The 68,248-nt window shown below is 55.2% G+C and overlaps 3 protein-coding genes across 5 annotated transcripts in view; all 3 read left to right on the forward strand.

Moving 5' to 3' along the window:
- Positions 1 to 5,714: 5,714 nt before the first annotated feature.
- On the forward strand, positions 5,715 to 23,806 carry IGSF9 (immunoglobulin superfamily member 9). Of its 3 annotated transcripts, XM_008154258.3 has the most exons (21): positions 5,715 to 5,833; positions 7,962 to 8,252; positions 8,455 to 8,643; positions 13,374 to 13,526; positions 14,368 to 14,522; positions 14,725 to 14,842; positions 16,433 to 16,574; positions 16,674 to 16,819; positions 16,911 to 17,053; positions 18,331 to 18,471; positions 18,910 to 19,026; positions 19,236 to 19,386; positions 19,588 to 19,711; positions 19,899 to 20,074; positions 20,334 to 20,584; positions 20,733 to 20,817; positions 20,911 to 21,093; positions 21,626 to 21,668; positions 21,993 to 22,853; positions 23,029 to 23,156; positions 23,340 to 23,806. In XM_008154258.3, the coding sequence occupies exons 2-21, from the start codon at positions 8,195 to 8,197 to the stop codon at positions 23,519 to 23,521; spliced, it is 3,546 nt and encodes a 1,181-aa protein (XP_008152480.2). In that variant the 5' UTR covers positions 5,715 to 5,833; positions 7,962 to 8,194; the 3' UTR covers positions 23,522 to 23,806. The 3 variants fall into 3 exon arrangements, with proteins under 3 accessions (XP_008152480.2, XP_054567847.1, XP_054567846.1); XM_054711872.1 differs by lacking the exon at positions 20,911 to 21,093; XM_054711871.1 differs by lacking the exon at positions 5,715 to 5,833 and having other exon boundaries at positions 7,773 to 8,252.
- A 2,051-nt stretch (positions 23,807 to 25,857) lies between these two features.
- On the forward strand, positions 25,858 to 33,300 carry TAGLN2 (transgelin 2). The gene is made up of 5 exons (XM_008154261.3): positions 25,858 to 25,940; positions 31,028 to 31,235; positions 31,679 to 31,853; positions 32,259 to 32,361; positions 32,631 to 33,300. The coding sequence occupies exons 2-5, from the start codon at positions 31,056 to 31,058 to the stop codon at positions 32,770 to 32,772; spliced, it is 600 nt and encodes a 199-aa protein (XP_008152483.1). The 5' UTR covers positions 25,858 to 25,940; positions 31,028 to 31,055; the 3' UTR covers positions 32,773 to 33,300.
- Positions 33,301 to 47,391: 14,091 nt separating this feature from the next.
- Positions 47,392 to 68,248, forward strand: part of CFAP45 (cilia and flagella associated protein 45) — a 27,172-nt gene continuing 6,315 nt past the window's right edge. The window contains exons 1-8 of the mRNA XM_028129377.2: positions 47,392 to 47,454; positions 52,868 to 52,993; positions 54,877 to 55,013; positions 56,884 to 57,028; positions 57,387 to 57,557; positions 59,130 to 59,308; positions 61,721 to 61,850; positions 66,087 to 66,233. Of these exons, the coding sequence (XP_027985178.2) occupies positions 47,452 to 47,454; positions 52,868 to 52,993; positions 54,877 to 55,013; positions 56,884 to 57,028; positions 57,387 to 57,557; positions 59,130 to 59,308; positions 61,721 to 61,850; positions 66,087 to 66,233 (1,038 nt within the window). The 5' untranslated portion in view covers positions 47,392 to 47,451. The remainder of the gene's footprint in view (positions 47,455 to 52,867; positions 52,994 to 54,876; positions 55,014 to 56,883; positions 57,029 to 57,386; positions 57,558 to 59,129; positions 59,309 to 61,720; positions 61,851 to 66,086; positions 66,234 to 68,248) is intronic.

Here is a 68,248-nt window from a genome sequence, read left to right on the forward strand (position 1 = left end):
CTCCCTCTTCTCCAAAGGCTCTCCTTGTCCCCGGGGCCGAGGGTGGATGTACAAAGGTCCTTACCCTCCCAGGGACCATTGGAATAAAGTTGAATTAGATGACTGCCATCTGGAGAAGCTTGTTTGGTCCCTCACTGGATGACTTTGGTAAGCCTGCGTCTCTTTCCTTCCACTCCAGGTGGCCCCTTCCAAACCCCCTTCCCTTCCTCTCCAGGTGCTCCCTCCTGCCCCCTTCCCTTCCTCTCCAGGTGCTCCCTCCTGCCCCCTTCCCTTCCTCTCCAGGTGCTCCCTCCAACCCCCTTCCCTTCCACTCCAGGTGCTCCCTCCAGCCCCCTTCCCTTCCACTCCAGGTGCTCCCTCCAATGCCCTTCCCTTCCTCTCCAGGTGCTCCCTCCTGCCCCCTTCCCTTCCTCTCCAGGTGCTCCCTCCAATGCCCCTCCCTTCCATTCCATGTGCTCCCTCCTGCCCCCTTCCCTTCCTCTCCAGGTGCTCCCTCCAATGCCCCTCCCTTCCATTCCATGTGCTCCCTCCTGCCCCCTTCCCTTCCACTCCAGGTGCTCCCTCCAGCCCCCTTCCCTTCCTCTCCAGGTGCTCCCTCCAATGCCCCTCCCTTCCTCTCCAGGTGCTCCCTCCAGCCCCCTTCCCTTCCTCTCCAGGTGCTCCCTCCAATGCCCCTCCCTTCCTCTCCAGGTGCTCCCTCCAGCCCCCTTCCCTTCCTCTTCAGATGCTCCCTCCAGCCCCCTTCCCTTCCATTCCAGGTGCTCCCTCCTGCCCCCTTCCCTTCCTCTCCAGGTGCTCCCTCCAGCCTCCTTCCCTTCTTCTCCAGGTGCTCCCTCCAGGCCCCTTCCCTTCCTCTCCAGGTGCTCCCTCTAGCCCCCTTCCCTTCCTCTCCAGGTGCTCCCTCCAGCCCCCTTCCCTTCCTCTCCAGGTGCTCCCTCCTGCCCCCTTCCCTTCCTCTCCAGGTGCTCCCTCCAGCCCCCTTCCCTTCCACTCCAGGTGCTCCCTCCAACCCCCTTCCCTTCCTCTCCAGGTGCTCCCTCCAGCTCCCTTCCCTTTTACTCCAGGTTTCCCCTCAAATTCCCACTTCCTTCCATTCCAGGTGCCCCCTTTTCAACCCATGTTTTCTCATGTCCGCCTTTGGGGATAGAAGTGAGTCTTCACAATGTGGTGTTGGTGAATTATTCTTCACCACCTATCACCTTCCCCATTAATTTACAGAGTGTTTACATTTAAAGTGAGAGAAGTGAGAGATTTCCTCTAATTTACCTAACCTGTGACTCTTCAATGGGCGCATTGCCGGCACTGAGAACCCTATGAGTAGGGTTGTTCCTGCTAAGATCTGCTCTCACAGCCCTACTTTCACCCTGGCTGCAAGTTCACTTAACTATTCCCATGCACCCCACCCCAGTCCAGAGGCTGGGGTGTCAGTGAGACAGGAACCCCTCCCCTCCCTCAGTGCTGTTCCTCTCTGGGACTTGAGTGAGCCTGGAACCTTCCAGCCATCTCCCTGATGCCAGCTGCTCTGACCCTCTGGTGCCTACCCCACAGGGATAACTGCTGGATCAATAGCTGCGGTCTGGACCCTTTAACCTTTATTTGTGGTTGGTCTTACTGTCCTCTCTCTATAGATTTCCATGTCTCACACCTCTCTGGATTCTTGTCCTGGGTGAATGCCTACCTCTTACACACCACTCCTCGTGGGCAAAGGCCCTTAAATTTGTGTTCCTGTTCTTTCCTGAGGCCAATGACTAGCCCGAATTCCTCATCCAGGCCTGATCAGCCACTGCCAAGCCTTGACCATCCTCCCAAAATCATACCTTGTGAAGCTGCCATGGGTGGGGGAATTGGGGAGAGACTTGGAAGTCCCCCAAGTGACAGGACACGTGTCAGTAATGAGTGAATGGAAGGGGGTGTGGAGTCCAGTGGGGAGAGCACTGGTGAGCTCTCAGGAGATCTGGGCTCTGCCCTGCCACTCACCTCTAGCTTAGCACACTTTGTTCAGGAAACGCCCATTGGGGTACAGTTCCTTCCACAGAGAACACACACTGAAGGAGAGGCGGGCATTGGCACAGCTAACTGGTGCATTTACAGAGATATGGCTAAGAGAGTACCGTGGCTCCCACAGAGGCAGGAGGAGTTAAGCCCCTGGGGAGTTTAGGAGTCTGAGGAGCTGGGAGAAGGCCACGTGGCAGAAGCCATTCCTGACATTTGTCTGGACCTCACCTTCCCCCTCTCTCAGCGAGGGCCAAGATGCTGACCTCCAAAGTGTCTTCCAAGACAAGGGATCTGGGCTGTGAAGGGGCTTTGGAATGCACTGGGAATGGTGGACACCGAGGACACTGCTTCTGGGAAAACTGGACGTGTGGGCCAGGCACCAGGAACCTAGGAGGGTGGCTCTGAGCAGCATGGGAAGAAGCTAAGAGCCAGGCCTCCTGGGCAGGACAGGAAGCGGGGCTAGGAGGTAAGGAGGGGCCTCCTCCCTAGGTTTATGTGCAGGACAGGGAGCCCCGTGGGGCTGGGGAAGGGGGTGGCGAGGGTGGGAAACCAGTCCCCAAAGAGCTCCTACGTCTGGCAACAGGTCCACTCTGCTCCCTGAGGGCCCCAGCCCTGGTTCTGCAGGAAGGCAGTCCCTGGTCTGAGGCTGATTTCCCACGCCTCTCCCCAGGCCTAAGCAGCCCCACTTTCTGCAAGGCCTGAGTTCTACACGCCTACAGCCCCCATGCTCTTCGGTTCCTCTTTACCTTCCTGAGAACTGGGAAAGGACAACTGGTTTCTATCTAGAGCACACACGGGGGCAGCTCCTTCCTCTTGCATCCCAGACACAGCAAGTAAATAAAGGAGTGAAGGGTGCCTGCACGGCTGGCCCCAGGGCAGGGCTCTCCCTGCAATTTGGCAAAGTCCCTTCTTCTCCCACGCAGTCTCTGAACACGGAGAGAAAAGGGTACCTGGAAGAAGAGGGCTGAGACCCTCAAAGGAGCGGAATATAAGCTCAGAGAGGCCACGCCTCTTCCTCTGCGGGAAGCCAGGATAGTCACCGCCTGATAGCCCTTTGCAGCTTGCAGTTTGCTCACTCTTGGAAACGAGTGAAAGCAAACCTTTAAGCACCTCCTGTCAGGCACTGGGCTAGCACCGGAGCGGAAATGCCACTGTCTGCCCTCAAGGAACTGTGTGGGGTGTGTAAAGATATAATCACAGTGAAGGTGACAAGGCTGTGGGTGAAGGCGAGGGCATGGTGGGAGGAGTCAGGCATGGGGTGGCCCTGAGGGAAGAGGGAAACAGAGTTTGACCAGTGATTAGCAGGGAGAGTCCTGGGAAGGGAGAAAGAGGACACTGTAGCCAGACAGCAGATAAGGGAGCAGACACTGCGTGAAAAAGCATAGGGAATTCCAGGGAAGGCAAGGCCATGCACTGGGCCTGATACAAGGGGTAGGTGACAAATGAGTCTGGCGAGGTGGGCAGGGCCCCTCTGAGAGACTAAGGGCTCAAGGATGAACAAGACCGGCTCCACACGCTCACGGGGCCAGAGTCTCATCCGGACAGGAGACAGCACACCAACAGTTACATGACAATCTGGGAGAACCCCCCCTTTTTTTTTTAAATCACGACCAGTGTTCATGGGCACATGATCAACCAAATCCCCGGAAGTGACAACCTTTACTGATCTTCTGTCAACAAGCTGAAAATAAGTTACTTTGGTTAGGCAGAATCCTAGCTGGCTAGATAAACTTTCCCAGAGAGTAATGAGTATTGGTTGAGATCAACCTGAGGGAAATCTTTAATCGTGAGCCTCAGGGACTAGTACGCCCTTCCCCCCCCCCAACCCCCCTTTATTTTGGCATAGGGGGTGAGGGAACGAGTTAGAGGGCTAGGCCCCCTTTCTTACCAAAAAGCCATCAAGATACCCCAGAATCACAGCAAAGTAACCACCACAAGACACAGTGACCGAGGACTCTGCTTTTGGGAAAACTGGACGTGTGGCCAGGCACCAGGAAATAAGCTTCCGGGGGGAAATGGCCATATCATAAACTTTGAAAAATTGGAAATCATTTAAATCCCACGTTTACAAAAAAAGTGATTTTAGTGTTCAAGTGAGATCAGCTTATCCTCAAGAAAACACTGGGGACAGCAGAAAGGCAACCTTTGGACCAGAGGTGGAGCCCATGGCCCTGCGGGGAGGCGCTGTTGGGGAGGGTCAAGAGGAAAAGATGCTTCAGCCATGTTTCCTAGGCACGCGGCCTGGCCGTGCTTTCCTGTGTGTCCGTCCACCAACGCGATTTCATTACGGTCTTGTCACTGTTCGCTCCGTCTGTTACGCTGTGAAGCATGGCCGAAACCTGCCGCTCTGGGAGCGTTTGCTGGAGGGATGGTGGGAGAGAACTCCTGCCTCCCCTCATCCTCCGGGGTCCCCCCCCCCCCCCACATTTCCATCTCAGGCACCCAGACGTTTCCCCCCCGGGGAGGACTTTCCAGCAGTGAGAGTCCCTGCAGAGGGATTGGTGGTGGGCGGTGAGCTTCCCGGCCCATGATGAGGTCAGATGGGCTGGCTGCTCACCTGGAGGAGGAGGCAGGGACACAGGTAAGCACAGAGTTTAGACCCATTGTAGGGTCTCTCCTGACATTGGGGCCACGATTCCATGAATCAATGCCTGTTGCACTAAGTTTGAGTCCCAGGGCTTCAGACTGGGGGGGGTGGTGGTGGTGGTGGTGGTGGTGGATCAGTGTTCTGCTCTCAGGAAAGACTTCCGGGAGGGAGACAGGACTGCTCACACCTGGGGTGGGGGGGAGGCATGGCCACGCAGCATGCACATGGAAGGCGGCACAGAGCTGAGGAGTAGAAGGCCCAGAGGCACAGACATGCACGATAGCTTTGTGCCTGAGGTTGAGATGTCCCGGGGCGGGCTGATGAAGTCAGGTAGGGTCTGGATCCGGCTCTGGCTCTGCCATGTCTTAGATGGGGGGCACTGAGCCTTGGCTTTGCCATTAGTCACGGGAACCAAACCCGCTTCACCGGGCTTCCGCGCGGCTCACAACCGCTACAAACGCGGAGTCCCGAGTCCGGCACCCGCGGGGGCTCAGCCCAAGCTCGCATTCCACCCTTCGCTTCCCATCTCCCGGGTCAGGATGTCTCTCTCCTCTCTCTTCTGGGCCCGTTTCTCTGGGTGGCTGGCGCGGGGCACGGGGCGGAGTGGACCTGGCCACCTCCGCGGGGAGCCGCCTCCGCTCCGCGCGGCGGGCAGAGCCGGGCGGGACCTGGGAGCTCGCCAGGGGCGGACAGGTATTTCCAGTTGGGCCAGCGGCGAAGTGGGCGGAGGCGGGATGGGAGGAGGGAGGAGATCACAGGAGCCCGGGAGCTAGGTGGATCCCCTGGGAGGAGCGGGGGAGTCCTGCTCCCCGCCGGGTGCTCCAGCCCCAGGCTCAGATTTCAACTCCGGCTGCCGGGTAGCGGAGGGAGGGGCCGGAGGGAGCGCACCCCGGAAGGAGGGCGCGCGGAGCCAGCCGAGGGCAGCTCCCGCGACTCCCGGAGCCCGGAGCCCCGGAGCCCGGAGCCCCGGAGCCCGGCCCCGACCCGCCGCCCTCCGGCCGCTCCGCCCGGCCGCCCCGCTCTCCGCCAGGGGGCGGCCTGCCCACGTGCGCGCCCTGCTCCCGCAAAACTACAAGTCCCAGGCCGCCCGGGGTCGCGCCCACCGCCTCGCCCTCCGCTGTCGGCTCCGGCCGCCGCGGGCGGGGATTGGCGGTCTCCAGGGCAACGGGAGGCTCTCGGGGCCTCGGAGGCGGGAGGCGGGTCCGCCCCCTATTGTGTCGCGGGTGGAGTGGAGCGGAGCGCGAGGAGCAGGTGAGGGCGTGGGCGTGCTGGAGGGGATGGGGCGGGAGTGTCTCGGGGGGCCGAGGAAGGTGCGGGAGTCGGGGGGACGGGAGAAAGCGGGAGTCCTTTGGCGAGAAGCGGAATTTTCTGGGGCGCGGAACTAGGGGAGTGTTGGGGAGCGAAGTGGCATTCTTGGTGGGTGGGTTCCCTGGGCACTGGAGGAGTTCTGGAGGCAATGCGTGTGTGTGCGTGTGTGCGTGTGTGTGTGTGTGTGTGTAGAGGGATGGTTCTGGTGGGTCCCAAAAGCAAGGAGTTCCAGGGGTCCAGAGAAGGCGAGGACGGAGGAAATTGGGGGTGAGGCATCAGAAGTGTGTAGTGGCCCCTGCTGGGAGCTCAGGTGGCTGGAGCATTGTGGGGACACACCAAGGTTGGTCTGATCCCGGGTCTGGGCACATAAGAATCAACCAATGAATGCATAAATAAGTGGAACAAGTCCATGTCTCTCTTCTCTTTCTCTCCTCCTCCTTACCTCCCCCTTTCTCTTTTTCTCCCTTTATCTCTTAAAAAAATCAATAAAAAACTTAAAGAAGTGTATTGGAAGCAGAGGCAGGGAAATTCCAGGGAGAAAGATTCCAGGGGAGTAGGTGGGAGAAGCCCCCGTGGGTGTGGACGTGGGTGTGGAGGCTGGAAGAGGCTGGAAGAGTTCCTGGAAGTGCAGAGGACCTGATGCAATTGGAGATCAGGTTCCAAAAATGGGCATTTGTGTGTGTGTGGGTGGGGGGTGGGAGGGCTGAGGGTGCTGTGAGAAGTAGAGATGACTGGAATGGGGATACTGGGAGAATGGAGTGCTGGGTGCTGGAGACCAGACAGGTGAGGACATGCTGGGGGCAGAGGAGTTGATACAGTTTTAGGAAAAGCGGAGGAATTCTGGAGAAACCTGGGTTACTAAGGTCCTCAGAAAGCTGAGCCAGGAGGTAATTGAGGGTTCTTATACACTTGGAAAAAAATTGTTGGGGAAGTATGGGAGAGCTGGTTAGAAGCAGTGGGGAGCAAGGGGAATGCTTCCCATGAGGTGCAGGACACACGGGGCCATGGAGGAGAGGCAGGGGTCAGGCTGAGAGACGGGGGATGCTTTATAGCCAGTGGGAAACCGTGAAGCCAAGAGTGGGGTGGGGACCTAGAGCAGAGTCCACTTGGATTTGCCAGGCCCAAGGCAGGCAGCACCCCACCCATCCCCAGGCCTCGCCCTATGGACTCATGGCTTTTTTGGCTTTTCATGGATCATGCCCCTAGGGGTGGGGAAAGGAGAGCCTGCAAACTCTGGGGAGTGGATATTGGAGGGGAGTGAGTGGCAGGAATTGGGGTGAGGCACTTGGGTCAGGGTGTCTGGTGGAGGGAGGCTGCCTGGCAGCATCATGAAGAGGAAGTGGGGCCAGATGCCAGCCCAGGGACCTGCCTAGACCTGGAGGGTGCTGCCCGGGCCCCCCATGCCAGCCTGGGGGAGAGGCAGTCCCCCTTCCGCAAGTCCCTGACTCACTCACTGCTGAAGCAGTGTTGGGAGGCTGAGTGGAGAAGGAGGGACTGGTCCCAGCTTCTAGGGTTTTCCGAGGCTGGGGAAACAGGACAAGGAATTGTGTGGGGTCCCCTGGGGGCCACTTTCTGGGGGTTCTTATCCATGCTTTGCCCCTGACGGGCTCTGTGCCCCTCTGAGTGAGGCTCTGAGTCTCAAGTTCCTTATCTGTCACTCGGGGAGTGACCTCCTATCAGCCAACTTTTTGTTCACATCAGAACTAAGGAAAGAGAAGGAAGAGGCTGGCCTGTGAGGGCTCATTTTCCGTACTCCCCCGAAAACAGTTTTCTGAGTGTGTATAGGAACCCCCAGTCTCCTCCCGCTTTAGTTTTCCGAGAACCTCAGCAACCCGGGTTTCCCAAGAAGCCCTCGGCGTTTTCTAAGACGTGCCCCCTCACGTGTCCCGACCTGCCTGGCCTCCCTCTGCCCGCACCCCCTGATCCTCCCGTGCTCTCTCTCAGGTCCTTTCCCCAGGGCCCGGTGCAAGATCTCTGGTCGCCTGTGTCCCTTCCTCCCACTTCTCTCCTTTCCCGTCCTTTGCTCTCCTCCTGGCTTGTCTCTAACCGTGGGGATTCTCCTCGTTTCCAGTACTGGCCACCTCTGGACGCCGCCTTGCATTTGGCATTTGGATCTGCCGTGCTCCAGAGAACAGCTTCTTCAGGTGTCTCCTGAGCCGCGTCCTCACTGTCCAGCGGAGTGGGAGCCGAAACCCGTCGCCTGATCAGAAGGACTGACCGGGCTTGCTGGGCGGTGGACATCCCAGGCCCCTCCCCCCGGGCCCCTGTGGACAGGGCGGGGCCGGGTGAGCAGGCAGCCAGGCTATGGTTTGGTGCCTCAGTCTGGCCATCCTCAGCCTGATCATCAGCCAGGGGGCTGACGGTGAGCTCGACTCCGGCACTCCCTGCTAGCTCTGGGGTGGGGGCGTTCCCCAGGGGTTCTCGGTGAGCATGTGAGGGTTCTGGAGAAGTTGAGGGTTCCCTCGACGACTCAGAGTCCTAGGGAGCCCCCCGAGATGCTGATGGGACCTCCCCTCTCAGCCCTGACCTGGGCCCCGCTCTCTCTCATGCCACCCGCCATGCAGGTCACGGGAAGCCTGAGGTGGTGTCGGTGGTGGGCCGGGCTGGGGAGAGCGCCGTGCTGGGCTGTGACTTGCTGCCCGCGGCTGGCCAGCCCCCGCTGCACGTCATTGAGTGGCTGCGCTTTGGGTTCCTGCTCCCCATCTTCATCCAGTTCGGCCTCTACTCTCCCCGCGTGGACCCAGATTACGTGGGTAAGACTCAGCCACCGGTCAGAGGGATCGCCAACAGAGAAGGGCTGGGTCGGGCGGGGAGGGGCTGTCTCCTTACTTGCTCTGTCCCTGCCTCAGCTCCACCGCTTCCAGTTGGCTTCATAAGCATGTGCTCCAAGCTGCATTTACACATGTGCGCGTGCGTGTGAACACACACACACACGCACACACATACACACGCACATGCTGTTTAGAACTCCATGTGGTCTGTTCCCAGGGAGATCCTGCAGCCCTGTGTCAAGTATCCAACTTCATTCTCTAATCGCTTTTCTAGATCTCATCACACAGCTCCCCAGACTCCATCCTGATCTCCCCTGGTCTCCCCATGTGGCCCTGTCCTGGTCCCCTGCCCTCTCCCTCCTCCACTGTCTTCAATGCTAGTTTGGGGCTCTTAGGCCCATAGGGCCTGGACTGATGGGCAGCAGGTGGGTGGGTCTACAGCCCGTCAGCTTGTCCGGTGGGAGCTCAGCCTGTGTGCAGAGGTGAGCTGGGGAGGGCCAGGCTCCCCAAGGACCAGCGAATGGAAGGGGCTGGGCTGGCTGCTGCTCCAAGGGGCTCCCGCCCGGACTGTAGAAGCGTGTGGAGGCCTCCCTGGGCCCCTCAGAGGGCTCAGCGTGCTCCTAATCCTGGCTGGAGCCTTGGCCTGAGAGGTTCAGTGCAGGTCTCAGAGGGCAGGGTGTGGGGGGGCCCAAGGTGGGGTCCCCTGTGAACTAAGGAGGAAGCCCAGGAAAGGCCTCCTGGGAGGTCCTTGCTGGCTGGAGGGGCTCTCCCTTTCCCGTTTTAGTTTGAATCCCGGAGAGGCCCTAGGATTGGCTGAGCTCTCTCCGAGGGGCTGGCCGACAAAGGGGAGGCGGCTGGGGCAGGTGCTGCCCCAGGGGAGAGTTTATTTTCAAACTGGGGGCAGTTGTTGGCAAACAGCCGAGTGGGAGCATATGTGTCTCCACAAGCCCCCTGGGAAGTGATGAAAGTGGGCTCTGGTTAGGACAAGCGGAGAGAGCGCGGCAGTGCCCACCCACCCTCCTCCCTGCCTCTGCCCGCCGGCTGGGAGGGGTGTGGGCTGCCTGGCTGAGGCCGGCAGGTGCAGAGGATGCCTGACTGAGGCAGAGGGAGGACAAGAGGGAGAAGGGCTTTTCCTGAGACCCCACCAGGCAGATGTGCAACTATCTTCCCTCTGTCCCCCGCTTCCCTCCACTAACCCCCACCCCCAGCACCATCCTGCTTTGGGGTCTGACCAGCAACTGGGCTACCTGCGGGGTTTCTGTCTGTCGGGCCGTCACCCATGGGGCTTTCTTCCTACCCCTCCCCTTTGTGTCCACCCTGCCCAGTCTGGAGCCCCTGGCTGGGCCAGGGCTAGTCCTCTGAGTCTGGTCCCAGGCTGGAGGTTGGGGGATGGTCCCTGGGCCCATTAACTCCTTACTGCCTCCCAGTGTGGAAGGGGCCTCTCACCCTTTGTGTAGGGGACTCTGAACTGCCGTTGCTAGGCAATGGGAGGTAGAGGTTGCTAATGACTCTTCTGCCCTGTCATAAACCCTCCCGGCAAGTGAAGGGGCCATGGCCTGGGACTGTGTGAGGCTGGTGCCTAGAATGTGGGAGGGACCGTGAAAGAGACAGGAGCTTTAGGGCCTGGACCGAAGGGAAAGCTTCCAGCCATGGAGGATTCCAGAACCAATCTAGCGGAGGAGGCTGGATTTATAGACTAGGTTGGAAGTAGTAAAAGGCCGTATAAAGCCAGCTAGTGCTAACTACCAGGATTAAGTCCGACACAGTGTGAAGTGCCGGCATGGAGCGCGCCTGCGTGGTGTGACCGTGGCCGGGCACCAGGGGACAGAGGCGTGCTTCACCTTTCCTGGGGTGGGTCTTAGGCCAGTCCCTCTATTCCATGGGACCTGCTTTTGGTTTTTTGACTTTTGTGCTGTATTTCTTGGTAGTTTCAAGGTGCACCAAACAGCAGGAGGGACATGAGTTTTTTTCTCTGTCCTGACTTACAATCAGTTATCTTATTCTGCTTTAGAATGCCCCCGATCCCTCCAGTCATCTCCCCTTACTGCCTTTTGTCCTCCCAAACCCTCTGCGTGGTCACAGCTTCCTGGAGACCTTCTGTACTCCTCTCGCTTCAGAGTCTCTTGGAATATCTGGGCGCAGTTAGCGCCATTGTTTGGAACTGCGTGTACGTGAACTTGCACGTGAACGTGAGTGTGGGTCCCCTGCCTGCTGAGAGCTTGCGAGAGGGGGGATGCATCTCCTGTTCCTTTATCCCTGCAGGCAGGGAGGCCTCAAGTCCTTCAGGCTCTGGCCCCACGGGTGGAGGGTGCGCCTCCAGGAGGTGGACCAAGGACTCAGGTGGACTCAGGACTGCCCGCCCTGGCCATCTTCCTGTTCTGCGATGGGTCTAGTGGCCCGCATCGCACGGAAAAGTTAGGACAGGCAGTGCCTTCGCTGATGTTCTGGTCAGCACACTAGGAACGGTTACCACGGGCTTCTCACACCCGGAGCGAGCACGCTGAGAGTGCTCCGTGCTGGTGCCTTGCGCGTTGCATGCTCCTGACAGCAGCGTGCGGCGAAAGCATGACCGTCTGAGAAAGAAGGCCTGGCTTTGGCACTAACTAGTCGTGTGATTTCGGAAGGAAGCTTACTATCAGTTCCTTCCTGTGTAATGGGATTTTGGGGAGGATGAAATACGGTGACAGTGCACAGCCCATATTCAACATTCAGTTTCCCTTCCTCTTCTGCCTTCTCTGTAGAGATGAAGATCACCACAATGAAAAGTTACTGTCACATGGCAGTCAGAGGAGGTCGCAGCCTGCCGTCTGTGGGGTGCGGGCGGGTAGATGAGGGTTCCTGAGGAATGTTATGGTGGGTGGAGAGGTGTGATTATGTTAAATATTTACCTGCAGGTCCTAGGCTTATCTCCTAGGTGGAGATTTAAACACCCAGCCCTTTAAACAGGCCCACCCTTCCTAGGGAATCCACACCCCCGGACTTCATTCCTGGGGGGAAAAGTCCCCGCGCATGATCACAGAGCCGGCCTCCACTTAGTCATTCCCTTCCCAGACGGCAGTGGGGCGCCATGGGGTCAGACTGTAGTTCAGAAAGGTCACCTCTCTAGGGGGGAGAGGTTAGAATGGAAGCAGATGGGGTGGGGTGAGTGCACAGACAGCTTTAGGGTTTCTAGTATTAGGAGGGCTAATTTGGGGCACAGTCTGGTCAGAGTGGGCACAGTGTGGTCACCACATGGGAAGTGCAGGTGGGGTGGGCAGCGGATGGATGCAGAGGGCTCAGCGGGCGGAGGGAGACCTCGCAGTAGGCTGTCAGAGTCATGCAGGTGACAGAGACCCAGGACTAAACTAAGGTGAGGGAGGGAGAGGAGGAACGGCTGTGTGGGCAGAATATGAGAGATTTCCTGGACAGGCAGAGGGGGAGGTGACGGCGAGAGGAACAGGCGATGCTGGGTTTCTGGGCGCGGGGCTCGGTGCACGGCGGTGCTGTTCCCCGCTACAGGGTAAGGAAAGGGAGGGGTGTGTTATGAGGCGTGGGCCGGGGCCGGGATTGAATGCAGGTTGCTGATTTCAAATCTTGAGCTCATTTATTTGCTCACCAATCTTTATCTGAGCACCCGCTGCTGCCGGGCGCCATGCTGCCTACCTTCCCTACATGATCTCTCCCCTCCACTCCACCCCGAGTTCTCTCTCATTTCACAGATGAGGACACTGAAGTTGAGAGAGATTAGGGTGCATAGCAGAGCTGCCATTCTTTCTTTTTTTTAAAAAAAATGTATATTTTATTGATTTTTTACAGAGAGGAAGGGAGAGGGATAGAGAGTTAGAAACATCGATGGGAGAGAAACATCGATCAGCTGCCTCCTGCACACCCCCTACTGGGGATGTGCCCGCAACCAAGGTACATGCCCTTGACTGGAATCGAACCCGGGACCCTTCAGTCCGCAGGCTGACGCTCTATACACTGAGCCAAACCGGTTAGGGCAGAGCTGCCATTCTTTCTGCATTGCACTGCCAGGGACCCATGAAGCTGTATGGGATGCAGCGCTGTCGGGAGTTGCTGAGGGATTTGGGGGCACCCTCCGTCCCTGGTGGGGTGGTGTAGATGCCAAGGGAGGTGGGGGTGCAGTGTCTGCCTGTGCTGGGCTGTGTGGCCCTGTGGAGCTCTATGTCATCAGCTGGGGCCTGGGTTCCCTGGGGTGTGAGGGGGTGGGGTGAGGAGGCTGCTGACCTTGCTGCCTGGCTGGGCTGGACGCCGGCCACCCAAAGGCGCTTAGGCCGCTGATAATAGCCCCGAGGGATTAGGGCCTTTGAGAGAGTAGGTCTGGGTCTCTGCTTAGGCCCCCGACACTGCTGAGCGCCCGGGACAGAGTCCTGTGGCAGGAGGAGTACTCATGGGATGGGCAGGTCCTGAAGAATCCAAGGATACGCCGTGTTGGCTCTTCAACTGCTCCCCGCACTGCCCCGGAAGCTGTCCACCTCTTTAGTTCTGGGTTTCCCTTTGTCTGGACTGGTCCCGTCCGCTGATGCAGGAGCAATGAGAGGGGCTGACGAGGGACCTGCCCTCCGTGGCCCTCGGTGCCTCTCTAGACCCACTCCATCAGGGTAACTGGGAGAGACTGGGCCCAGTGATGACGTCTGAGAATGACGGGTGTGACTAGGGCTTGGGGCTCCCTTGGGTCCCTGCAGCACCCTGATTCAGGGCTCCTCCTCCAGGGCGAGTCCGCCTGCAGAAGGGGGCGTCTCTCCAGATCGAGAGGCTCCGGGTGGAAGACCAGGGCTGGTACGAATGCCGCGTGCTCTTCCTGGACAAGCACAGCCCCGAAGACGATTCCGCTAACGGCTCCTGGGTGCACCTCACAGTCAATTGTATGGAGCTGGGAGCAGGGTGATGGGGCCCCTGGTGGTGGTGGTGGCGGTGGTGGTGGTGGTGGTGGTGGCGGTGGTGGTAGGGGGTGATGGGGCCCCTGGTGGTGGTGGTGGCGGTGGTGGTGGTGGTGGTGGTGGCGGTGGTGGTAGGGGGTGATGGGGCCCCTGGTGGTGGTGGTGGCGGTGGTAGGGGGTGATGGGGCGGAGGAGTATGGCAGATTCTCGCCCCACCCTTGCTGACACCCTTATTTGCTCTCATTGTTTGCATTCTGCCCCTCCCACCCCACTCCTGCCCTTTCCGGTCTTCGAAATCCAGTCTTTCTCTTCCCCTCTCTTCCCTGCTCCTGCCTCCCTGGCCAGGAGGGAGTCATGGGTAAGGGGTGGGGGCTCTTGGGCCCTGAGTGAAACACAGATCACATATATACAGCATATTTTTACAAAAATAGCTTTTAACCCAATACCACGTGAATTCTCTCTCAACCCTGAGAAGGAAGGAGGTCATATGTATTCCCATTTTGTAGATGAGTGGACAGGGGCACAGGGAGGCTGGGTCATGCCACTGATTGGGGGCAGAGTGGAGTCTAGAACCCTGGCCTGATGCCCAGAACAGTGCTCTTCTAGGGGGCACCTGGCTCTGAGCACCCTGCCCGTGCTAAGACCCCACTACCAACTCTGCAGACCAGCTTCAGGCTGGGCTGGTGCAGTCCTCATTCAGCCCTGAGAGCAGCAGACAGGGTGGCCCTGGGCTGGGGGTGCCTGTGAAGCTGGGCAGCCCTGGTCTGTCTCCCTGCCTGCAGGCGGGGAGCTCCTCTGGCAGCCCCTGATGCCGCTCTCTTTGCAGCACCCCCTCAATTCCTGGAGACGCCTCCTCAGGTGCTGGAGGTGAAGGAACTGGAGCCCTTGACCTTGCGCTGTGTGGCCCACGGCAGCCCCCAGCCTCATGTGACTTGGAAGCTCCGAGGACGGGACCTCAGCCAGGGCCAGGGCCTGATGCAGGTGAATCCTGCTGCTGGCTGGCATGAGGGGCAGGTGGAGGTGTGGGAGCGGGGCTGTAGGACAGAGCTGGCAAAGGCCAGAGGAGGGGGGCTTTCCTTTGGTTTCCTGAGCCTGGGGTGCTGCCTCCCTCTGCTGGCCAACCTTGGAAATGCAGAGCCTGAGGCCTGCTGGAGGGGGCCTCCCCCCTCCACTCCTACCCTAGGTGCAGAACGGGACGCTGTGGATCCGGCGGGTGGAGCGAGGCAGCTCGGGGATCTACACCTGCCAGGCCTCCAATTCTGAGGGCAGCACCACCCACGCCACGCAGCTGCTTGTGCTAGGTGCGCTGTGGGGAGGGCCGGGAGCAGGGACACCTATGTGGAAGGCCTGAAAGGATCAGTAAACAGACAAATAGACATTTAGTGCAAAGTGATGCAGACTAGAGGCCAAAGCATGGGTGCTGGTGTTGGTTCATGAGCCATGTGGCCCCCGGTTCCCCCATCTGTATAAAGAGGTTCATATCAACTACCACACATTCCAGGGCGGTGACAAGAATTGAATTACTGATCAGCACATAGTGATTCCTGGCCAAGACCTTCCCCTTCCCTTTATTTTATTTTTTTATTTTTTATATATTTTATTGACTTTTTACAGAGAGGAAGAGAGAGAGGGATAGAGAGTTAGAAACATCGATGAGAGAGAAACATCGACCAGCTGCCTCTTGTACACCCCCTACTGGGGATGTGCCCGCAACCAAGGTACATGCCCTGGACCGGAATCGAACCCGGGACCCTTGAGTCCGCAGGCCGACGCTCTATCCACTGAGCCAAACCAGTTTCGGCAAGACCTTCCCTTTAGAATGAGAGCTGAGCAATAGAAGGCCTGGACTCTGCCTCCCTCGAGCCCCTGAAAGGCCGTGTTGGGAATGGTTGAGGGTGAGGTCTTTGGTGTTGGGAAGCCTGGCTGTGCCTCTCACCTTCCCTGCTGACCTCGGGAAGCCACCTCACAGCCTCTCCGCCTCTGAGCCTTCGTTTCTTCACGGGTCCCGACCACACAGGCTCTGCTGAGGGTGAAAGGCGATGATGAGCATGCGTGGCAGAGCCCCTGGGAGCAGAGAGGGGCGCGGGCAGCGCAGCGGCAGCTGCTGGAGCGGTGGCTCTGTGGCTTGGCCAGGCTCTCAGGAAGCGCTCCCGGGATGGGGGTTCAGGAAGCAAAGGCCTGGGACAGGAGTGAGCCTGGCACAAGGCGCGGCGAGCTGCCGGCACGTACCTGACAGGGCTGTCCGCAGGCGCTGACATGTGAAACGATGGCTGGCCAGGCGGGGAGGGATGGGATCGGCAGGGCGGAGTCAGGGAGTCGGAGCTGCCCATGGTAGGAGACATCGGTGCATGGATGGCCATCCGAGGGGGAGAGGTGAGGGCCTGGGCTCAGGATCCCTGTAGCATCTGGGGGTAAGGTACTCGGTACCTGGATTAGGGGAGGAGACACAGATGATTTAAGGCAGGTGTCCTCAAACTACGGCCCACGGGCCAAATGCGGGTGTTTTTGCCATTTTGTTTTTTTACTTCAAAATAAGATATGTTCAGTGTGCATAGGAATTTGTTCATAGTTTTTTTTTTTAAACTATAGTCTGGCCCTCCAACCGTCTGAGGGACAGGGAACTGGCCCCCTGTTTAAAAAGTTTGAGGACCCCTGATTTAAGGGGTGGCAGATGAGGGGTATAGAAGGTGACTGAGAGAGTTAAACCTGGTACACCCTTCGCTAACACACACACACACACACACACACACACACACACACACACACACACACACGGTTTCAGGCAGGAGGAGCCGGGTGCAGGAGTGTTCTAGAGTAAGAACGGTAAAAGTGAACTCCGGTGTCTGGGAAGACTGTGGCTGAGGCCCCTCCCTCCCCTTGTGCTCCCACAGGACCCCCAGTCATCGCGGCACCCCCCAAGAACAGCACGGTCAATGCCTCCCAGGATGTTTCCTTGGCCTGCCGGGCCGAGGCGTACCCTGCCAACCTCACCTATAGCTGGTTCCAGGACAGCGTCAATGTCTTCCACATTAGGTGGGGCTCTGAGGGATGGGGCGGGGACTGGTGGGCAGGTTTTGGGGAGCCTCTTGGCTGAGCCAGGCCTGGACTCCTCCCCTCCATGCCACGTTGCAGCCGCCTGCAGTCGCGCGTGCGGATCCTGGTGGACGGGAGCCTGTGGCTGCAGGCGGCCCAGCCTGATGATGCCGGCCGCTACACCTGCGTGCCCAGCAACGGCCTCCCGCACCCGCCTTCAGCCTCAGCCTACCTCACTGTGCTCTGTAAGCCTGGCCCCTGCTCCCCTCAGAGCCTGCTCCCGCCCCTGGGCCAGGCCAAGCGCCTCCTGCATAATTTGCCACCGTTTCCCCTCAGACCCAGCCCAGGTGACAGCGATGCCTCCTGAGACGCCCCTGCCCATAGGCATGCGAGGGGTGATCCGGTGCCCAGCTCGTGCCAATCCCCCGCTGCTCTTCGTCAGCTGGACCAAGGATGGGCAGGCCCTGCAGCTGGACAAGGTACAGGCGTACAGGCTTGGGGCGGGGAGGAAAGCCTCAGCTTTTCTAGTCGGGACAGCTGGGGCGGAGTTCGTTCAGTCTGATTTAATTCACCGACTGGAACATACACAGTTGCCGGGCACTGTGCAGGGTGCTGCGTGGGGAGCCGAGCAGAGAGACCTCCGTGCTTCAGGAGGGCACAGCCTAGACGCGGCAGGGACAGCCACAGGGACACTGCTGGAAGGCCAGGATGGCACTGGTCGGGGATAGAGCAGCTTCCGTCTGGGACTTCTGTGGTGGGCCTTGGAGGGTGGACCGACATTCCATGCAGAAACCAGGGCCCAGAGGCAAAAGGCACCCCAGTGCGTCTAGGACACAATGAGCCACCCAGCGTTGGGGGGAGTGCCTGGGTGGATGCGCATGTGCACAGGAAGCTGGGAAGGCAGGCTGGTGCCGAAAGGAAGAGCTCTGGATGCAAGGTAATATGACCTCATCCCAAGGAGATTGGGATCTTTTGTTTGTCTGCAAAGACTATAAATTCCTTGTGGGCTAGGACTGCATCTTTTAGTCCGAGTGTCCCCAGGGTTTGGGCAGTGATCGTTCTCAGTATGTCTTTGTTGAATGTTGGGAGGAAAAGTCTAAAGGCAGTTGGAGGCAGTGAAGCTGCTTGAGCGACGGTGTGGCAGCAGGAGTTGCGCTTGTTGGCTGGAACGGAGGGGGAGGGGGGGGGCAGGGAGAGGGGCTCAGGGGCTGTCGAAGTGGTCCAGGCGGAGGCTGTGTAGCTTGAGTTAGCGAGGAGGACATGAAGATGGATGGGCCTCACGTCTAGACAAGAGGCCTTCCCAGGAGGACAGACCTGGTGAGTATGTGCACGGGGAGCGAGGGCGAATGAGGACTTCGAGGTCAGCAAGGACAGTGCGGCCGTTAACAGAAATAGGGAGGCCAGGGACAGGATCTGGTTTGGGGTGGAAGGCGCTGAATTAAGTCATGGAGTGCTGGGAAGACAAACAGACGATGAGGTCCCAGCAGGCTGGGCGCGCCCACGCCGCTCACCTGCAGGGGGCGCCATCCACACTGTACTCCCCGGAGTTGTGCAGTGCTGGCCTTCATGCCCGTGGGAGTGGCCCCTCTCGGGGAGAGGGAGATAGAGGACTGGGCTGCGGAGAGGTCAGGCCTGGAGGCTGAGCTGCGGTGTCCTCTGCAGAGCCGTGGGCTTCCTCCGCCCTGGCGTGGCCTCTCGCCACCTCGGTTTTGCCTCTGCTGACTTCTTTCTCATTGTCATCTCCTCTTCCCTCCAGTTCCCCGGCTGGTCCCAGGGCGCAGAAGGCTCGCTGGTCATTGCCCTGGGGAATGAGGATGCTCTGGGGGAATACGCCTGCACCCCTTACAACAGCCTTGGCACGGCAGGGCCCTCCCCAGTGACCCGAGTGCTGCTCAAGGTGAGGCCCCGGGTTGGCCGCAGCGGTGGGGCAGGCGGCCGAGATGCACCCTGCGTGGACACCGGGCTGGAAGCGAGGTGTGTGGGTGTGTGTGTTGGGGGGCGGGCTTCCAAGTCTCTGTTTCTTGTGTGGTCACGGCAGCAGCGGTCAGATGCCGCCCCAGAGTCCTTTTGCAGAGGTGGGTGCTGAGGAGATGGGCCGTCAGTCACACGGCGCATCCACAGTCAGATACTCGTTCCACCCCCACCCTCACTGACCTTGACCTGTACACCTCCAGGGAGGCCTCCCAGCGCCCCAGTCTGCCCTGTCCCACCAAGGGAACAGAGACCCAGTTAGAGAGAGAGGGAGAGATGAGCCTGAGGCGCGCTGGGACGGGGAGCCCCAGAACGGGGACACAGAGTGAGAGAGGCCCTTCCCAATGCCGGCTCTGGCTTGCAGGCCCCCCCAGCTTTTCTAGAACGGCCCAAAGAAGAATATTTCCAAGAAGTAGGGCGGGATCTACTCATCCCCTGCTCTGCGCGAGGAGACCCTCCTCCGACGGTCTCTTGGGCCAAGGTAAGGCTCCGGAGCTGCGTGGCTATCCTCTGCCGGCGCATCCCTGCTCTCCATGCCCCCGGCCAGCCATCGTGTGGGAAGGAGGGCGGGGGAAGGGAAGGGCTCTCAGACGCAGGGCGGGGAGGAAGCTGGAGCTGCCGGAGAGAGAAGGGGTGCCCGTGGTGAGGGGTGGCTGCGTGTGTCCTCAGGGCTGACCAGTGGTTCCGCAGGTGGGCCGGGGGCTGCAGGGCCAGGCCCAGGTGGACAGCAACAGCAGCCTCCTCCTGCGACCACTGACCAAGGAGGCCCATGGGCGCTGGGAGTGCACCGCCAGCAATGCCGTCGCCCGCGTGGCCACCTCCACGAACGTCTACGTGCTGGGTCAGTGGCCGCACAGCCGGCTGGGGCTGCAAGAAACCCTGTGGGGCAGGAGACGGGGAATCGGTCTTGAAGGCTCAGATAGGATGGTGGGTGGGGAACCCCTGGGACGATGGGTGGAGGGCAGAGGCCCCGGGTTCCCCTTCGTTCTTCACATTCCTTCAGGGCCCCGACCATAATCCCTCCCCCCACCCCTCTACCCAGGCACCAGCCCCCACGCTGTCACCAACGTGTCCGTGGCGCCCTTGCCCAGGGGTGCCAACGTCTCCTGGGAGCCTGGCTTTGATGGCGGCTATCTGCAGAGATTCAGCGTCTGGTACACCCCATTGTGAGTGCCCCAGGCCACTCCTCTCTTCCCCACTCTGGTTCTCTCTGGCCTTCTGCCCTTCCCCCCGCCCCCCCCCCCCCCCCCCCCCCCGCCCCGCTCTGCCCCAGCCCTGCCCAACTCCGCTGCTTTACTTACGGAGAACCCTAGGTGACCCTGGTTGATGAGGCCCCGTTTCCTCACGCTCTAGGGCCAAGCGTTCGGACCGAGCCCACCACGACTGGTTGTCCCTGGCGGTGCCCGTGGGGGCCGCTCACCTCCTTGTGCCAGGGCTGAAGCCCCACACCCAGTACCAGTTCAGTGTCCTGGCTCAGAACAAGCTGGGCAGCGGGCCCTTCAGCGAGATCGTCCTGTCTGCCCCTGAAGGTGAGCGACCTCTCCCCCCACAGAGGCGGATGAGGGTGGGGAGGGGCTGGCAGGGGAAGCTGGATATGGGGGGGGGGGCCTGGGTGGGAGGATGCGAAGGTGCTGGGCAGCTTGGGGTCCAGAGGGGTTTGTGGAGCATGATCCAGGCTTGTCTTAGGGGCTCTGGGAGAATGGTGGGCACTGGCGGCCCCGGAAGGCCCGGGGCCGAGGGGAAGGCGCTGGGAATTCTATTTCTACCCTGCCTATCTGTCCCACCCAGGGCTTCCTACCACACCAGCTGCCCCCCCACTTCCTGTCACAGAGATGCCGCCGCCCCTGTCCCCGCCCCGAGGTCTGGTGGCAGTGAGGACACCCCGGGGGGTACTGCTGCACTGGGATCCCCCCGAAATGGTCCCTCAGAGACTGGATGGCTACATCCTAGAGGGCCGCCAAGGCGCCCAGAGCTGGGAGGTGCTGGACGGGGCCGTGGCGGGCGCGGAGGTGCAGCTGCTGGTGCCTGGCCTCATTAAGGTTGGTGTGGGAAGCAGGCACGGGGTTCTGCGGTTCTCCGGGCCCCCGCTCCATTCCCCAAACCCAGATCGGGCCGTCTTCCCGGCTTCCTACTCCCCCGTCACCTCCCACGGCCGGGCCCTGACCTCCCCGAACTCCCCTCCCCCAGGATGTCCTCTACGAGTTTCGCCTCGTGGCCTTGGCCGGCGGCTACGTCAGCAGTCCCAGCAACTCGGCCAACGTCTCCACCTCTGGTGAGAACCTGGAGGGAGGGCCGGGGCCGGGGCCTCGGGGCGCGGAGCCCACCGACTCTGGACACTGGCCCTCCCTCATGGCTCCTTGCGCAGGCCTGGAGGTCTACCCATCCCGCACCCAGCTGCCAGGCCTCCTGCCACGGCCCGTGCTGGCTGGCGTGCTGGGTGGGCTCTGCTTCCTGGGGGTGGCCGTCCTCGTGAGCATCCTGGCTGCTTGCCTCACCAGCCGCCGCAGGGCTGCCCGCCGCCGCCGCCACTGCAAGCGCCTCCGCCAAGGTAGGGCCAGCCGCCCCCTCAGCTCCCCCCCTAAAGTAGGGCCAGCCACCCCCTCAGCTCCCCCCTCCAAGGTAGGGCCAGCCGCCCCCTCAGCTCCCCCCTCCAAGGTAGGGCCAGCCGCCCCCTCAGCACCCCCCTCCAAGGTAGGGCCAGCCGCCCCCTCAGCACCCCCCTTCAAGGTAGGGCCAGCCGCCCCCTCAGCACCCCCCTCCAAGGTAGGGCCAGCCGTCCCCTCAACACCCCTCTCCAAGGTAGCGCCAGCCGCCCCCTCAGCACCCCCCTCCAAGGTAGGGCCAGCCGCCCCCTCAGCTCCCCCCTCCAAGGTAGGGCCAGCCGCCCCCTCAGCTCCCCCCTCCAAGGTAGGGCCAGCCCCCATCAGTCAGCGCCTCCTGCTTGGAGGAAATCCCCGCGCCCAGCACCCCTCCTGCACCCAGCCTTGCCTACCCTGTTCCCAGCCGGATGGGGTGAGGGCTGTGCCTGGGTCCTGGAGAGCCCTGGTTTGCCTGTGTCACCTCTGGTTCTGCCCTTACAGATCCACCTCTTCTCTTCTCTCCACCCCGGTTGTCATCTCCACTGTAAGTCCTTCCTCCTCTGGGCTTCTCTCTGCCCCCCCCCCCCCGCTCCCCCCGCCCACAGTGTGCCCCTATCCTCTGCTCCTTCCCTGTCCCCGGGTAGGAGTTGGGAGAGGCGGCGCAGAGTGGGAGGGAGGTGAGGATGGGTGCAGAGCCCAGCCTGGGGGTGCTCCAGGGTTGCCTGTGCCTCCCTCCACCTCCGTGTGGGTCCTTGCTCACTGGCTTTCCTAGCTCTGCTCCGTCGTGTACCAAACCCCGCCAGGCCCAACCATGGTTCCTGGGACGGGGACTGGCGCTTACCACAGGCCCTGATCTGTCCTTCCCCAGCTCTGCTCCAGGCTCGGGCAGTCCTGACAGCGTGGCCAAGCTGAAGCTCCGGGGTTCCCCAGCCCCCAGCCTGCGCCAGAGCCTGCTCTGCGGGGAGCCTGCTAGGACCCCCAGCTCCCCTCCAGGCCCTCCACCGAGCCAGGGGCCCTTGCCCCTGGAGCCCATTTGCCGGGGACCAGATGGGCGCTTTGTGTTGGGACCCAACGTGGAGACCCCCCAAGAAAGGCCAGGTCCCGAGCAGGCTGAAGCTCGGACCCCAGCCTGGCACCAGGCCAGGTCCTATGACTGCAGCAGCAGCAGCCCCACAGGGCTGCCCCAGCCCCTCTGCATTACAGACATCAGCCCTGTGGGGCCCTCTCCCGCCGCCCCGCCCAGCCCCCTGCCGGGAACGGGCCCCCTGCTGCAGTACCTGAGCCTGCCCTTCTTCCGGGAGATGAATGTGGATGGTGACTGGCCCCCTTTGGAGGAGCCTGCTTCTGCTGCACCCCCAGATTACAGGGACATCCGGCCCTGCCCGCCCTCATCTCTCCTTCAGCCCCTGGATTCCCCTCCTGCATCCCCCCGGGCAGGGCTTCCTGGGGCTGTGGTCAGGGCTGGGGCTGCCCCCGAGGGCCCGTACACAGCGCTGGCCGACTGGACACTGAGGGAACGGCTGCTGTCCGGCCTTCTCCCTGCCGCCCCTCGGGGCAGCCTCACCAGCCAGAGCAGCGGGCGGGGCAGCGCCTCTTTCTTGCGGCCCCCCTCCACCGCCCCCTCAGCCGGAGGCAGCTACCTCAGCCCCGCTCCGGGAGACACCAGCAGCTGGGCCAGCGGCCCGGAGAGGTGGCCCCGGAGGGAGCATGTGGTGACCGTCAGCAAGAGGTGAGGCAGTCCCTGCCCATCCCTGCCCATCCCTGCCATCGTCTCATCTCGGACTGTGTCCCCACCCTCTCCTGACACCGCCTTCTCTGCTCCGCTCCCACTGTGCCTGAATTCGGGAAGTTCAGGTTCAGGCTTTTCTGGCCACCCTTCCCCCCACATTTGTCTCTTTTTACAGGAGGGACACATCTGTGGACGAGAACTATGAATGGGACTCAGAATTCCCTGGGGACATGGAATTGCTGGAGACCCTGTGCCTGGGCCTGGCTGGCCCTCGGCCCGGACCTGAAGCGGAGCCAGAGCTAGGTGTGTGAGCCCGCCAGAAGGCAGGCACTCCTGGCCTTGCTGTTCCACCACCCACAGCCTTAGGGCCCAACTGTTCCCGGTTGCCCCCTGGGGTCATGTGACGACCTGCAGGCCCTGGGGAGCCTCATGGTGCCAGTGAACCTCAAGACGGTTTCCTCTCCTTGTTCTGCCCTCCTCTGGCAGGTGCAAAGACTCCAGAGGTGGGCTGCCTCCTGGGCACGGCCCCGGCGCCGGGCCCCGAGGCCCGCTGTGCTGCCCTGCGGGAGGAATTCCTGGCCTTCCGCCGCCGCCGAGACGCCGCTAGGGCCTGGCTCCCCGCCTATCGACAGCCGGTCCCCCATCCTGAACAGGCCACGCTGCTGTGAACACCCTCATGGGAGGCAGCGTGAAGGCACAGGGCCCCTGTGAAGGAGGCTCCAGCCAGACCCAGCTCCGCCTGGGAAACTGCCCCCGCCCCGTCGAGGCCCAGGCACAGAGCCTGATGGTGGGCTGGGGTGGGCGTGGTGCGGGATGTGTGTGCTGAGCCTGGGGACTAGAGCAGGGATCCTAGGTCTGCTGGAGGGCGTGTGTGTGTGTGTGTGTGTGTGTGTGTGTGTGTGTGTGTGTGTTTGTGGTGTGGGTGAGGTTTTATACAGGTGAATAAAGAAAGTCTGGAAAAATGTTTCTCTGTTGTCTGACTTCGAATCTGAGGGGAGGGGGGGGGGGAATCTCCAACCCTTGAAAGGAGGGCATTCTTTCTAAGTGAACGGAGGAGCATTCAACGTCCATTCAGAAAGCACGTATTGAGCGCCTACTGAAGTCGGCTACCACAGACCAGCCACCAAGCTCGACGCTGAGAAAACAGAGTTCACGAAGTCAAGCCCTGCCCTTGGGTCCTTTCTAGTCGGCGGGGCAGACGAGAAGAAATAGCTGGAGCATGATGCGATGGGTGCCGTGATAAAGCCGTGCCTTGGTTGTTGTGGCAGCACAAAGGAAGGAGTCAACAGAGCGCTTACAGCATGTGCTGGGACCAACGCCTCCTGTGGGGGATCCTCAGAGCTTTCCCAGGGAGAGGGAACAAAGATGGCCAACAGCCGGGCACGCGGACGTGCAGGCACTGCTCTCCAAGCCGTACTTGTAGCAGTTCATTCTCTAAACGGGGGTAGGGAGGTAGTCCTATGCAGAGGCCGGCAAACTCATTCGTCAACAGAGCCAAATATCAACAGTACGACGACTGAAATTTCTTTGGAGAGCCCAATGTTTTAAACTTAAACTTCTTCTAACGCCACTTCTTCAAAATAGACTCGCCCAGGCCGCGGTATTTTGTGGAAGAGCCACACTCAAGGGGCCAGAGAGCCGCATGTGGCTCTCGAGCCGCGGTTTGCCGACCCCTGGGCGAGGGCACTGAGATGAGCAGTGAGTGAGGGGGGAGCAGGTGAGGATGAGTCAGGGAGGAAAAGCCCCCCAGGCAGAGGGACAGCCTGCGGGAAGGCACGTCGACTGGCTCCCAGGGAATGACCCGAGGCCCTGGAATGTAGGACTGAGCAGGATTGGGGAGGAGAGAACAGATAGGTGGGAGGACAACGGTGGGTGACCTTGAAGACCAGGTGAAACTGGCTTCTACCATACACGGCTGTAAGCGGGGACTCCGCCTGAAAGGGGGGAGCACGCCTTTAGCCCCCAAACTGCTCTCCTCCACTCCCAGAAGCACTGACAGCCTCCTCCCCTGGGGAGGCGATGGAGGGGGGGCAGTCAGGTCTGAACCCTGGGTCCCAGCGCTGATGGATCACACTCCTCGGGCACCACAAGCAATGACCTCACTGAGCTTTCCTGTCTCGGCTTGAAGTAAGTGCGGGTGCCGTCCTGGCCTGCCAGCCCCAGTCCTGTCACACCCTCGTCAGCTAGGGGGGAGGGGCATTTCCCTGTGCCTCCGTTTACCTAACCACCCTTTTTAATACGCATATTCTTATTTCAGAGAAGAAGGGAGAGGGCTAGAGAGAGAGAAACATCAATGATGAGAGAGAATCATTGACCAGCTGCCTCCTGCACATCCCACACTGGAGACTGAGCCTGCAACCCCCGCATGGGCCCTGACTGGGAATCCAACTGTGACCTCCTGGTTCACGGATTGATGCTCAACCACTGAGCCACGCCAGCCAGGCCCTAACCACCCTTTTTATTATTGTATTTTATTCTTTAAATATATATATTTTACTGATTTCAGAGAGGAAGAGAGAGGTAGAAACATCAATGATGAGGGAGAATCACTGATCAGCAGCCTCCTGCACGCCCCCAACTGGGGATGGAGCCGGCAACCCGGACATGTGCTCTAGACCAGAATCGGACCCGGAACCCTTCAGTCCTCAGGCTGACGCTCTGTCCACTAAGCCAAACCGGCTAGGACCTAACCACCCTTTTTAAACCAAGAGGATTTTCCCTACATAAACTGGCCCAAGTCTTGAGCTAACCTAGGCAGAAAGTCTCCCACTGGGGCACGCCTCTCCTGGCTCTAGGGTTGGGGTACAGGTGGTCCTGGGTGGAGGCCACTGCCGCTGCCCTAGGAGGCCCCGACTCCCCAGATCCTGTAACCAAGGTCCCCCCCCCCCCCCCCCCCACAGCCCTTCTCTTCTAACCTTGGTCCAAGGCTCTCGCTACGGCGCCTTTAAACCCTCCCAGCCCTCGCCCCGCCCCGCCCCGGGTCCGCCCCGTCCGAGGCGGGAGCCGCTGAAAACCCCCAGCCCAACCCCTGCGATCCATTCGCCCTGCAGCCCCGCCCGCAGTGCGCGCTCTCCTGCCCGCCCGACGGTAAGGAGGGCTTTTTAATGGGGGGTGTGTGTGGCGGGGGCGGGGGGTTGTGGGGGGGTGGGGGGGCTCTCTAGAAAGCGAGAAGCTCCGTTGGCGACCAGCTGCACGGAGGGTGAGGACCGGAGGCCGGGAGGCCGGGGTCCGATGGCCGCGTCGCCCCGCGCTGTCTGGGTCTGCCCCAGCGCGCCATGAGGTCAGGCCTGTAGCGGTGCACAGACGGGGCATCTGCCCGGATCAGGGACTCGGGGTCTGCACCCCACGCGCAGCTCCAGCTCGGGTCCCCGCGGGTGCGGAAGGAGGGCGTCTGGGATTGGTTAGTTGGCCAAGCGACGGCGCGCCCCGGGGTCCCTGGGCAGCTCTGCGACCCCGCACTTCGCCGCACATCCTGGTTCCCCGACACGTGCGGCGCTGCCCGCTCCCTGCGCCCCGAGACGGCCTTTCTGTGCCTCCTGGGGACTCGGGGTCACGGGCTTGCGCTCCGGCGGCCCCACGATGGCCTCTCCTTCCCGGGTTCGGGCGGGAGTGGAAGCCGCAGTCGACTTCAGGGGGGCCCCCTAGCGCAGGCCCTTGGGGGCTGCAGCCCTGACCGCGCCCGCCGGGTGCCCTGCCAGCGCGAGGTGGCGGCGGGAGGGGTGGCTGCTCCCCGCCCCTACGTGAGCCGAGGCCCTCACCCCGCGCCTCCCGCTGCTTAGAAAGCCGGCGGCGGCTGCGGGCAGGGGCCGGCGGGCTGCCCAGACCGCTGCGTCACCCCAGCGCTGGCGGCGTGACTCACCGCGGTCGCTACGGCCCAGGGTGTGGCCAGGAGGGGGCCGGACCCGAGGCCGGAAGTGGCCTGCAGCCTTCCCGCCCTGCAGCCCCCCCCCGGAGCCCAGGCCGGGAAAGTCCTGGGGGAACCTGGTATCAGGGGGCTTCCCGAAGGCAGCGGGTGGAGGTGAGGGTGGGCTGCGGCGGAGGCCGTGCAGCAGGGGACTCGGGTGGGCTCTCCCTAGGTCTCTCCCTGACTCCAGCGCACCAGACAGAGGGCCATCGCCCTGGCTCAGCCCCCCTCCCATTCCCATGTCTGCCCCTAGTCCACGCGGGTGACCTAAAACTGCAGGGGAGCCCGAGGCAGGGCGGGGCCAGCAGGGCCCGGGCACTCCAGAACCAAGTAGTCTCACTGCAACCCCCTCTCCATCCCCACTGCCTGCCCGCCCCCTCCCCCCCCCATTGGCCCCTGACCCCTTCTCCCCGCTTCTCTCCTCCCCACCGGAGTGTCAGGTGTGGGGCTTCAGCTCAGAGTACAGCTCTGTTCCCAGGGCGTGTCTTCTTCACCGGAACCATTGTTTTGAGTTCCTTCTCTGCCCCAAGCTCAGAACTTCCTCCTCCTCCAGGTGCGCCCTGCACCGCCTCAGCTGCCTGCTTGAGGCCCGGCTTGCACCTGGCTGTTGCCCACAACTGCTGTGAGGCGGCCCCTTTCGCAAGGACCCACCTCTGCCCGCTGCCCGGGGCCTGTCGCCGCCACTCCCTGTGCCGAGGGCCCCCACCCTGACCTGTGCCTGTTTGGAACACAGAAGCTATGGCAACATCCCCCACCTCACCCTCCTCCTGCAGGCCTTGCGGCTTCCTGTTTGTAGAGCTTGCTTTCGCTCCTGCTCACCGGCTCTTGGTGAGGGGCTTACCCCAGTCCTAGGTCTCCCCCCATCCTTGCTTCTGCTTGTTCCATGTGGCACTTTGCTTTGGGCCCAGGGACTCCCATTTTGCCCTTTTAGAATACTCTTTGTCCCAATTCTGAGTCGGGAAGTTCCCCAGCGTTCCAGTGTGATCTGCACCGTGAATGGAGAGTCCCTTTGTCTTCCCAGTGAAACCTCCAGGAACCCTGAGTCTCCCCACCCCCACCCCGCATCCGCCTTTTCCTTGGCATTGGTCTGGGAGGTGAGGTAAGCTTCCAGCCCAGGGTCTGGGCAGGGCTGAGGGCCTGTGGCCTCTGCTCCTTTCCCAACGAGTGTGCCCTTCTGCGTGGGGGTGCAGGGCTGTTCCCACAGATGTAGGCAGATCTCCAGTTTAGGTAACTCGCAGCCAACCTCTCCCCCCCCGCACCCCTCCCAAGTCATTCAGCTGTTGTCCTTCCTTTGGGGCCTGTGCTTGGGCATCTCCCCCACAGCCTCTCCCCAGCCCAGCAGGCAACTGGCTGCCTGCCCTTCCTTTGAGGGAGGGCAGCAGCAGGTCCTGTGGGGGTCACTAGGGTGGGCCACTCCTGCCCCAGCAGCCACGGCCCATCAGCCCTCGCCTGCTGGTGTGGGGTGGGGAGGAGAGCCAGCTGCCACAGGCTGGCCCAGCTGGGTCTGCCCCTTCCTGGAGTTCTGCCCTGTGACTGGCACCTCAGGGCTCTAGGGCAGTGGAGCCTGGAGGCTGTGTCCAGGCGCCAGGGTGGGGGAGGGGCCCTCAGCATCCACCCGTGTCCAGAAGTGGGTCTGCGAGGCTGTGTCTGCCCGTGGGGGGCACGGGAACGGTCAGGCTCCGGGCTGCTCTCTTCTCCTCACCCTGGGGTGTGGGTTGATCATTCTTCTGCGCTTTTTCTCTCCGGGCCACTGCGATCCCCGGGCTTGAGGCCACGTGGGCCCGTGGAGGAGACACAGCCTTGAGCGGCCCGAGTCATAACAGTGAAGCTGCCCCCAGAAGAGAGGTCTGGCCATGGGGCTGGGAAAGGGCGGATTCCTGGGGAAGGACAATAGTCTCCAGCCCCCTCCCTTCCTCCCAAGCGTCCAGCCGTGCCCCTGGGTGACAGGGGTCACAGGTCTAGACTGAGTGGTGGCTGAGCAGTTGGGGCTGGCCTGGGGGAAATCTAGTCTCCTCTCCGCAGGCCTCGGCCACTCGACTACCTGCCCTCCCCCAGCTGAGTGTGTGTGTGTGTGTGGCTGGTTGTGTGGGGTCAAGGCCCAGACTGACATTTATCTGGCCCAGCTTTCAGGCTGGGGGAAGCGGGGTGGGGTGGGTTGCTCTTAATGAGGTTTAAAAATAACTGATTTATGGGGAGGATCTCTGCCGGAAATGTGCAGCTGGATAAGCTGGAGGGGAAAGGAGCTGCCATGTGGGTGCGGGGGAGGGGACTGGCCCGAGACAGGACTGAGAGGTGTGAGAGTGCTGGGGGCAGCTGCTGCCCCTGCGCCCCATGACGTGTCCCGAGGCCGCGCCTTCAGGCCCGCTGAGGGGGTGGTGGGATTGCTCAGCCTGGGGTGCATGGGAGACAGGGCGCCAGATGACTTCATCCCTTAAGTCTGCCCTGGCCCGGAGCCAGATGTGGGCGGGAGTGGCTCCTCCTCTCCCTGGGCACAGGTGCCTGTCCTGGGGACCCCCCTCTTCTGAGCAGCCAGACAGCCAGCTCTGTTTCACGCAGCACGTTGCCCACCCGGGGAGGGGACGGGGTCCTGGCATCGGTGGCATTGCCGCCGGGCCCCTGGGTGTGGGACCCAGGCAGCGAGGAGGTGGATGGGAACACACTGCCCACACTCAGTAAGGTGCTGCCAACTCAGGCCACGGATCAGGAAACCACCCAGTTCTTCCCAACCTCAAACTAAGTTCCTGCGTATTTCTCCATTCCTCCCTCTTTCCCAGTTTTCTCTAAAAATACCATCCAGGGCTCCTGTACGAGTTCCCTGATGTAACAAACGACTACAAACTCGGTGACTTAAAGCAGCATACATTTACTGTCTTACAGTTCTGAGGGTCCCACCACAGGTCTCACTGGCGGAAATCAGGGGTGGGCAGGGCTGCATTCCTCATGGGGGGTTAGGAGAGAGTCCGTTTCTTAACCTTTCCACCTTTTGGAGGTCACCTTGCCACGTTCCGACCTCTGCTTCCTTCTCCCTCTCCCCACTCTGACTCAGCTGCCTCCCTCGTTTGCTTACGAGGACCCTTGTTTCGAGTGTTCTGGGCCCACCTGGATGTGCAGGGTACTCCCCTATCTCAAGAGTCTTGATTCAGTCACACCCGCAGAATCCCTTCGTACCATGTAAGGCCACAGTCACAGGTTGTGGCAGCTAGGACATGGGCATCTTTGGGGGCACCGTTATTTTGCCCAGTAGAATTTTATTTGAATCCTCACCCGAGGATAATTGTTTCATTAATTTCTGGAGAGAGTGGAAGGAAAGGAGGAGGGGGAGGGAGAGAGAAACATCAATGCGAGAGGGACCCCCCACCCGTTGGTTGCCTCCTGCCCACGCCCCTATGGGAGCTGGGGAGCCTGCAACCAAGGTATGTGCCCTTGACCTGACTGGGAATCGAACCCGAGATCCTTTGGTCCGAGGGCTGCTGCTCTAACCACTGAGCAAACGGGCCAGGGCTAAAATTTGTTTTTATTGCCTGGCTTCCCATGGGCGGGTCCTTTTGCCTGCTGACATCTGTGAATGGTGTACTCAGTCCTGCCTCTTCCAGGAAGCCCTACAAGCTGCTCCTGCCCATACGCTTTTCTGAATTCCCACAACATAGGGTCTGGCTGTGTAGTTGGGTATTTGTCGTGTACAACCCTTGCCCTTTAATATGTGTTCACTTTGTGTCTCTGGTGGTACCGTGGGCAACTTCAGGAGAAGCGACTTCTGTCTGCTGCAATTCCTAGCACAGAGCGTGGGTGCTCAGTGAGGCTTCCCAAGCCACTCTCTATTCTTTCTCCTTCCCCAAATCCTTCTCCTCCCCAGGGCTGAAAAAAGCAGGGTTGGGGTTAGAATGACCAGTTTGCCTTTGTTAAAACTTACCGCCCCAAACCAGGGGCTAACCTCCCTCTCTTGACCTTGTTGACCCCTTATTCTAGTCCCGTGGGCTTTACATTTCATTTTAGTAGTGGAACCATTTAAATGAAACTTAGTGGAAGCCTTAATAATAAACAGACCGCATGTCACGGGGGTGGGAACCCCAAGGTGGCCTGTGTGGCCAGAGTTCTGAGCAGTGCTGTTCTAGCCCATGTTCAGGGCTCGAGATGAGAGTTCCCTCACTTGGCAGCTGTTCTCACCTCTGGGAGCCACCACGGGGGTATGATGTGTGTCCTTGCAGGCAGAGCCCCCCACCCCACAGCCTGCAGAGTGCTGACCGAAGGCTTGGGTGTGTCCCCTTCCCAGCTCCCCACAGCCGCCACCACCCTTCAGAATGGCCAACAGGGGACCCGCCTACGGCCTGAGCCGGGAGGTGCAGCAGAAGATTGAGAAGCAGTACGATGCAGACCTGGAGCAGATCCTGATCCAGTGGATCACCACCCAGTGCCGCAAGGATGTGGGCCGGCCCCAGCCCGGCCGGGAGAACTTCCAGAACTGGCTCAAGGATGGCACGGTGAGCGCTGGGCCCCTCTGACCGGAAGTGCTGGTGAGCAGGGCCGGGTCTGGGGACTGGGATTGTTTCACCTGAAGAATGAGGGCATACCCGACCCGACTTCTTCCTGAGCCTGGAGAGGATGCACGCTTCCCTCCCTCCCATTGAGCGAAGGGGTGTGTGTGTGTGTGTGTGTGTGTGTGTGTGTGTGTGTGTGTGAATGGGCCTCTGCCATGGAAGGCCCTAGATGACACCAGATGCTCTAAGGAAGGAACTGTTGATATTAAAACATCGAGGTTTTCACTCTGACCGCAGAGGCACGGCCTGGCAGGAGCCTGAGGCTGACTCGGGCGTGTTCAGAGGGGAGAGAGACCTGTGGGTCACTGTCTCTGGCCTGAGGGTGGAGCATGCTGATCTTCAGTGGGCGGCGTGACCTCATCTCTACACACCTGCTGCCCTCCCAGGTGCTGTGCGAGCTCATTAACGGGCTGTACCCAGAGGGGCAGGCCCCGGTGAAGAAGATCCAGGCCTCCACCATGGCCTTCAAGCAGATGGAGCAGATCTCTCAGTTCCTGCAAGCAGCCGAGCGCTACGGCATCAACACCACCGACATCTTCCAGACGGTGGACCTCTGGGAAGGTGGGCCAGGGCCACGGCGCTGTCATCCAGGGGACCAGAGACCAGGCCGGGCCATCTTGACCAGGGGGAAGGGGCAGGTTTCTGGCGTTCTGAGGACACAGAGGGGTGTGGCGGAGTAGACGTGTGTGCCCTCGCACGTGTGTGCCCTCGCACGTGTGTGTGCCCTCGCACGTGTGTGTGCCCTCGCACATTATGCGCTCGCACGTGTGTGCCCCTGCACGTGTATGCGTGCGCGCCTGTGCGTTTTATGGGGAGCTGACCATGTTGGGGGCTGGGATGGGAAAAGGTGTGGGGGTGAAGAGGAAAAGAATTTGGAAGCTGGGCCTGCTGACTTAGTGATAGAGGTGGAGCCCTGGCATCCAGGACCCCAGCTCTGCTGAGGCCAACACCCCCTTCTCCTTCCAGGAAAGAACATGGCCTGCGTGCAGCGGACGCTGATGAACCTGGGTGGGCTGGCAGTAGCCCGGGATGATGGCCTTTTCTCTGGGGATCCCAACTGGTTTCCTAAGTGAGTATGGCTGGGGCTGCCCGGGCCTGGGCAGGCGTGGTCACCCTGCCCATTCCTGTCCCTAGGAAACAACTGACCCATTCTAGCAGCTGGCCGTTTACAAAGTACTTTCACCTTCTTCATTTACTTCATCCTCTGGCCCGGGACTCCATTGGAGAGATGAGGAGGTGGCTTCAGAGAGCTCAAGGACAGAGCACATGCTCTGTCCAGGGAGGACATTACTGGGGCAGCCTCAACCTCCTTCTAACCAACCCTCCCTCTCCACCTAGGAAGTCCAAGGAGAACCCCCGGAACTTCTCAGACAACCAGCTGCAAGAGGGCAAGAACGTGATCGGGTTACAGATGGGCACCAACCGTGGGGCGTCTCAGGCAGGCATGACCGGCTATGGGATGCCACGCCAGATCCTCTGATCCGCTCCAGCCCCGCTCCTGCCCTTCCCTGGATGGTTAATATATATAAATATATATTTTAGCAGTGACATTCCCAAGAGCCCCTGCAGGCCTCAGGCTCCTCTCTGCCAGGGGGAGGGCCTGGCCTGGCGTATCTCCTCTGGGGGTGCCCAGTGGTGCCCAATGGCAGCCGCTCTCCCTGTGCTTACTAATACATTCCCTTCTCCGAACACACAGAAACTGGACCACCTGGCCTCTTCTTTCCCCCGGGACCAAAATTTAGGGCGTCTTCCTCCTCCTTCATACCTCTCCTCCCCTGACCTCTCCTCCCCTGGCCTCTCAATCCATTCCATGGCCTGGGTCAGCGACGCTGCCTTTGGGCCTGCCTTCCACAAATATGCCTCCCACAGCTGTGGCTGCAGAGACTTAATGTATAGGGAGGGGTCCGTGGCAGCTGCCACCCTGCCACAGCTGGCCTGGGCTCACCGCACACTGGAGGGCAGCCTGCCCTGGCAGAGGCCCTCTGGCTTCTCATTTTCCATTCCGTTCCCCTCGCTGTGGCTAAGGGGTGGGATGAGGGGAGAGGGGAGGGAGGGCTGCCCCCTCTGGGCTGGGGCTTGAAGAATCTGAGTGCTGATTTTGAATAAAGAATCTCCCTTTTTTTGGATGGACTCTGGCTGGCTGTGTCTGGGGTCACTGGGCCCCCTGTTGGAGAGGGACTATGGGGGGTGGGGGGGGAGTGCAAGACTGAAGAATATGGGGGAGGTTTTTGAGTGAAAGGTTGCAATCCTTACCCTCATCTTTGATTTCCTTCATCTTTTCCTTTTGGTTTAGGTGAGGGAGGTTGGGGTTGAGAAGGGACAGGCCCTCAGCTCCTCTTGGGCTGGGAGCCATCGTGCAGGGTATGTGGGCAGTGTCCACAGGGGGCGGGGCCTTGACCTACCCCAGGAATTGGGCAGTCCAGCCAGGTGCTCCTGGCTGGGCTCCTGCCAGCCGGCAGCTTCTCAGGCACTGCAGGAGGGTGGGGCTGGTGGCTGGTACAGCCCTGGGTGCTGGCAATTCTCTCAGGGGGAGGCCACTCTTGCAGGCCTCTGGGACAAGGTGCCAGACTAGTTTGGGGCCCCAGGCAGGGGTTTCCATGGTGAAGAGCTGAGGAGCTGGGGAGTGAGCAGGGAGTTGGTGGTGATGGCTGGAAGGAGGAAGCCTTGTTGACCGATCCCATGAACTTGTGAGCTGCATGCTGGGGCGAGACTGGCAGCAAGCTTCCCTTCTAGATGGGGAGCCATGGACCAAGATGGTCGGTTTTGGGGTCAGGCTGTTCTGCGCTCCTAGCCCTCCCCCAGGTGTGAATGTTGCACCCTTAGTTTCTAACCCCTGGTGTACTCCATGGCCTTCCCATCAGACCCTGTGTTGAGAGACCCTGGGCCAGCCTCCCCCATCAGGTCCCATGCCAATCAGCCAGCTCAGGGGCCTGGTCTGCATGGTCTCCCCCCTTTCTACGTTCACGCATCTGTTCCCTTAGGAGGGGAAAGCGCCCCTCTCGGCATTGTGCCTTTCTCCCACCATCCCCTGCCCCACTGTGGCTCCCTCTGCCAAGAAGCACCTACTGGGCGCAAGCCCCTGCCAGGGCTGTGCAGAGTGGCCAGCCCAGTGCCTCAGCCTGCTCTGCCCACACCAGCAAGAAGATGGGATTTGCTTGCTGACTGCAAATATCTTATCCTTGGGCCGTGGCAAAGATAAGATAGGCTGCCGCCTCTGCTGATTCCCAGGGGCTAGCCACCCCTCCGCCCCCTTTATCTCCCATTCAGGAAGGTTCCGTGGAATGCCGCTGAAGGAGAGTGATGTCATTACAGAAAAGGCATTGAATTCACGGATATTTATACTAAAAAAGCAGCCTACTTGCACCCTCCCCTGGTTCAGTTGTAGCTGCATGACTGGCCACCTGCCTCACAAGTTCATGGGACGCAGCATGGTACAGCGGCAGGAGAGAACCGGTCTTCTACCAGCGGATTCTGACAATAGTCCCGGAGGTGGATGTTCCTGTATTTCCTCCTTTTGTTTCCAGATGAGCACACTGGGTCTTGGGGCAAGACATTTGCCCAAGGTCACTTAAAGTGGGGGGGCAGGGATCTGAGCCCAGGCCCACCTGGCTAAATCTGTGCCGCTCCAGGCTCAGCAAGAAGAGGGGCTGCGGGGGGTGAGAGTGACAAAAGGTGTTGAATGAATGAGGATCCCTCTGCTCTCCTGTGCCTGAGGCCCCTGGGCCGGTGACACTGCCCTGCCAGCCCAGGGTCTCAGCAGCCCTCCGGTCTGCCAGCTCCCAGTGCTTCCCCATGTTCCTTTCCAACAGGCAAGAACCCAAGAAGCCAGCGCTCCCTTCAGCCAGAGGAGCGGAGGTTGGGAAGGGGATGGAGAGGGGGGTGTTGCTCTGGGCAAATGCAAGGTGCACTGAGGATTTGGGGTCAGTGGGAGGAGGGCAGGAGGAAGAGAGGAGCCAACTTTGGCTCATTGACGCCTTGCCTTCAGCCTTGAAGTGGAAAATCACCGCGGAGGCGGAGAGAAAGGAGGCTCAGCCCTTTGTGGCCCAGGGAACGGAGAGTTGGACGGAGAGTTGGACGGGGAGGACGAGGGAGGGAGGGCTTCAGCAGCTCCACCCAGTTTGGCTCGCCTCGGGTCTGTGCGGTTTCTTCCTGCACCTGTGAGCGGGTGTCCAGGTGTGTGAGAATCCACGGGACTAGGGCTCAGGTGGAGGAGCGGAGTCTATGACGGCGAATGGACGCTGCCTATGAGCATGTGTTTACCGAGGACTGGGGATTGTGGGTGCAGAGAGGTGTGTGTCCTGTGTGGTGGGTGCGTGAGCATCTGTGATTGTCCGGGGAGAACAGCATGTCCCATTCCTACCTCTACAGCCACCTCTACAGCCGAGGGAGGCCTTCGAGAGCTTGGCAAACAGCCCGAGGAGCAGTGAACAGGGAAAGGGCAGGGCCCCAGGGCCCCAGAGAGGGAACAATAAAGGGCCCCGGATCAAATTTGTTGCCGAGAAGGCTAAAGGGTAAATTAGTAATTGTCTCCTCACAAAGAAATACATTTCAGTCCCAGTGGCTACGGAGGCAGAGGAAAAGAAAACGCGCTGAAGTTACATCCAGAGAAATGAGATTAGACAAAGAAAAATTAGCCTCTTGACTCAAGGTTACTAGCCTCTGGACTCTCTTAAGGGTCAGGAGGAGGAGTTTTAATATTAGAACAAGTCCCATCTTTTTAAGGTGGGAAATGGAAAATTCTGCCTGGGAATGCTCACACACACCCATTTCTTAATTCGTGTATTCATCCATTCAACAGTTTTTGGGGTTCTACTCTGTCAGGCTTTATGGGGGATATGGAGATTCTTGTATGATCTTTTTGCTCCAATTGCCCAGTGCTGTGGGGGTGAAACGCAGGTAGTTCTGATAACCCAGAAAGCCAGTGGTAAGCATCTGTGGGGGAATGCAGATGGGGGTCCTCCCAAAGGACCGGCCCCCAACCGTCCAGTCCTGGGCCATCTCCAGAGGGGAGGCCGGTGGTGGTGTGATGGCAAGCTGAGGGCACCTATCGGGGTTCCTTTCCCCAATCCGCCCTGGGCAGTGGTGCGGCAGGTTAGAGGGACTCCTCCAGAACAAGGAGCAGCCACTGGCTGTGGTTAGAGACCAAGTGTCAGGAGAGGGCGAGGGGACATTCCTTTCTTGCCTGCAGTGGGGGTGGGCACAGAGGCCTGAGTCCCAGGGAGGACCAGGGGTTGGGTAGGGACAGATCAGCATCACTGGGCAGGGGGAAGGGAGGGTCGTACAAACATCTCCACACCACGGCTGTCACACCATCTCACCCACTGTTGGCAGGACCTGACTTTTGAGCTGTGTTTCCATTGGAGAGATGTGGCTCCGTGTGGGAACGGACCATGACGCTGCTGCTGATGCTATGCGTTACCACTTTCCTGCTAGTCAATGTGCTAGGAGCTTTAGCTATATTTTTTCCTTCATTATTTCAAAAAACTGTTTCTTGAGCGCCTCTTCAGGGCAAGACCTCTGCTGGGTGCTGGGGGATAGAGCAGTAAACAAGACACATACAGTCGCTGCCCTCCTGGGAGGAGCTGGAAAAGCAAAGAGCCAGTTGTCACATAATATGATATGTGCTGTGACGAGAGTCAGACTCTGAGAACTCACAGGGAGGTGCTTAGCACAGGAGGGATGGCAGGGAAGATTTCTGGAAGCGGCCGATGTCTGAGCTGAGGAGTTAAGGACAATTAGAAGCATGAAGGAGAGGCCAGTGGTGGTGAGGAGAGTGCCCCAGGCTGGTGTGCGCATGTGCACGGGCTGGGGGTGAGCATGTGCAGCCCTGGACCGGAGAATGTCTGTGTTTACAGGTGGAAGGTGCTGAGAAATGTAATGGAAAAGGGGAGCCAGGGCCAGATCGTCCAAGGAACCTCAAAGTCAAATGAATGATTTTGGAGACTTCATTCGGGCATGGGGAGCCACGGGAGGCTTTTATGCAGGGGAATGAAGAGATAAGAGTTGTTCTATAGCCCTAACCAGTTTGGCTCAGTGGATAGAGCATTGGCCTGCAGACTCAAGGTTCCCAGGTTCAATTCCGGTCAAGGGCATGTACCTTGGTTGCGGGCACATCCCCAGTAGGGAGTGTGCAGGAGGCAGCTGATTTATGTTTCTCTCTCATCAATGTTTCTAACTCTCTCTCCCTCTCCCTTCCTCTCTGTAAAAAATCAATTAAAAAAAAAAAAGTTGTACTCTATTTGGAAAGTTTCCTTAGACTGCAGGGTAGAGAACAGTCTAGCGGTGGGGAGGACTACGAGGCATGCAGGCTTGAGGAGGTTACTGCAGTAGTCCAGGCTGCAGTGAGAGTGGCCTGGGTTAAGGGGAGGGCCAGGGGGATGGATTTCAAAATTGTGTAGTGCTCTCTGCTTGGCTGTGGAGCGTGAAGATGGGGGAGAAGGGTCTAGAAAGACAGGCTACTGGTTTCAGCAACTAAGCAAATTGTGTTGTCTGTTGCTGGGATGGGAAATCCAGGAGAAGGGGCTTGAGTTCACCACAAATTACAGAGTGGGGCTAAAGTGGGGGCAAGAGTAGGTTTACAGTTGTCTGTATGGAAAATAATACAATAATTAATACGTAAACTCTGTTTTGAGTATGCATAACTGTAAACCTACTTTTGCCACACCGGTATTACTCTCTCCCATTTTACAGATGAGAAAACTGAGGCTAAGGGAGCAAAAGTAACTTGTGGAACCCAGGTAGCGGCTGACCTGGGATTTAAACTTACGACAAAATAAGTCCAAGCTCATTGTTCTTCCTATCACAGGGCTCGCCTGTGCGGGGGCTGACCTTGGGGAAGGGTTTGGTCTGCAGCCAGCATGAGCTGCAGTTTTTCTGTGGGTGGAGGCTGGGCCACAGTGAGGAAGGGAGAGGTCAAGCCAGGGAAGAGGTGCAGGAAGTTCAGTTTTGCAGGAGCCGCCCCTTTAAGGCAAATGAAGCTCTGGCAGCTTCAGAAAGGAACGAATGGAGAGACCCTGAGGCCCAGCCCCCTGGATCCTGCAATTTAGGGTTTCTGTCCTCAAGGCTCCCTGACCTTTTGGAGCCCCCCTGACACCCCAACTTCTACCTCCAGCAATAAAAGCCACCACAAGCACCAGGACAGTTCTGAGAGCTTTCCTTTCAGGGCACGTCCATAGGAATAATTCCAGGAGCCTCATCACCTCTTGGGAGTAGAGAGCATACCTAGCCCGGCCAGTGTGGCTCAGTGGTTGAGCACTGACCTATGAACCAGGAGGTCACGGTTCGATTCCAGGTCAGGGCACATGCCCGAGTTGCATTCTCGATCCCCAGTAGGGGGTGTGTAGGAAGCAGCCAATCAATGATTCTCTCTCATCATTGATGTTTTTCTCTCTCTCCTTCTCCCTTCCTTTCTGAAATCAATAAAATTATTTTTTAAAAAAGAAAGCATACCTGTGGGTCTTCATGTGGCTCGGAGCAGTAGCGCTTGGCTCAGAAGGAGCTCCATCAGAGTTTGTGCTCTTGAATTGCTTCTGTGTCTACTAGGACCCAGGTGTTGGACTCCTGGTTAGTCACTGGAAATTGAAAAGACCCAAAGTCACGCACCCCCGGGGATGAGGCTGGCTGTAGACCTTAGCGGACACAGGGTGCTGGGGCTGCCCCCCTCTGTCCTGTATCTCCCCCCAGCCCTGCCACCAGGAGTCCCAACTTCATGAAATGTACTCTGCTCTCTAAGTGATGTCCTCAGACTGCACTGGAGCCGCCTGGAGTACTGGTTAGAAATGCAGATTCAGCCCTAACTGGTTTGGCTCAGTGGCTAGAGCGTCGGCCTGAGGACTGAAGGGTCCCAGGTTCGATTCAGTCAAGGGCATGTACCTTGGTTGCAGGCACATCCCCAGTAGGGGGTGTGCAGGAGGCAGCTGATCAATGTTTCTCTCTCATCGATGTTTCTAACTCTCTATCCCTCTCCCTTCCTCTCCGTAAAAAAATCAATAAAATATATTTTTAAAAAATGCAGATTCTGGTGGTCCTAGGCTGAGAATCTTCAGTGGAGGCCTGGGGGGGTGGTGCCTCACATTGGCATTTTAAACCCTGTCCCCCATAATTCCCAGGCACTGTGTGAGGAGACTGGAGGGAAGTTTCTCCCACATGAAAACTGAGGGCCCTGGCCTGAGGCCTTGAATGGGAGTTGCCCTACCCCTGACCTTGCACTGTTTGGCGACTGTAGCGGGGTTGCCAGGGGAACGTGTAACTTCCTGGCGTTGGCGGTTTTCCTCTCCTTGGCCTTATCTCAGCATCTGACACCCAGTCCAGGGCCCGTGCTGGTCTCACACGTAGGTGGGAAATGGGTGCCAGCCAAGTGGAGGTGAGTCCAGGCACCACTGCCACGCTGGCCCAAGGACCTGGGATGGGCCGGAGGGTGGAGATGAGGTTTTGAAGGGGGTCGGGGGAGGCCGTAGATTCCTTAATGCCTTTTTTCTTGGCCTGGGGGATATCTATCCAGTGGGAATGTGGCCAGGTTGGGGGAGGGGTGGGGATGTACGTGACCAGCAATGGGGCTCTCTCTGTCACTTCTCTGGAGATTCAGTTCCTCACTCATTGGGTGGAGGGCACCACTATCAGGCAATATTGCCCTTCTGGCCTGTGTCCTCTCCTCCTTCCTTCCTCTTCACTCTGGATCCAGGGTGTCCAGCTGCAGGCACCCCCCAGTAGTCCCCACTTCTGCTCCCACCCCCATATCCCTTCCCCACACCCCTACTCTCTCCCTGGTGCCCACAATCTTTCTCCTTGGTCCTGAATTTCTTCGTTCCTCATACCCTCTCCCTGCTTCTGCCCTGTGCCTGGTCTCTCAGGCTGTAAGGATGAGAGAGAGAGAGTTTTGAAGAAAGAGGGAAGGCAGCAAATACTTCGAGTGAAATAATTTATGCATTTAAATGTTTGTGCGTTCACCCTCCTTTGTTTTCGAAGGACTTGAAGGTAGTGTTTGAGAGTCCAAGTGTTCCAGGAAGAAGAGGGGAGAAAAGTGACCTTCCCGGCGCCCTTGCAACTGAGGATTTGCAGTCTGATTCCGGTTGTGTTTAGACTGCACGCCGGACAAAGCCATTTCCCCACGCCCATCGCCCACCCACCGTCCTCTGCTCTGGAGGAAGGAAAAGGGAAGAAAAGCAGCAGGCACCGTGTCAATTGACTGTTGAGCCTGGTCTTCTCTTCACAGAGCCTCTCTTTCGGGCTACCGCCCCATCTCCCAGATAAGCAAACAAGGCCCAAGTGGGTGGGCAGGTTGCCCAAGGTCTCTCAGCTGTACGTGGTGAGCCAGGGCTCAAACCCTGCTAGTCTGGCCCCTGCTTTCCTTCCTCACTGTGTGGCCCCAGGCAGGCCACGCGTGGGGGAGCTGCTAGGCTGTCCTAGATGGAATTACTGGCTATGAGCAGCCTAGAAGAATCGGTGCTTTTCTGAGAACTGAGTGGGCATCCCAGAATTCTCTCCACAGGCAACCGGTAACCCCTAAAATAGGAGCAGAGCTGCACAGGGCCAAGGAGGCAGGCCCAGAGGAAGGAGGTGGGGCTGTGTCCTGAAGAATCCCCAGGATGTGTGTAGCATGGAGGTCAGAAAAAACACGAGCAAAATAGACCATCACCAACAAAAAATCGCATACATGTAACACAGACGCTTCTGCGGCAATGTGGCAGCCCCATCATTTTTGTTCATTCCACATATGTGGCCTCCTACCCTCATCCCACACTCACTCTCAGCATCTCTGATTCCTGTGTTCAGAAGGGCAGGTTTCTAAATGCACTTCAAGGAGAGAGGGGAGGGAGGGAGGGAGGAAGGGAGGGAGGGAGGGAGGGAGGGATGGAGGGAGGGAAAGTGGGGAGAGCCAGGAATCAGTCTTTCTTCTCACACAGGAGACATGCTCAAGTGAGAGTCCAGACTTGTCATTTTAACCAAATGGCTCCTCTGGGTCTTGTCTCCCAGACTCGTCCCATTTAAATGTGCTTATTCATCACAGAGTCAAAATTCCAACCCCTCCCGCCTCAGCCAGTGTGTGGAGCACCTCAGACGGCCCGCATTGTGGGGCCTGCCTGACCAGCCCCCAGGAAGGCTCCAAGGCCCAGTGGGGTGAGGAGGGGCGGTGGGACCCAGGCCAACCCAGGGTTGCTGGGCTCTGCTCCCAGCTCCTCTCCTGGCGTGGAGCTCCTGGCTCCTGGCTCCTGGCTCCTGGCTCCTGGCCCCTAACCAGCAATCCATGGTTCATTCGGAGACATCTCTGGGAGTGGCAACCCAGTAGGAAGAGTCACGCAGCCAGAGGTGGGGTTAGGATTGGGCTGATAATCTAGATACCTGTTATTCCTCAGGCACCTTCAGCTTCTTCTTCTTCTTTTTTAAAAAAATATATTTCATTAATTTTTTACAGAGAGGAAGGGAGAGGGAGAGAGAGTTAGAAACATCGATGAGAGAGAAACATCGATCAGCTGCCTCCTGCACACCTCCCACTGGGGATGTGCCCGCAACCCAGCTACAGGCCCTTGACCGGAATCGAACCTGGGACCCTTCAGTCCGCAGGCCGACGCTCTATCCACTGAGCCAAACTGGTCAGGCACCTTTAGCTTCTTAAATCTTCTCCATTGTTCTCGCCTGTGGGGCAGTGAGACCGAGCAGATGGGAGTGAAATGAGAGGTTGGGGATGGTATAGAATGAAGACCCCAAAGATGCCAGCAAGTAGAAATGAGAGGAAGAAAGGAAGGGCTCAGGGGAGAAGGTGGGAGAAGGCAGTGAGGGGACGAATGAGCACCCTCCCACCCCCACTGGATGTGGCTGCCATTTCGAGCCAAGATTTGCTGAGAAGGGACAGGCTGCCTTTTTACTTATTTATCCAATTTTGGAAGCCCCATTTAAGAAAAACAATACAAAATCATTGATATTAAATTGATGACAGGAGTAAACATTTATTTAGAGTAATAAATCACAACAAATTATAAAATTTTAAAAATCTGGCAAATACAATAGACATAGTATCTAGAAGAGATAGATTTGTATGAATTTGCTGCCGGAAACAACTCTCAAGTAGTTCACCCTTACCTTTTTTGGCTGCTTATTCTTTGTCTCTTCAAGTGATAATGGCTTTAAAATATTACTTTATATAGAAAGAACAGAACAATAATTCAGTCTTTCCTCTGGCATGGATGGATCAATACCTTTATTATTGGGATGCATTTGAATGTTTCATTTTACAGTTTGTTGCTGGTAAAATCATATCGGTTTTTATGATGTCAAATTGGGAACATCTGTGCTAAATTTCTTTCTTATATGAGTTGTAGGATTTCAAGACATTGTTCAGCAATTAGTCTTAAATGTTCTTTTAATTGGTGGCACTCATTAACCAGATTTTCCTCGTTTTTGTGTAATAATATGAGTTTTATGCAATATTCATCAATGTCAAATTTTTATGTCAACTGGAGAAATTTAATATTTCCCCTATGTGTTCATATTATTTTCTTCTTGTTGTTAATTGAATTATCAAACAATCTAAGTGCTTGTTTATTATATTTAAAATTTGTATATTCCTCTTACCTTTCTTGATAGAATCTGAAAATTTTTGTTACAATGTGCTTCTCAATTTCAAAATATTTTCTACTGATTTCATGGTTCATTTTTTTAATCACTTATTTCATAAATCCATAATTTTTAAAAATTGATTTTAGAGAGAGAGAGGAAGGGAGAGGGAGAGAGGGAAAGAAACATCAATGTGAGAGAGAAACATCTATCGCTACCTCCTGCATGTGCCTGACTGGGAATTGAACCCTCAACCTGGGTATGTGCCCTGACTGGAAATTTAACTGGCAAAAGGTGCTCAGGGTGACGCTCAACCAATAGAGCCATAGCAGTTGGAATAAATCCATTATTTTTTAAATTGAGATTATAATTAACATATAACATATTGGTTTCAGGTGTACAACATAATTATTTGATATTTTTATGTAGATTGCAAAGTAATCACCACAATAAATGTAGTTAACATCTGTCACCATACATAGTTACTCTCGGCAATTTTCAGATAGACATCACAGTATTGCTAACTAGAGTCACTATCTGTACATTATATCCTGAGGACTTACATTACAAACTAGAGGCCCGGTGCATGAAAATTCATGCACTGGAGGGGGGTGGTCCCTCAGCCTGGCCTGCCCCCTCTCACAGTCCGGGAGCCCTCAGGGGCGGGAGGTGACACGGAGATCAGGGGAAGGCAACACCCCCATCACTCCTCTGCTGCTGCCACTGCCGGCAGTGCAAGCTTCGGCCAGCCCTGGTTACCTGAGCCTTGGGCAGCCCTAGGAGGCTGGGTAGCTGCCATCCGAGGCTTGCCTGCGCCTTGGGCATTGGCTGGGCAGCTGCCATTCAAGGCTTGCCTGTACCTCAGGCTGGCCCTGGGCAGCTGTGCAGCCGCCATCCAAGGCTTGCCTATGCCTTGGGCTGGCCCTGGGTGGCTGGGGGGCTGAGGGGACTGTGCGCCACCATCTTGTGGCTGTGGGTGCCGCCATATTTGAGGGCGTGGCAGTCAATTAGCATATTCTCTCCTTATTGGCTGTGGGCACTACCATCTTTGTGAAGGCATGATGGTCAATTAGCATATTCCCTCTTTATTAGATAGGATATTAAAAAATAAATTAAAACCAGAGGAAGGGGATCATGAGTCAAGGAATATACGAGGCCTTTAGACTGTGAAAAGGATTGACTCTCAAGCCTCTGGAAGGAATGCAAACCTACTGACACCTCACTTTACCCCAGTGAGACCTGTGTCCAACTCCAGAACCGTAAGATAATAAATCTGTGTTGTTTTAAGCTACTACATATGTGGTGATTTGTTATAGCAGCAGTCAAAAACCAATACACAAAGCTGGGATAGTTTTTTAAGTGGAAAGATCATCTCATTATATATAGAAAAATTCAAGTTTTAAAAATATTCTAAGTGTTTAAAATACTCAAGTGTTTGAAATACTCTACCTATGACAGGAATGCTGTTGGAAAGATAGAACTAGTCAACAAGTTTAGGTCCTCTGGAGGCAGTGTTTTCTCTGCTGAGAGATGCAGTATGTTTATAATTATATATTTATCGGTCCTCTTCCTGGCCAGAAAGAACTTCGGTTATGATGGGCATTGATTAGAACAGAATCCCCACTTCTGATCTGACACAATGGAGGGTTAGAGGTTTGTTTTACAAACTGGCTTCTGCTTTTGCTTATTTCAAGCTTGTTTTTCCTTCACTCTACAAGTACTTTTGGTGGTGAGCACTGGAGCACCTGTTCACATGGCCAGCACTTTTGTGTCCTGACATCAGATGAAGTGGAGCAGTAGAAAAAGTGTCCCAAGCAGCCATTCCTACACCAGGACAGTGGGCAGTGATGTAGCGACACATGTGAGTGATGGAGAACCACACAGACATGTTTCACTGAATTCAAAATAAATGTATCCCCCAACTTACCCATTTATGGGCAATGTTAACATAAAAACATTCAAAACTGTAAAGAATTTTTATGAGTTTATTTGAGCCAAACTGTCGACATATGCCGGGAAGCAGAACCTCAACGAATTGAGATAATGCTCTGGAGAATGGCAGGTTACATCTGTATTTATACATTGCAATCAAAGGAAAGGGACATAGGTGGGTTATATGAAATCCATTGGTGATAGACTAGAGAGGCGGGAGAAAGCACAGCAGGGAAACCCCTGGGATTGAATAAAAAGTAAAATGATGGACACATACTTAGGTGGGTGCAGGAACAATTAACATGATAATGAAGGAATTTGTGGTATCTGTCCTGGAGCCCAGGCACATTAGGTTGTGCCCCAGGGGGTCCAGAAAAAGGGAAGTTACCCAAGGTATGTTATTATAGATGCAAAAAGACAGATAGGCTCAGTTAAGGTAAAGGTTGACCTTGTCGGTGAAGATACCGGCCTAGGATGTCACTGCCCACCATCACTGCTTTTAGTTAAAGTTTAATTTCAGACCATCCTTTGTGGTGACTTTAGGTCTCTGAGTTTGCAAGACCGCCAAGCAGGCCCCTCCTGAGCCTGTCAGGTCAGCATGTGGCCCCTTCCGTCCACACCAAGGAGACACATTGCTAAGAGCCCTCATATTAGCTTTGCAAGGGGTTCACGCACCTGAGAGGCCTGAAGCTTAAGCACGGAAAGCTTTGAGATAAATTCAAACAAAAGTCCTGGTAGGTGATTTCCTTACACTGCACTTTGTCATCCCCTCCTTCCTGCCTCAACACCTCTCCTTCAGAGAGGCAGCCTGGGTTGAGAAAAGAACACCAGCTTTTTAGTTTAGACAGTCATCTCTCTCAGCCTCAGTTTACCTGTTTGGCGATGGGGATAATAACTACCCCACAGAGGTGTGGCTGTGAAGACTGGGTGGGAAACTCAGGAGAAGCATCCAGTCCTCGGTGGGCTGGTTACTTCCTCTTCCTGCCTCTCTGGGCTGCAGAGAAGAGGGGGTTATGCTGCCAAGGCTGGGAAGGGAAGGGTGCCGGGAACAGAAAAGCCCTTCCCTCACCCCCAAGCCCTGAGGCCTGTGCTCCCCCTTTTCGGTCCTGCTCTAGGTAGTAGCTACTTTTGCCTCCCCCTCCCTCTGGTCCCACCTCCAACACTTTGTGATCTCCAACCCCCTCTATCTTGTCCCTTTGAAGGTTCCCCGAAGAGATAAGGCTGAGGAATCTAGGGAAGGAATGTCAAGCCTGTTGGAGTAAGTCCTTGCAAAAGCAGCTGACGGTGACCCCATCTCCCTTCTTCCATTCCCCTGGGGCTCGTGAAGGGCCCTCAATGCCCCTGGCTCTGCAGCCAATGATAAGGATGCAGTGATTGGCCTTGAAAAGTCAAGTTGAAGTACGCTTCAGAAAGGTCAGCTGTGAGGGTCTGGAGAGAGGTTTGGGAGTGAGGAAGCAGCTCACAGAATCCCAGTGACCACTTCTTTTTGGCCCTAAGAGCTCAAGCCAATCAGCACGGGAGGGGAAAATGTCCTGGCTCCGGTAGGAACACTTCGGTGAGGGTTGTGGCCAGCAGGCGGTAGGGGTCAGTTCCATGTTGTCCCTGCAGGTTGGGAGGCATAGGGGCTCATCCAAATTGGTAAAAGTCATAAAACGCCTAAAAACCACTCCAGAAGAGTCTTATACAAACTGGGGAATGTTAAAGGGCAGACTCCCTAAAGCCTGTTCCAGAGATTTCGATTCAGATAGTCTATTAATAAGCCCTCTCTCCCAGGTGGTTCTGAGCTGGAGGTCTGAAGTCCACATTTTATTGTTAATCCTCACCAGAGGATATATTTTCCCCCCATTGATTTTTAGAGAGAGTGGAAGGGAGGGGGAGAGACACATAGAGAGAAGCAGGAGATTATATATATATATCTCCCCCCCCCCCCCCCCCACACACACATTGATTGTTAGAGAGCGTGGAAGGGATTGATTGCCTCCTGCATGCGCCCTGGGCAGGGGAACAAGACTGCAACCGAGGTAGGTGCCCTTGACCAGAATTGAACCGGGACCCTTCAGTCTACCGGCAGAAGCTCTATCCACTGAGCCAACCGGCCAGGGCTGAGCCCACATTTTCAGGAGCTGCTCTGTAGTGGCATACACATCCTCCTGGCTTTGGCCTACCCAGATTCTGCTGCTGGGAAATTGGTTCCTTCTGATCCTGCTTGCTTCTTGCAGACTAAACTCTCATCAGGGTTTGGCTTGGCACCTCCCTGGGGCAACCATGGTAACCATGGTAACCATGGTAAACTTAGTGGGGTGTCCGGGGAAAACCGTGACCCTAGGCCTGGCTCTTGGAGGGGCGGCTGGCAGTTGGACCCCGAGGGCCCGTGCTATTCCCTTGAGGGTTCAGGTCCTGCCTCCAGAATTCAGCCAAAGCCAAAGCGAGGAGCGGGACGCGCGCCAGGGCGGGCCAGGCTTGCAGAGCCAGGCTCCAGCTCCAGCGCCGGCCTGACTGGTTGGAGGGAGGCTTCGGGTTTCTGGGGCCACGAGCCCGTCGCCCCCGCCCGCGGGAGCCGGGAGTAGGGGCGGGGCCTGGGCCGGGAACGCGGGGCTCTTGGTTGCTATGGCAACGCGTCAACACCCGGCGCCTTCTTGGCAGTGCCAGCAGCGGAGGCGGCAGAGGCGCGGCTGAGATGGTGAGGCCCCCGTGGTGGAGGAGACCTCGGGGAGCGCCTCCTGTGTGCGGAACTGGGTTGGGTTTCTGAGCCGGAGAAGTGGAGAAGTGAGGGAGCACAGAAGCTGGGTCACGGTCTGGGTACCAGGAAGGCCCTGGAGCGGGGTAGACGCCTCTAGAAGAAGCGAGGGAATTCCTGAGTAGCTTCTTCCTCCAAGGGCGGGGTGGGTAGGGATTGATAAAGCGTCCTGCGGGAGAAAGGACTGTGTCTGTCTTCTTCCCCTCCTATGGGCTGGAGTCTGTGAGATGTGATGGGGAAAAACCGCTGGTGAGGAGGCCAGCTAACAGGTTATACATACCTGTTCTGCCACTCACGGGCAGAGTGACTACACAGAAGTCACCTAATATTCTCAGCTTTCTCTTCTGTTACGGGGGCTGGGGTCCCTCAGTATTTCCTCAACAAACATTTGCAAATGAATGAACGAATGAGGAAGGTATCAGGTTTGAAACACCCCGGAGAGCGATGGGGACGGGTCTGGCCAGCTTGGGGTTTCGTGGGGTAGAAGGACCGCCAGGGTCATGAGGGCTGAGAAGGGCAGCAGGCCTGGGAGGACCTGGCAGGGGAAGCCTGGGCTCCAGTGAGGAGTGTGCAGGCCCCTGAGGGAGAAGGGAGAAGGGCAGAGAGCAGGTGCTGCAGCCTCGGGGCATTGGAAATAACCCTAGAGTTTCTGGGGACACACCGGGTGGGAAAGGTGGCTCCTTGGGTGAATAGGTGGACATACTTATGCCCAGAGGTGACGCTGCTTTTCTGGGGCTCAGTGGTTCAGATGAAGAGATTTCAGAAGAGCTTTGTTAGTTATAAAATAAACACGTCTTCAGCAAAGATCCCCACTTCTGAGGACCCCCCTGCAGTGTTTCACTTAGCATTCCTTATGCCTGTCATTCAGTGCCTGCCAGGCTCAGTGGTGGAGGGTGCATGTCTGTCTGTGAGAGCCTAGCACCATGCCTGGCACATAAGGGCATGCAGTGAAAGTTAGTTATTTTTGTCTCCTGTTTTAAAAATTGTATATTTCCAAGCCCAGATTAATCAGTAAGTTGCACCTGGGCTAGACCTGTAGGCTTCTGTGCACCCAGATCAGGGATTCCCCATCCAAGGGCCACTCAGGGCAGAGGCTGGGCCTGCTGACCGAGCCCTTCTGAAATCCCTTGGACAGGACTGGGCGTAAAGACGCCTCTGAGAAGCTGCGGCCCAAGGTAGGGACCTCTGCTCTTCTGGTAGGCCAGGTGTGTGTGAGCGAGGGTGCGTGTGCATGTGTGTAACAGTGTGTGTGTGTGTGTGTGCGTGTGCGTGTGTGTGTGTATGGTGCTTCCCACTGGTTTTGAGAGTGGGGGGATGGGCAAAGGTAGTGGTGGTGGGGTGAGGCTCACTACTGGGCAGATCTTCAGGACTTTTACAAAAACAAGGAAAACAACATCCTGGGGAAGGAGGGATGGACCTCAGTAGTGACTAGGATGTCATCTTTGGATGGCATTCCACAGGTGGCCAGTCTGGTTCCATTTGCGGAAAGAGGTGAGCTGAGTGGATCGCTTAGTAAAAGGCAAGGTGCCTGCTGCCTGGGCATCTCCTTCCTCTCAGGAACCAAAGCCTACAGAAAAAATAAGTAGAACCAGGCCAAGCGCTTGGAGCCTGAATTCGCTAGCCTGCAGTGAACCCAGCGTGAAAGCGGAACTAGATCCTGGGTGGAGAGGACAGCCAGGAAAGAACATGACCTCATCTTCGTTCTGCTGACAGGCGTTACAGTTCTGTCAGGCAAACCCCATGCTGACCTGTCTCAGCCCCGTCCCAGCTCTGTGCTGCTGGATCTGAGCGGAACATCCAGGGACATAAAATGCTGCAGTTTTTAAAGGGCTAGACTCACCTGTGTTCAGAGTTGGGGCATCAGGCCCATTGCTGTGTTTCTGTTTTTAAATAAAAATAGTTTTCTTTTTCCCCTGATCATAAAAAGAGTTACCTATTCACTGCAGAAAATTATTCAACACAAGAAACATCTTAAGATGATAATGCTCACCTGAAATTAAACATTTTTTGGTGAACATTCTTTAAGTAACACATTCTGGGTACATACCCTCATACAAATATTTTTATAGGGTTACATGCGTGTTTTTTTATAATTTGCTTTCTTTAAAACAGTAGGTTGTGTAGATCATCCTATACTAATGACTAAGTCAAAATCATCATGCAATTGACTGGCTAATATTACGCATCAGAGTCTATCCCAGAGTTCCAAGCAGTGGCCCCATTTTTGTGCTCCTGGGTGGGATGATTTTTGAAGACAAAGAGAGTCAGCTAAGTCACCCAGATGAACATTTTACAGCAGGGCTGGCATCTTTATCTGTCCCCAGTCCTCATCGTCCCCGGTCCCCCTTGCCTCCTCAGCTGTCACTACCAGTTTTTATCTGTCTCTCTTCCTTTTCTTCAAGAGTTGCCTCCGCCCAGGGCCTGGACAGGCACTGCTCAGCTCCGTGGGGGATGTTTACTTGGTCAGGCAAGAAATATAACCGGCCCTTTTCCACCTGAAAGCACCTTTTGGCGCCTGCCTCTGGCCCAGAGGGATCTAACTTTCCATTTCTGCTTGGTTCTTCTTTTTTCCGAGCATTTTTACACAGTGACCTCTCCACAGTTACTCTTGGCATAACTGGCGATTCTAACCCTAATGTGCGGCTTGTGGCTTCCAAGTCAGCATTTCCCAAGTGAGGTTTTCTCAGCTACCCAGCCCTGGAGCTCAGTGCTGCCCTCCGCTCTGCTCAGCGGCTACTTCTCTGTGGTCATTTGCTTTCCTTCTTCTGTTTTGACTTCTAGGCTCAGGCAGTCGAGTATCTCTTGTGTGACTTCCTCATGACCTGGGGACCAAGGGTGTAGGAAAGAGGAGATGGAGCATCAGCCCTGAGGACCCATCCGAGCACAAGGGAAAACCTGCAGGAGTTCTTTCTTTTTTAAATCCTCACCCAAGGACTGAGGATATTTTTCCCATTGATTTTTTTGAGAGAGTGGAAGGGGCAGAGGAGTGGGGGGTGGGGGAGAAGAGAGAGAGAGAGAGAGAGAGAGAGAGAGAGAGAGAGAAAGGGAAACATCAACGTGTTAGAGTCACATCAGTTGGTTGCCTGCCACTTGCGCCCTGACCAGGGCTGGGAATTGAACCTGCAACCGCGGTAAGGGCCCTCGATCGGGAATCGATCAAGGGCACATACCTTCAGTTCGCAGGTCGACACTGTAACCACTGAGCCAAACTGTCCAGGGCAGGAATTCTTGAAAAAACAAACCAACAACAGGAAAACAAACACAAAACCATGATACTTCTCATCTGACCTCTAACCTTTCCAGATACCTTACTTTCCACAGTGCAGGCCATAGGTGATATGGAAAGTGTGGAGTGGCCGAGTGACCTGGAGTCAGGCAGGCCTATTCCAGAAGGGCTTCCATCTCGATCTGGCCTGTGGCCCTGGAGAGGCCATCTTGCTTGGTTTCAATCATTAATTCTCCATCAAATGCATATTGAGCTCCTACTGTGTGTCAGGACCACATTCTCTTCCTTGATTATGTGCAGAACTCATACTATTCCTCATGATCCAGTCCCTTCTACCTTCTCCAGTTATTCCCATTGCTTAGTCTCAATCCCACCTATTGCAGTTTCTGTTCATGTCCTCTTACTCTGTTTTCAGTGGAAAGGGGAGCAGTTGCTCTCACTCACCTTGAGTCTGTTATGAGCCTCCTCGGGCTGCTGTGTTTGCCTTTCAATAAATCCAGCTTTTCTGCTCTGCTCTATGGGGGCTGACTGAGTCTTCCCAGGGAGGGTCCCTCCATAAGCCTGTTGCTAGCAGGGCCGGGCAGTGACGGGCAGGACAGACAGCAGTGCTGCTGGCATGGAACAGAGCCATCTGGAGAGTAATGGCCCACATAGTGTGAAAACCTGATGCAGGCGGAGTAGTGCTGGAGTGTCTGGTTGGTCATGGCCGGTGAGAGAGAGCTTTCAAAACACACTGTCCAGAGTTTGGTGCCCTGGAATGCACAGTCCATTTCCCTGTCCACACTGTCCCCTTGACAGCTGCTGGTTCCCAGGCTTGGGAGACCCAGTGTGTGCAGCCCCTTCCCAGGAGACATCCCAGCTTAGAGACCTGGGGGAGATGTGGGCTCCTCCAAAGTGAGACCTGGATCAGTTTGGGTTAAGCCTGGAGTGGTCCCTCAGTCCTCACAGAAGCCACGTTTTTGGAGAGACTTTCCTGGGGACTGAGCTGAAGCTGGATGAACTCTGGGAACGAGGTTGTATTAGTCAGGGCCCTGGTTAGAAGCAGCGGAGCCAAAGCTCCAATTTAAGGATTTTTTGGAAGCTCATGGACTTTACACCAGGGCTGGGAAACCAGGCTTGGAAAAATGGGAATAAAAGGAGAAGTTACGACCAGAACAGAGGCCAAAATCACAACCCAGCACTGGTCTGGCAAGGACCCTTGATGCTGTGTTGTACCCCCAATGCTGGCAGCTCTGGCTGCGGGGTGCTGCTGCTGGTGTCCTTATCAGCATTGCCCCAGACCCTGGGTATGGCTGCAACTTCCTCTTTTGCCAGAAAGGCTTTCCTTGTTCTCCGTCTCCCATTACTTGTGCCCTAACCCTTGTCAGGCTTTGGTGATGAGATGGGCTTTGCCCAGGCTTGGAGGGCAAATACCTGGTGTCTTCAGCTTTGATAGTCAGAGATGAGCCTTGTCTCCCACAACTGGCTGATGGGAACTTTCCAAACATAGGAAGACACTGGGTGGTTGAAATGGACTCATGCACATGAAAGGGGTCCAGGTGGTGGACGTTATGCATGGGGTTGTCTGGGTGTAGCATCATTCATCTACTGACGTTTATTAGGCACCAACCGTGTGCCAAGTGGTGGGCGAGGTGCTTCCCCATCCTCGATGCTCCCTGGTCCCATTGGGAGATGGTGGAGATTTGGAGAGTTCAAACAGTAGAGCAGGGGGCTTGGAGCTCATGCCGAGACTATTGGAGGTGAAGCGGACACTATGCATTTCTGGGGAGACAAGCCAAAGTGGCCTCACCAGAGAGTGTCCTTGTGGGAAAATGGAACTGGGACAACAATGAGGTCACCCGCCTGCCATCCTCATTTCCTCCCTTCTTTCTTCCATCTGGCATGAGGACTTGGCCTTCAGCTCAGGGACTGCAGAAATGCTCCTTCTCATTGAGCTTGGTCTCTACTCAGAGAGCCCTCTCTTCTTTGGGGGTGTCCCCTACCTTTCAGGGTCCATCCAGGTGCTTTCCCCCAGTGGCTTTTCCATAGGCACCCCTACCTACCTTGGCATGGGCTGATGAAACGCTTATCTTTCGAGGGTCCAGATGGCCCTCAGTACTGACGGCTGACACTTTTTGCCTCTCCCTGCAGCCGTTAAGCACACCTGGCGTCCCGAGCTCCTCTTCCACCACTTCCAACAGGTCAAGGAACCGGTCTCGTTATCGGACCAAAGCTGTGAGCTGCGAGGTAGATGAGAGCCTCTTCGGAGGTAACAAGGTAACCCTAGCCCAGCCCCTCCAGGTAGCTGACATCTGCAGGCAGTACCTGGACAAGTGTTACTCAGGGCAAAGCTAGCACCGCGCATGTCATCCCTCTCCCTGGTAACTCCCAGATGACGACAGAGGGGAGTTCTGAGAGCCAGCAGGGGAGCTCTGACATCTAGTGGAGCCCACATAAACTGGGCACCTGGCTTCCCCCACCCATCACGTCCTCATATCTGCACAGCATTGAAAATCTGTTGTAATATTGGAGGGGAGGGGAGGCTCAGCTGCAGAAAGCTGGGTAGTTGCTCAGTGAACATCCTCGAGGAAAACATGGTAGGGCCACTGGACTAAGCTTGAAGACACGGCGCAACACATTTCCCCTCCATCCAAGAACAGCATCAGAACAAAACACAGAGTCCTCCTCCTTTCCCAGGTGCTCAACGCAAACCATTTCTCAGCTTCGGGACACAAGCAGGTCTTTATTTGCAAATGTTGTTCTGGCTAAGACGTGGACAACTCCTTTAGTCTACGGAGAGCTGGACGTTACCTGGAATAATTTGGCACACGTGGCGCTCAGTAGGCGAGCAGGAAGAGGCAAGTCCAGAAAGAGAAGGAGGCAGGGAGAGAAGGGCAGCGAGGGAAAGAGAACAGAGAGCTAGAATACTGAATACTGGTGTGACTACCTCTGGCTGCGGAGGGCTGGGGAGAGGAGAGGTGACGTCTATCCTTGCTTCTCACCAGCTTCACGGTGAAGGGACTTTTCAGAGGGATGAGGACAGGCACCTTTCTGCATTTAGAGAACCCCCATTCTGTAGCAGTTCTCCTCTTGGCAAGGGAAAGAACCAAGGAATGCAATCTTATTCACATGTTTTTGTTTGTTTGTTTGTTTGTTTGTTTGTTTGGGTCCATGGGGAGTCTTTCAGTCAAAGCAAAGATAGATTGGGAAATGGCTGAGTTCGCTGAGTAGTCCTGCTGCCCAGAAATATGCCTGCTCCTGGCACTGCTTCTTTGGCCTTATTGCTGGGTGAGAGCCCAGGAAGTCCCTCGACCAGCAGCAGGGGGCAGAAGGGGCCTGTGGTATGACTGACATGCCCACTCGGAAGCAGAGATGGGCACCAGGTGGCAGCACCAGTCGGGACCTCTGTGCAGTGTGAGGTCCTCGGGGCCAGGAAGGACCTCCTCGGAGGGGTCCCCCTCCCTCCACTCAGGACCACAGTCACTGAGTTAATGGTGAATGAACATTTCTCCGGTGTTCAAAACCTTCCTGCAATAAGCAATTTCATTTTCTTATTAACTCCTTCACGGTCAGAACATTTTGGAAAAAATCATCTATATCTAATTGGTATTCTTGCTGAATTCTAACTCTCTGACTTTCTCACGTTAGATTTAAGGGCAGGTCTCCACCAGGCCACTTCGCCATTTCTAACTTCTCTCCCCGACCCGCCCCATACAGCTTTCTTTGGGGGATCAAAGCCAACTAATCATTAGAAAGGATTTAAAACTATGAATATCATGGATTGAATGAGTCTGTAACAAATTGTATTGCTTCAGGTCCCCAGTGAGAGGATTACTTCTTTTATAAACCATGGAAAGATGTCAATCTGGAGCTTTTATTCCTGATGGTTTTAGGTTAGGTATGGACACACCCTAGCAACCCCCACTTCCTATCCACCCAAGAGTATCTGCACAAGTTATAGAGGCCTTGTTCTCAGAAGAGCCGGTCAGTACAGAGCACACCTGGCCATGTTCAAGTGCAGAGCGCCACCTACTTCCTCGGCGCCCTGGCCACTGGATAGAGTGGAAGCCCCAGGAGAGGGGAGGGTCACACTTGAAGTTTAGGACTGACCAGCAGGAAGTGAGGTGACTAGCTTCTAAGCTGTCCTTCTGGACCCATAGCCCCTGGCCCAGAGCGACAGCCCCATCGTGCTGCTCCGAGACAAGCGTGCCATTGAGAAAACCTTCTCTGCTTTGGCCTTGGAGCACAAGCCAAAGACCATCCAGCTCATCACCCGGGACCTGGTCCGAGAACTCATGTGAGTATCCAGGGCCCATGCCCTGCCCCCTCGTCCCCGCTGCACCGCTGCTGAGGACCTGCGCAGGGAAATGGGGAACCCCCCTGGTTTCATGGTCAAGTCTCCCCTTTCGTGGTCATTTCCCCTGTGTGTTTTATGGTTCTTCTTTCTTCTTCGCCTTGACCTCTTAGCTTTCCCCCTCTTGTACCTGCTATTTCCCTTACCCTGGATTCCCAGCTTCTTTCTCTGCCCTCTCTTCTCTCTGCTGTGGAACCTAAGGGGCTGGAGGCGGGGAGGGGCTTAGTGGGTCCTCCCTGAGCCCCCATGAGGGCACGTGCTAAAGGGAATGGTCCAGATGAATCACTTCCTTTTGGCTGCAGCAGGAATCCGAAGCAAAGGGAAACTGACCAGATGCCTAATTAGGCCCTTGGCATCTTCCCAGGCTCCGAGGCCAAAAGAGGAAATTCCCACAGGCTCTTGGGTTCTTTTGGGATTAGGTCAGCACAGCTTCCCGACCGGAGCTGGCCCGTGCCCGGCCCCTCCTGCGGGGTTTAGGCCGCACTCAGCAATGTGACATGAGCCAGTGTGATGCTCGGTGGTTCTCTGACACCATTCTTTCTGCTCTGGCCCCATTGGCTAAAAGCTTCAATTTCTAGAAAATGCTGCCTGTGTCACGAGCTGGGACACAGTTCCAGGAGCACTGTCTGGTCAGTCCTGGCATCACACGGCCAGATGTGGTCAGCAGCCCTGTGGCTCCACGTGGGGCCCGACAAATGGTCCCTTTACGGAGGGGCCTAGTTCTGAAAATACGCTGGAGATGAAGTGGCCGGTTCCTGGTCAGGGCTGCTGAAAGCCCACGAGATGCCATCTCGGATTCAGATTATTCCCGGTCATTTCAGATTCCGGGCTCTTCTGGGCCCGCCACTCAGTGAACCAGGAGATCTTGGCTGAGCCCCGAATCCATTCACTCGTTTGTTCCACCTCCTGGACCTCCCCCCACATTAGTTTTATTGGGTGAGGTTTCACTTCCGGCCTCCGCCGCCGTCTGCATCTCCTGGCCTTGTGGCTGTTAAAGGGCCTCACCCAGAAGCGGCTTTATTCCCACCCCCTGCCTCCCCCGCCCCCATCTTTAATGTATGTCATTTGTTTGTAATCATTATAATTACCTATTGGTTTGTTGAATGGTTGGGCAGCTGGAAAGGAGAGGTCTATAGACCTGTCTCCAACTGTGTTGATCAGACATTTTAATTAATATTTAAGGTTCAAAGCTTCTCCCTGGGCTGAATGGACAGGGTGTCTAGCTTTCTCACTAGCATTCATTTCAACCTGTCTGGCGTCCCCTTGCCCTTTTTATGTCATCCTTGAGGAATCATCTATTTTTAAAGTTGAATTCAGCAGCTTTGTTTGGAGTTCTCCCTCTGTTCCCCACGCTGGGCTGGAGACTAGGCTCTGTGGTTAAGACAGAGACCATGTCCTTGACGGCGTTTGTAATCCAGCAAGGAAACAGGCCCTGCCCAGGGGCTACGACAGGCCAGTGAGGGCAGATCACGGTGGGCTCGGAGCAGCAGGTGGTCTGTTGGTGGGGAGGGGGGGTCTGCATATGTGTATATTGGGAGGAAGGCCATGCTACACAGAGATGGCAACATATAAGCTGGGCCTTTTAGAAAAAGTTCTTAAAATGTCCCTATAGCCTAGGATGCTACGTCACCCTCTCCTGGGATGTTTTTCCCCAGTGGACCCGCGGTGCAATTGGCAGACTCTCCTCCCGCTGGCCATGTCTGTGCCGGAGGCATGGCAATGATGAGGGAGGAAGAGAGCAGCGAAGCCTGCAGCATAGTGCCGAGAGCCTTCCCTCACTCCCCCTCCCTAACTTTGCTCATTCCTGTGTCAGCGTTCCCACAGAGGATCCCTCCGGGGAGTCCCTTATCATGAGTCCCGAAGAGTTTGAGCGGATTAAGTGGGCATCCCAAGTGCTGACCAAAGAAGAACTCGAGGCCAGGGTGCAGGCCTTCAAGAAGGAGAAGGAAGCCGCCTTGGTAGCTAACCCCTCGAGCCCTGGTCCCTACGGATGGGAGGCAGAGAGAGATGTCCTGGGGAGAGGCCAGCTTCCCTTGAGACGGGGGTGGGGGTGGGGGGGGTCTCTAGTTAGGGGACCCTGGAACAAGGCATGGATGGAGACATGCTGTAGAATGAAGATCAGTTGTGGGAGCAACGGGGGTGGGGGGGGGAGGGGAAAAGGGAGGGGTGAGGATAAAGCCAGGCTGAGAAACTTCTGGGTCTGATAGCATGGTGGGGTGGAGCAAACATAATATTGGGTCACTTGTGGTAGCCAGTCTAGTGCCCAGGACACAGCACAGGGAACCATCCCACACTGACGCAGGCGGTCTTCTGTAGGATGCAGTCACCACACGCAAGAAGGTCATGAAACAGAAGGACATGATTTGGATGAAGAACAAGAAGCTCGATGAACTAGAGGAGGAGGCCAAGGAGAGGGCCCAGAACCTTCTGCAGAGAGCCAACAAGCTGCGGATAGAGCAGGAGGAGGAGCTCAGGGACATGAGCCAGGTCGGGGCTCTGCCCTTTCCCCTCCTCTTACCCACACATTGGACAGCATTGGCTTCAGCTGGAGGTGGGGCAAGGCGGGGAACGGGGAGGGGTTGCTGGGAGGTTGGGGAAGGAAGGTGGCGGGCAGCTGCATCGGCCATGTGGTTGCTGTGATTGAAGGGAGCTCTGGCTTTGCCTTGAGCTAGTGGTGTGACCTTCAGCATGTCTCTTGGCCCTCCGGAACCTTTCTTTCTTTCTTTCTTTCTTTCTTTCTTTCTTTCTTTCTTTCTTTCTTTCTTTCTTTCTTTCTTTCCTTCTTTCCTTCCCTCTTTCTTTCTTTCTTTCTTTCTTTCTTTCTTTCTTTCTTTCTTTCTTTCTTTCTTTCTTTCCTTCCTTCTTTCCTTCCTTCTTTCCTTCCTTCTTTCTTTCTTTCTTTCTTTCCTTCCTTCCTTCCTTCCTTCCTTCCTTCCTTCCTTCCTTCCTTCCTTCCTTCCTTTCTTTCAAATATATTTTATTGATTTTTTACAGAGAGGAAGGGAGAGGGATAGAGAGCTAGAAACATTGATGAGAGAGAAACATCAATCAGCTGCCTCCTGCACACCTCCTACTGGGGATGTGCCCGCAACCAAGGTACATGCCCTTGACCGGAATCGAACCTGGGACCTTTCAGTCCGCAGGCTGATGCTCTATCCACTGAGCCAAATCGGTTTCGGCTGAAACCTTGCTTTCTTCTTTTGTAAAGTGAGGGTGGTAAAACTACTTGGCGGAATTATTGGAAGGATTTAATGAACTAATATATGGGACAGGCTTTGCAAACTGTGGATTGGTAAATACATGGGAGGAGTTTTTTGCTTTTATTTTTATCCTGCTAGTTCAATTCTGGCCACAGAGGGTGGTCAGGCAGTTGAGTTCTTTTTGAAGTGCGTTAGCTGAGAGCATAAAGGCCAGAGGCTCATTTGAATTCCTCATTGGCATGTGGTTCACTTCCCAACCAAATGAACAATGCTGACCCCCCCCAACCCTTTCATCTACACTCTGTCTCTCTACCTACACCTCCTTTTACTTTTGAAAGCTTTTGCTTTATGGTTCTTATTGATGGTCCTGGGTTTTCATCCCCTTCTGTATCACGTTGGGCTCTTCCAGCTTAAAAATTTGGTGACTTGGACTCTGCCTGAGTGTTTTAGTTTCCCTGAGGAGTAGAGCAAGGGTCTTAACTACGGTTCATGGGTCCCTAAAGGGGACCACGTAGCTCTGAAGTTTCATGGAGATTTTGTGTGTCTACTCAAGGGGGCCATAGCTTTCATCATAGTCCCAAAAGTGTGATCCGTGGCCCCCAACATTAAGAGTCAGTTTCCCGAAAGAAGCATTTAAGCAGTAGCCTAGTAAGTATTATGTTTGAATAATATTAAAGGGAAGGCCAAATATAAGAATTCTCTTGCTTTTCTGGGCTTGTGAGCAGCCATGTGCATTTCTAGCACATGTGATAATATTCTATTCCCATTTCTCTTCACTCCAACTTCCACACCCCCGTGGAGCATCCCTCCCTAATCTTACCCCCAGACCTAGTACCACTATTTCACTTCCACTCCGCAGATCATCCTTAATGCCAAGTGCCATGCCATCCGGGATGCCCAGATCCTGGAGAAACAGCTGATTCAAAAAGAACTGGATGCAGAGGAGAAGCGGTTGGATCAGATGATGGAGGTGGAACGGCAGAAATCCCTCCAAAGGCAGGAGGATCTTTTCAGGAAGAGGAGAGAGGAAAGAATCCGGTAAAGAGGTGGTTTTGGCATCTTTCTTTCTGCCATTTTCTTGAATCTCTAGGTCCAGGTAGACTTTCACAGAGGGAAGAGATGAGAAACGGCCACTGTCATCATCTATTATTATCTCAAAACCTTTATAAAGTGATTATGGAACCACAGACCTTCCTAAAGCTTGTTTCCAAGATCATAACTGGTGCTTCACCATCTGGCCCCCATCCAGCCTCATTTGTCACCATTTCCTGCCATCCACTCTATGTTTCCCCCGGCCCCCACCATGCCAGGTCTTGTTACAAGTTCATGACTTTTGTTGCTCCCACTGCTTTGAATACCCTTCTCTTTACTTTTCCCTGGAAAACACTGTCTCTTCCCTTAGTAGGTAGTTTGCTGTCACCTCCCCCGAGACACCTCCCTCACTCCCCCGGGAGGCTCAGTGCCCCATCACACTGTGTTGATACTCAGCACACCCTTCTTGCATTGTTGTCTCTGACCCTCACTACACGGCATGATCATGGAGGACAGGGTCCCTGCCTCATTTACTTCTGTAACTCTTGGGCCTAGCAGAGTGTTTGGCCTGTAGTAGGTTCTTAACCTTTTGCACTCGGATGTCGAGTGTGACTCAACACGGTTAGCATTAGAATAAAGGAATTGAGAAAAAAGCAAGCGAGTGCAAAGGGTTAATACATGTTTGAATGGATGGATTTAGTTTTCTTCATTTTACAGAAAAAGATAAGACCCAGAACAGGTAAATTATATAATCACAGTGTCCTAGACTTAGTACACCAACCATATACTACAAAAATCACCTCCATAAATAGTGCTTGTACTCCACTGAATGGCAGTTCTCTTTCCCCATCTGTATTCTGTTCTCTTGCACCATTCATCTTTAGACTTGTAGTAGGCACCTGGTAGACTCTAGTAGGCTTCCAATAAAAGTTTATTTAATGGCTAAATGGCTCTTCATCTTCTGCATAAATAGCTCCAATCAATGAAATATCTTCACCTCATTAGGCAGCTCTAATGACTTGAGCTGGTCCTTGTACCGAGTTTAAACCTGCTTTCATGCAACTCTTACTCACTATTCCTGTTTATTTCATTTGGAGTCATGAAGCCATCAAGTGCTCTACCTGAAAGTGACTGTTGTACTCTTTCTCATAGATTCTTATTCTAATCAGTGTCATCTCTCATTCTCCCAGTCTTTACTTGTATATCACAAGGTCTGGGTACTTCCAAATTTATTGACATCCCAATAACACATAGGGAACCATGCAATACTGGTAGTAGAATCTGGTTTGTCAGACTCAGCCCTGTTCACTAGCATTTGACAATCTCAAAATGTAAGATAGGGTATAAGAAAGAGACTTAGCAAACTAGGCATGGGAAGTAGGGTGGGATGACAAGACACAGGTGATAGCAGGGGAACTGGAGGAAGGGGAAGTAATAGGCTTTAAATATATATATATATATATATATATATATATATATATATATATACACACACACACACACACTAGTAGCCCATTTGCAGGAAGAATCCTGCAAGTGGCCGCTGCGGCTGAGTGCTCTGCTGCTGCCGCCTCCATTGCGGCCGCTGCGCCTGTACCCGCGTGCCGCTGCCACCCGCCCCTCTCCGCCCCACCGGGCTTTCCCTCTGGCAGCCACCTTGCTTTCCGCTTTTCCTCCCTCTTCCTTCTAAGTTGTCTTCAGTCTTCACTCCTCCCTCCCTCAGCGTATGCAAATTAACCACCATCTTTGTTGAGTAATTTGCATACTCGCCCTGATTGGCAGGTGGGTGTGGCTTTGGCTGATGGGCGTGACTTGGGCATAGTGAAGGTGCGGTCAATTTGCATATTACTATTTTATCAGGTAGCATATTTCAGAGAAGAAGGGAGAGGGAGGGAGAGAGAGATAGAAACATCAATGATGAGAGAGAACCATTGATCGGCTTCTTCACACCCCACAACCTGGGCATGTGCCTGACTGGGAATTGAACCATGACATCCTGGTTCATAGGTCGATGTTCAACCATAGGCTTTGCAACTCTTGAAGCTCTGGGGAGCTAGCATTCAAAGCTAGCTCCCTGTGATTACCTTGGGAAAGCTTGGGAGGTGGTAGCATTTCAGAAGCTCTTTACATGCTGAAAAGGAGATGGTTCATTAGGTGGGGTGCACTCTTGGGAACAAATGAAGAAAGGGAATATCAAGAGGTATGAGCCCCAGAACCAGGAGCTCGGGAAGAGAGAGGCCTGATCCCTTGAGACACTGGGAAGGACTTTGGTCTGGGCTCAGGAACCATAGAGATGGTTAGGGCACATCTCAAATTGTTCCTGCCATGCCTTCCATTCTGGGAGTCACTTGGGTGAAGTTTGGAGCCTAGGGGAACAGACCCTTGATTTCTAAGACATTGTGGCTCTGTCTCCTCCAGAGGAAAACGGCATATTATGCAACAGATGCAAAAGAAGCAGGAGGAGCGATCACTGTTTGCGGAGCAGCAGGAGCTGGAGAAGGAGCAGATGCTGGAATACATGGAGCAGCTCCAAGAGGAGGATCTCAGGGTAATAGGGCTGGGCAGATGTGCCAGGTTCTACCAGCACCAGCAATAAAGCCCTCCAAGATTTGGGGATCTCAGGCACATGTTCATTTCACAACATCAACATCACCAACAACTTTTTATTGCCACATTGACCATTTATTTGGCCATGGCGCCATGCTGAGGATGAGCAAAGATTCGGATAGAGACTGTCCCTGCCTCCCAGGAACCTGGAGTCCAAGAGTGACATGTCCATGCGAGTGGACTCATAAAGTAAATATATGGCTGCTTGCTTTACACAAATAAACAGATGGATGCATTATGGTCTCCCCTCAATTACCTAGGGATATTATACACTTTGTCGATGAATGTAGCAGTGTCTTAGTTCTAGACTTCCTGCTGTTACCTCATTCAAAGAACACAGCATCCCAGTGTCATTAATTGTGTTGATGAGCCAAACCTTTTTTCCTGTTAGCCTAAATAAAATTAGTAGGCTTATTTGTTGTATAAGAAATGATGACATACCTGACCAAACTAAGTAGACTTAAAAATAATCTCTTTTATTTGCCTTACCCCGTCTGTTGCAGTATACAAAAGCACAGCAGGGACATGGCAAGCATTTGGAGCATTTATTATTTTTCCCCTCAATTTTTCACTTTTGAAAAATTTCACACACACCAATTGAAAAAATTGTACTGCACGCATAATACTTCACCGATTTAATGATTGCTACTCTGCCTTAGTTGCTTGTCTCTTTTAGATGTATATGCATATTCTGTTACTGTTAAACTATTTAAAAGTGAGTTGCAGATATCTTGACACTTAACTATTAAATGTTTCAGTCTGCATGTCTGAAGAATAAAGCATTCTCTTACATGTCAACAGAACTATTATCACTTCCCCCACCAAAAAACTCAAATCTAATAATCCTATATCATTTAATATTTAATTCACATTCAATTTCCATCAATTGTTCCAAAAATATATTTCAGTTGTCTTCTTTTTTCAAACCAGGACCACTCACTTAAGTCCCTTTAAGTGTGTTTTGATCTAGACTTCCCACTTTCCTTCCTTTCTTCCTTTATTCATTCATTTATTTTTATAACACTGGTATTTTGAGGCATCCAGGCTGGTTGACTTGAAGAATGTCCCACATTCTGCTTTGTCTGATTGGTTCCTCATGATTCCATTTAATTTGTGGAACACGTATGCTTTTATTTTGTTCCTCCTCCCTCATATTCATGGATGATTGAGTTGTCATTTGGTGGTGCATTTGATGGTGATGAGTGACAGAGGCCCCTGAAGGGTCTTACAAATGGCCTTATAATTATGAAGGCTTCTTAGAGCACCTGTGATGTGGGAGAAAGATCGCCTGGATAGTTAGGGATGATGGGGGGCCATGTAGCCTTGTGAACTACTTGAGAAGGGGATCAACAGGGCCACGAAGACAGAGACCTGATCACATTCCTGACTCAGGAGAGAGAGAGGAATAGGTCCAGGAAGGAAAGGCAAAGGGTAAATACGTAGGGAAAAGGGTGAGAAATGAAGGCTGGGAAGTCCAATTAGATTGTGGTGAGTGGGAATGGTGGGCTCACTGAGGAAGTTCCTGGTGTCATTGAGTCAACACCATTGCAATGATATTGTGTCATTGTCATTTTACTGCCCTTCTTTTTAAAAAATCTATCTTTATTGATTTCAGAGTGGAAGGGAGAGGGAGGGAGAGAGAGAAACATCGATGATTAGAGAGGCACAGGTTTCTACTTAAAATTGCCTCACGATACTTCCTGCAGACTCAGGGAGTGCCTATCAGAAGGGCAGCAAGGCCCCACCGGCGTGGCTCAGTGGTTGAGTGTCGACCTATAAACCAGGAGGTCACGGTTTGATTCCTGGTCAGGCCATATGCCCAGGTTGCGGGCTCGATCCCCAGGGTGGGGCATGTAGGAGGCAGCCTGGGCATATGGCCTGTCCAGGAATCAAACTGTAACCTCCTGGTTCATAGGTCGACACTCAACCACTGAGCCACGCCGGCGGGAGGGGGGGGGGGGGCTTGCTGCCCTTCTAACAGGCACTCCCTGGGTCTGCAGTAAGTGTTGTTAGGCAATTTGAAGTAGAAACCTGTGCCTCTCCAGCTTAGACCTGCCTGATCATCTTGGGGTGGTGCAAGGGTAGCTTTCCCTCCTTGCCAACAGGATGGAGAAGAGTGAAGGGAGTTCCCCTGGGGTTGCTCTGCAATGGCTTCAAAGATAAGAAACAGGGAAGGTCCTTTGGTATCTTAGAAATGAAATGAACCAACACAGACAACAAATTAAAAAAATAAATACATAGGCAAAGAAATCAATCAATACATGTATGATTGTATGTCTTATATCAGATGTCGGCAGCTTTTTTAGCTTTGCAAGTCAATGGGATTAAATAATGTCTGGGGTACCAATGACACTGGAAGCCTAAAACTGGGGTGGTGGTGGTGGTGGTGTGGGAGAAGGTAGAAAGGAAAGGAAGAAGGGAGAAGGGGAAAAATGAGTGTAAGAGAGTAGCAAAAGGGGAAACGTGGCGTGTGCGAGGAGGTAGGTACGGTGAGAGTGCAGGAATGCCGGTAGCCATGACTCAGGCCCCACATGGACCTGGTTAGAGGCAGATGTGCTGTGCTAATCTGGCTCAGAGGCTTCCTGGAAGAAGGAGCCCTGACCTGGGCTGTGAGCCAGGCTGGGGAGAGCTGGTAGAATTGCCTTGGATGAGTCAGGTTAGAAGCTGGGCTGTGGAGGTGCTGGAAGACCAGGGAGGGGATTAGCCTTTGAAGAAATGGAGGGAGCTGGAAACAGTGTGGGAGGAAGGGTGAGTCGAAGGGTAGACGAGTTTGAAGCAAGGAGTCTGATAGAGGGTGTAGGGAGGCAGCTGCACAAAATTCCAGTGTCGCTCCACATTGGAGCCGGAAGATGTGCGTGGCTCAGAAGTGGCCTGATGATCAGGAGCTTCCAAAGGCTTGGCGCTGGGCAAGGCAGGGCTCCTTCCTCAGAGGGGATCTTGTCCCTCAGTTGTCACCTTGGTTCTCTGATCTCTATCGCTCATTGTGTTTCTGTGTCTAAGTTGTTGTCTTTTTCTTTATCAATAGTTATCTTGTTTAGCAATAGTTTATTGAGTATTTTCTGTTTTTCTCTCAATTGGGCTACATGTTGTTGACAAAGAGAGGAAGTGTGACACATGGCCCCTGTTCTCTAGCTGTGACAGAATGAACGCACAGGTATGCTATTAAATCCCAGGAGGTGTGCCGACATTAAGCAAGGAAGAGAGAATTGAAGCTTGGGGCAATCAAGTAAGATTTCCAGTGAAGGTTGGAACTTTAATGCAGTCAGCTCAGGTTTCAAAATTCTGGCTCTGCAGTTTAGTAACTATTTGACTCTGGGCAAATTACTTAAACTCTGGGCCTCATCTTCATTTGCACAAGAGAGATAACGAGACCTAACTTTCAGGGGTTTGGGATGCGTTTTGGTGCTAGAAATAGGCTACGTGCTCAATGAATAGGAAGTTTCCAATTAGGGCAATACTTACTATTGAAATGATGACCAAAAGTTTGGGTTTAAGTAGAAGGAAATTGAAGACAGGAGAAACACACCATGAGCAAAGCCATAGGGATGGGGTTTGGCATGACATGTGCAAAAACACTGATTAGAATTTTAAAATCCTCCACTTTCTGAGAGTATAAATAGATCAACAGTGTCAGGGGCTGCCACAAAGTCAAGTTGGATGAAAACTGTAAAGAGGCCATTTGCCTGGAAGAGGTCATTGACAACCCTTGAAAGAACAGCATTGCCCTAGCCAGTTTGGCTCAGTGGATAGAGCATTAGTCTGCGGACTGAAGGGTCTGGGGTTTGATTCTGGTCAAGGGCACATGCCTGGGTGGTCGGCTCAATCCCCAGTAGGGGGTCTGCAGAAGGTAGCCAATCAATAATTCTCTCTCACCATTGATGTTTCTATCTTTCTCTCCGTTCTTCTCTGAAATATATATATACTAGAGGCCCGATGCATGAAAATTGTGCAAGGGGCTCGGCCCTCGCAGCCCCGGCTTCATCCAGAAGGTCATCCAGAAGGACATCCAGTCTAATTAGCATTTTATGCTTTTATTATTATAGATGACAGCTTTAAGAAAGAATAGCTATGGAAGCATTTGTGTCTCTGAGGCTACGTGTGTCTCTTAATCCTTATGTGCCAGTATCTTTAGGTTGTGTCCCCTTCTACTCTGAGGCTCTCTTCCTTTTGCTGGCAGGACATGGAACGAAGGCACCAGGAGAAACTGAAGATGCAAGCTGAGATTAAGCACTTCAAAGATGAGAGCCAGAAACAGAAAGCAGAGCTGCAGGCTCAGGAGAAGCTGGCAGACCAGTTGGTGATGGAGTTTACCAAGAAGAAGATGGTAGGGATCTGCTTTCTGACCTTTAGGACTTGTGGCCAGGAATGGAAGGTCTGTCATGGGGAGAGGCAGGCCTGAGAACTGAGGGAACTCCAATGCAAAGCATCTCTGTCTTCTTCTAAAAGTTAAGTCCTAAGTTCAAGGGCTTGGCTTTTTTTTCTCCTCATCTCTGCCAGTCCACTTGTTCATTAATGGAGAATAGCCTGGAAAAAAACATCCAAATTAGGGTGTTATTATCATTGTTAACACCTTTGATTAAAAGTTGGGATGAGGGTCAGGTGCAGGCAGGAAAGAAAATGAAAACTATTGGTGAAATTAAAGTTTCCAGTGGATTCCTCATGACCCGGATAATTATATCATCATTAATCATGAGTCAGCTTTCCATAAGTTTCTTGTGAAAACTCCTATATTGGGCATCCTGTATTGAGTGCTGGACTCAGAAAATAGTCTTCCCCATCCCTCACTGTGGAACCCATAGAACAAATGCACATGGAACAGAAGGCAACATCTGCAATAGTTACCAGGGGATGAAAGTTAGGAATGTGCAGGCTCATTCTAGGGCAAAATGGGGTAATGGAATGTTTGGCTCTGCGAGGAATGCTGGGCAAAAGAAAGCTTTTAAGCACCATTTAGATGGAGTGAACACGAATTTATGTGAAAAGAAAGGGAAGGACTCAAGGTGGCAGAAAATGTATTCAATTCTAAGTGTGTTGGTCCTGTCTCTTCTCTGGTGTCGAGGTTCCATGATGACAGAGGGCACATCATACTTCTCTATAGTAGTGAGTTTTAATGATGGAAAAGGGGAGTATCAAGGCATATGTGATATACCTACATACCCCAAATGCAAAGCACGGAAAGGAAGCTTAACAAAGCCTGTTTGTTAGCTTTGGCTTTCTTATTGGATGCAGGGATATACAGGGCACAGAATGAGAATGCAAGATGAAGGGCATAGATGGTTCGTGCATAACAGCGATCACACAGCTGCTACTTGTTGAGAGCTTAGTCTGTGCACAGGCTCTGTGCCAAGTGCTTCACAAGTGTTGTCTCATTTAATCATTACAACCCCCTCGTGAACCTCGTCACTGATTGATTCAAAATGTCCTGAATGCTTCAATGTGCGTCCAGTGTCAGACTAGGCTGAACACACCTAGACTAATAGAACTCAGCGGCTACTTCCTTGAATAGGTGAAGATGGTGCCGGAGTTGGTGAACAGATCTGCTGGCCGCGGCAGAGCATCTGTGGTAGCCATGATAAGAAATGAGGTGATGAGGTGACAGGGAGCTAAGAGCAGTTAGTTGTTGGGGATGCCTGGACCTTGAGCAGAGCTAGAAGCAGGGAGCAATGAGAAATCACCATAGAGTTCTGGGCAGGAGAGGAATGTGCCTTGTCTTCATACATGGAGAGAACACAGACGGGATTTGCTGCGAGAGGATGATGACTGACAAAGGGATCAGGCACCTGGGCATACGCACAGCCCACTGTAAGTGTCCAAGTGTGTCACAAGCCCTTTCCTGACCTCAGTGGTCTCTGTTCTTGCAGCCAGCACTGCCTCTTTAGAGCTAAGTGGCTATGAAAGCCTCCAGCGTTCCCTGCCCTGCCATCTAGAGCAAAGTGGGGGACAGAGAGACCAGCTTGGCATACAGCCAGTGTGCACAGCTCACAGGCAGGCACTCGTTGGGCTGCACAGAAGCCTGGGTAGATAGAATGAGAGCTAAGGAAAGTTCTTTATGGGGAGATCACATTTCCACCCAATCTGAGCCATTGGTCTATGACTGCCCTGGAATGGCGGCTGGGAAGCTGGACTTGGTAAGCTTTTAGGGATATATCTGTTCTTTCAGAGGAGTAGCAGAGGGAGCGAATTGTGATGGTTCAGTCCTTGGGTATCTGCTAACCACGGCGGGACTGCCCAAAGCATGTTGGCCATTTGCCCAGGGACTAATGAGATAACCTCCACCTGCTGAACTTTACAAGACAATCAGGGAGCCACAGTGGTTACTTCCAGAAACTTGGCCCAGTG

This window comes from Eptesicus fuscus, chromosome 22, assembly GCF_027574615.1.
Source record: "Eptesicus fuscus isolate TK198812 chromosome 22, DD_ASM_mEF_20220401, whole genome shotgun sequence".
NCBI lineage: Eukaryota > Metazoa > Chordata > Mammalia > Chiroptera > Vespertilionidae > Eptesicus > Eptesicus fuscus.

Coding starts and splice junctions, on each gene's coding strand:
- IGSF9 (XM_008154258.3), top strand. CDS start 8,195: ATGGTTTGGTGCCTCAGTCTGGCCATCCTCAGCCTGATCATCAGCCAG. Junction 19,387..19,587: donor CACGAACGTCTACGTGCTGG/GTCAGTGGCCGC, acceptor CCCTCTACCCAG/GCACCAGCCCCCACGCTGTC. Junction 21,094..21,625: donor CTGCAAGCGCCTCCGCCAAG/GTAGGGCCAGCC, acceptor CTGCCCTTACAG/ATCCACCTCTTCTCTTCTCT.
- TAGLN2 (XM_008154261.3), top strand. CDS start 31,056: ATGGCCAACAGGGGACCCGCCTACGGCCTGAGCCGGGAGGTGCAGCAG. Junction 31,236..31,678: donor ACTGGCTCAAGGATGGCACG/GTGAGCGCTGGG, acceptor CTGCCCTCCCAG/GTGCTGTGCGAGCTCATTAA. Junction 31,854..32,258: donor GACGGTGGACCTCTGGGAAG/GTGGGCCAGGGC, acceptor TTCTCCTTCCAG/GAAAGAACATGGCCTGCGTG.